Source organism: Amaranthus tricolor, chromosome 9 (genome assembly GCF_026212465.1).
Source record: "Amaranthus tricolor cultivar Red isolate AtriRed21 chromosome 9, ASM2621246v1, whole genome shotgun sequence".
Lineage (NCBI taxonomy): Eukaryota > Viridiplantae > Streptophyta > Magnoliopsida > Caryophyllales > Amaranthaceae > Amaranthus > Amaranthus tricolor.
In genome coordinates, this window is record NC_080055.1 from 23068586 (window position 1) to 23140674 (window position 72089).

Sequence of the window (72089 nt, forward strand, 5' to 3'; positions counted from 1 at the left end):
AGAATAGTTTTACTTTTTCTTTTAACTCAAGAATTTTAATGACAAACAGAAACAGTTAATGCCTGTGATTAATCTCAAGAAATTCATTGTCAATCCCAATATCACCTTGTAAATTGAACAAAAAAAATGCATTACCTTAAAAATCATTCATTGACTTCTACTTAAGGTGATATTCAGGGGATCTACCTATGTTACTGATAAACTGACAAGGTTAGTTTTGATTGATATTTAAGAGCAAACGTCATATATAAATTTGCATAAATAACTAACTCTACAAATTTTTTACTCCCTTCAAATATCATACTTCCTCCTATTCATCTTAAGTGTCCCATTTACTTTATGCACTCTATCCAATGCACTTATTCAATCCTTAATAAATCGAGTTATGTATAATTAAAAATTATAAAAAGTTGATATTAATAATCTTTACATCAAAACGAATCAAATAAGATCCCACATGACTATGTTTTAACTTATAGATTAATAATAAAATGCAATTTAAGAGTGATAAATGAACAGTATCTCAAAAGTAAATGGGACACCTAAGCTGAATAGGAGGGAGTATAATTTTAACAACAAACAATAATAAGAAATTGTTTTCCCCTTATAAAGGTAATACAAAGGAGGAATTAATATTTATTGTTATCTAATTAACACATGATATATATTTTTAATAAGATTAGCATCATAATTATCTCATAATATCAATTATATTTCTCTTCCACTTGCTGCCACATCAGAATATCAAGGAATAATATTCTGTTATGCTATTTTGTCTGCTTCCTTAACAGTTTTCTTAGGTTCAATGTATGAATGATTAGCTGTAATGAGTTGTCACTGATTCCCTCTATAAAGGGTTAAGTTGTAATCATTCCTGTAGCATGCAATCTAATTCTATTTTCTTATCTCTCTAAATTCCCCCTGAAATTCTCTCTGAATCCTCTGCATTGAAATGATTGCATAATCAATCTAATCTATTCATCATGGTATCAGAGCTCTCAATGTAGTGCTGGATTCCTGATATTCTTATTGATTCTTCAATCTCTCCTCTTCTGCTTCTTCTTTCCTCATCATAACTTCCTTTCTTCTATACTCTGCAATGGCTGGAGGACATATTTCCTTCCAGGATATGTTAAAACCTCTATTTCTTCATCCTTCTGATAGTCCAACATCTGTTCAAGTGGATAAACTTCAAGGATCCACTGATTATAGATCATGGTGCAGATCAATGGAGATTAATCTCTCATCAAAACGCAAGCTGGGATTCGTACTGGGAACGGTGCTCAAGTCAACTGATGATGAAATCAAGGCTGAGCTCTGGAATACATGCAATGACATGGTAATTGCCTGGATCACTAACAATCTATCTCCCACTATCAAAAAATCTGTTATGTTTATGACATCTGCTAGGGAAATCTGGTTGAATCTGAAAAAAAGGTTTTCATTAACTAATGGCTCTAGAAAATATAAGCTTAGCAAAGAATTATTTGAAACAAAACAAGATTCTATGCCTGTGAATGAATACTATACTTGCATGAATGCTATATGGGAAGAGCTAGACTCGATGAACATGCTTCTTATTGTTACTGACCCCGCTCCTGAGGTTAAAACTTTGCTAAATGTTATTGAATCCCAGAGAGAGGAAGCTAAACTTTTCCAATTTTTAAATGGTCTTGATGAAATATATAATGCTCAGAGAAGCCACTTGTTACTTCAGACACCCCTCCCTTCTGTAAAAATAGCAGCAGCTGCTCTACAGCAGGAGGAAGCTCAGAGAGAGGTGTTGTGTACCAACAATTCTAACAATGACATCATGGCTCTCTACAGTAAATCTTACAGTTCAGATAGAGTTCATGTGTGCTCTGGTTGTGGGCTGAAAGGTCATAGAAATGATGTCTGTTGGACTGTAGTTGGTTACCCTTCCTGGCATTCTAAACATAAAAGCACAACTTCTGCAAATAGAGCACATGCTGGCACTCAGCAAAGGTGGAAACCAGGGGTAAGACATAGTAGATCTGGTGGCTCTAAGATGGCTGCTACAGCTCAGTCAAGTGCTGATGGTGTTGGTCTACTGTTCACACCTCAGCAGCTTGAACAATTAGCCAAACTGATGCCCAAGCTCATACCTCATTCCAATGGTTCCGTGACAGATGAGGAATTAGATCATTTCTCAGGAATGATCTCATGTAATCTGACTATAAACTCAGAAGAATGGATCATAGATTCCGGGGCTTCAGATCATATGACACCTCATTTATACTTGTTGAATAATCCAGTAGAGTCCTAACAAATGAGAAAATCAATCTTCCTACAGGTGAGAAAGCTGCAATTTCTCATACAGGAACAGTATCACTTGATCTTGATCTCAAACTAAAAAATGTATTATGTGTACCAAGTTTCAAACACAATCTGCTATCTGTTCAAAAGCTGATTTCCAATAATCAGTGCCAGGTACAATTCTTCCCTACACATTGTGTAATTGTTGACACTAACACTCAAAGTGTTAAAGGTCGGGGAGAGATGAGAAATGGTTTATACTATCTTGTCAATCCTTTGACAAATTCTGAAAATCAAGACACTGTCTCAGAGCTTGAAGTGAGTGCCATGAAATCTGTAAAGCAGGCTGAAAACTCTCTTTCTCTATGGCATAACAGGCTGGGACATGCTTCCATTGCTAGATTGAAGAATATTTCTTGTGTTAAACCTTACACATCTCAGAATCTTCAAGTGTGTATTTCATGCCCCATGGCAAAGTTTACCAAACTCCCTTACACTCTGAGTGATTCTCATGCTGCATCTCCCTTTGACCTAATTCATATGGATATATGGGGTCCATATAAGGTCAGCACTAAGGGAAAATACAGACACTTCTTGACAATTGTTGATGATCATAGCAGGAATACATGGGTCTATCTACTTCAGTTCAAGTCTGAATCTCTGAGTACACTTGAATCATTCTATAATTATGCTCATACTCACTTTGGGAAATCTATCAAGGTCATAAGGTCTGATAATGCTCTAGAATTTCATGATGGACCCTGTCAGAAATTTTTTGCTAAAATGGGTATTATTCACCAGACATCCTGTGTAAAGAGACCTCAACAGAATGCCAGAGTTGAGAGAAAACACAGAAATGTTCTTGAAATGTCAAGAGCTCTGAGGTTTCATGCAGGCCTGCCTTTATCATATTGGGGTGAGTGCATATTGACAGCTGTTCATCTCACAAACAGAATTCCAACACCCATTCTTGGTAATAAAACACCATATGAGTGTTTGCATCTCAAATTGCCTGAGTACAGTCATTTAAAGGTGTTTGGTTGTCTGGCATTTGCTTATAATCCAGATCATATTAGTGACAAGTTTGAACCTAGAGGTGTCCCATGCGTATTTCTAGGGTATCCTGCTACTCAAAAGGGATACAGACTACAAAATTGGATCACAAAACAATACTTTGTGTCTAGAGATGTCCTATTCCATGAGCATATCTTCCCTTTCCACAAAAATTCCCAAAATTCATATATGCAACCTATACCCACACCTTCCTTAACCAATGCTATTGATGATCTTCCTGTAACTGAGAACACCTCAGATGATGAAATTTCACCACCATCATCTCCCTCTATAGTTCATTCACCCAGCTCTAGTGATTCTCATCATGTCAGTTCCACAAATGCCAACTCTTCTCCTATCCCATCTCTCCAGCTTCCTGATTCTATCCAACATAACCATAATCCCTCTCCACCACCTTTAAGAAAATCTTCTAGACCTCACATTACTCCTGCCTGGCACAAGGATTATGTGATGCCTGTCAAAACAACACACATCTCTAATTTTGCAGAAACCATTGTCAAGTCTGAATTTCACTGTTTTATGTCTATTCTGACTAAAGAAAGTGATCCTGTTTATTTTAAGCATGCTGTGAAACATTCTCACTGGGTCACAGCAATGAACAAAGAGCTAGACGCCTTAGAACAAAATGATACTTGGGCAATAACTCAGCTCCCTCCTGGTAAAACAGCAATTGGCTGTAAATGGTTGTACAAAACCAAGTATAACCCAGATGGCTCCATTGAGAGACACAAATCCAGGCTGGTCATACTTGGCTGTAGACAACAATTTGGTGTAGACTATTCTGAAACTTTTGCTCCAGTTGCCAAAATGACAACTGTAAGAACCTTACTTGCAGTGGCTGCAAAGGAACAATGGCATGCAATTCAAATGGATGTGACCAATGCTTTTCTCCATGGTGATCTCATGGAAAATGTCTTCATGAAACTTCCTCAGGGTTATATTGGTTTGGGATGCAGAATTCAGCAAACTGAAGATCCCAATCTGATTCCAGTTGCCGATCCTGCCCTAGTTTGCAAACTCAAGAAAGCTTTATATGGTCTTAAACAGGCACCAAGACAGTGGTTTCACAAACTGTCTTGTACTCTTCTGCAATTGAGCTTCACTCAATCCAAATCAGACTACAGCTTGTTCTATAAAGTCAATGACACTTCCATTACTCTGATTCTTATTTGTGTTGATGATTTACTGATTTGTGGCAACAACCTTGCAGATATTGACAGTCTTAAAACCATGTTGTCCTCTGTTTTTCATATGAAGGATTTGGGGCCAGTAAGATATTTTCTAGGCATTGAAATTGACAGAACCAGTGCTGGATTCTTTCTATCTCAGAAGAAATACACCAGTGACATACTCAAAGAGTTTGGTATGACTCACTCCAAACCTTTGCAGTTACCTATGGACAGTCATACAAAATTGACTCCAGACAAAGGTGCTCTTCTTACAGACCCTAGCCCTTATCAAAGATTAGTTGGGAAACTAATTTATCTTACTATCACAAAGCCTGATATTGCCTATTCAGTGCACATTTTGACTCAATTTATGCAGCATCCTACAACAGTTCATATGCAAGCTGCAAAAAGATTGCTGAGGTATCTTGTGGGTACCATCTCTCGTGGCATCCTACTTGCTACAGATTCTGCTGCTACTCTGACTGCCTACTGTGACAGTGATTGGACTGGCTGTCCATTCTCTAGAAAGTCCACTACTGGTTACTGCATTTTCTTTGGTAATTCTCCAATCTCTTGGAAGGTCAAGAAACAAGCTGTTACTATAAGATCCTCTTCTGAGGCTGAATACAGGGCTATGGCCTCAACAACTTGTGAGGTCACTTGGCTGATTGCTTTGCTCAAGGACCTAGGTCTTACCAGGCTCCCTCCTACACTTCTGAAGTGTGATAACCAAGCTGCTCTGGCAATTGCTGCTAACCCAGTCCTTCATGAACGTACAAAACATGTTGAAATTGATTGCCACTTTGTGCGTGATCATGTTAAAAATGGCACAATCAAACCAGTCAAGGTGTCTTCTTCTGATCAAATTGCTGATATTTTCACCAAGGTGCTTTCAGTCAAGCTCCACAACTCTCATGTGTCCAAGCTGGGAGCTTCTCTTAATCACTCACCAGCTTGAGGGGGAGTAATAAGATTAGCATCATAATTATCTCATAATATCAATTATATTTCTCTTTCACTTGCTGCCACATCAGAATATCAAGGAATAATATTCTGTTATGCTATTTTGTTTGCTTCCTTAACAGTTTTCTTAGGTTCAATGTATGAATGATTAGCTGTAATGAGTTGTCACTGATTCCCTCTATAAAGGGTTAAGTTGTAATCATTCCTGTAGCATGCAATCTAATTCTATTTTCTTATCTCTCTAAATTCCCTCTGAAATTCTCTCGGAATCCTCTGCATTGAAATGATTGCATAATCAATCTAATTTATTCATCAATTTTTAGGGTCAATTAAAAATAACCCTTTTTTTTTCATGAATGAGGGTCAGATTGCATACATCCGTGAGAGTAGGTTAATGACATCAAAATTATAAAACGCAAACTAATACTTCATTTTCAAAATACTTGCACTAAACATTTTTGCACAATCCAATACATTTGTCGGGTCATTTATATTTAGAGTTATACATAACTAAAAATTATAAAAATTTAATATCATGAAAATATGCTATGAGACGAATAAAATAAGATCCTACATGAGTATGTTTTTTCCTTATATATTAGCTGAAATATATAAATTACCATAGAATTGAATAGTGCAAAAATTGATTTAGTGTAACTAATGTGGAATGAAGGAAAGAAAAGATTTGAAGAGTTGTGTGCAAATAATACGACTTCCTTAGAAGTAAAGGTAACCACAAAATTTTTTCGATAACAGATGAATCAATGTATCTTTTAACACAGTTGATTGAGACATTAGTTAAATAATAGAAACAAGTAATGAATTTTTACCAAAAAGTGTAGTAGAAGTGACCAACAAATAAATGATGAATTTCCATTATGAAACCCTTTATTATTGATAACAAATATCCTAAAAAAAAGAGAACTACTTTAACCCAAGATGTCCTTGAGAACAAGCTGTAATTGCTGCATTTGGAAGTTTAATTTCGCTTTCAATGAATTCTCTTTCATAAATTTTGGAGGGAAGGAAGACAATAATAGGACAGGGTCTAGATTTCTAAGTTGCAACAAAGGATTTTTTGTATTCACTTTAAATGTCTTATTTATTTTTTACACAATTTACCAATAATCTTGTTTTAGATTTTAGTGTTTTTTTAATCTTTGAGGTGATTGGCAATTAATTTTTAGGTTGACTTTTATTATTGACTTTTGGCTTTTTGATTGATCAAATAGTTAAAAAGTGTTTTTTAAATGATTTTTTGATCGATTGAAAAGCAGACTTTTAAGTCAAATGCCAAAATTCAATATTATTAGCTTTTTGACTCACTTTTTCTCTAATAATTACAATACATCTTCATAAACAATGGACTTTTTTAGTTGGTTTAAAAGCTAACAAAATTAGCTAACAGTAATACTTTTAACTAATCAAACAAGTCAATTAAAAAAGTCAACAACCTACAACTAACAAACCAATTGACAAATAACCCTTATAAGTTAAAAATACAATTTAATAAAATCTTATTTAATTCATCTTAATGTAAATATTAAAAATTAAATTAATACTTTCATGAACAAATGAAACAAAATGACATATTTGATGTAAACAAAAGATATATAAAAAAAGAGAGAAAGAGGAGAATAAATCCTAACCATGGCTCTCCCGTGAGAGTGACAAAAGCCTTTGCCTTTGCCCCCTCAAGACTACTCACTCCCTCATCACACAAATCACAATTCACAAATCACAAATCACAAATCACAAATAAGATCATATATTGTACAATATATAAGATTTTCTTTTTTTTTTAATAAAAAAACACTTGTCTTATTTAGATAAATTGTAAGGTGATCGACCGTACAAATTCCTTAATTAAAATGTTTACTTGAATATAATATAATATAATTCGTTTTTTGAATTCGTGATTCGTTTAAAATGATATTAAAACAGCCAAAAATTGACATAATTTACCTTTTCTGATTCGCAATTCGCAAAGATGTTAGTAAATATTGAAGATCGATTGAATAACTTGTAATTATGTATTAAAATACAAAAATTATTGTGTATTTTTAATCGCATTTGCTTCTCTTGCGCATCTTCTCTTGCTATCCTGCACCACCAAGTCTAGTATCAGTCACCAGTTCTTGCCCTTGTTCTTGTTCTCCCCATTTGTTTCTGGTCCCCTATAACCCCCTCCATCTTTACCTTGTCCCACCATCCTTTTCTCTCTCTCCTAGCTTTCCAAGGGGGGTCTTCTAATTTGAGGGGTACCCTCAGTGATGACCGTTAATGCGCATTTCTAAACTTTTTTTCTTTATTCCCTCTAATATTAAGATTTTTTATGCTTCTAATTGGGTCTTTCATCATTCTTCCTCAGTTTGATCCGTATGATTTTTGGTACCTATTTCTTTTAATTAATGAAATTCATCCATTATCAGATCTGGGTTATACTCATAATAACGATTATCTTTTTGCTAACATTATTGTATTAATATTCTCTCTCATCTTACCCTTTTTTCTGGGTTTCTGTTTTAATGGCGGAATTTGACATGGGTGAATGTAGTATCATATATGAAAGCCTGCAAAGTATGCACATTTGATGAAAAATTCATCAATGTCGTCTAATTTGAGTTGTTTGGATGGATGCATTTGAAGTCCTACAAGAATTTCATAAAAAATCAGCTGTGGATACCTCAAGAAAATCACTGGTTTCGGCAGAGAAGAACAATGGAATCGCCAGCACACGCCGGTCCCGGACCAGGGAAGTTAGCTCAAGATACAAATCACCCACACCTACAAATTCACGGCGATGTCCATCGCCAAATCTTATCAGAAATGCTAATTCTTCATTGCCTTCATCGGGTCCGAAGAGGGCGGTTTCAGCTGAGAGGAAAAGGCCTTCCACACCTCCATCGCCTCGGCCATGGACTCCGGTATCGGATACATCCACAGAATCACAATCATCCATCAAGAAAACAACATCTAGTAGGTTGCCGGAGGTATTATGGCCTTCTACAATGCGTAGTCTTAGCGTTTCATTTCAATCTGATAGTATTTCGATTCCTGTTAGTAAAAAAGAGAAAGAAAAACCAGCTACACATGCCCTTTCAGATCGGACATTGAAGTCATCTTCAAATGTAGCTCAAAAACAGGCTGAATCAGCTGCTTCTCTTAGAAAACGAACTCCCGATAGAAAACGGAGCCCATTAAAAGGGAAGAATTCGTCTCATCAATCGGAGAATTCTAGACCTATCGATAGTTCACAAGCGAAGTTGATTGATCAACATCGGTGGCCTAGTCGAACAGGTGGGAAATTATCTGCTAATATCATGACAAGAAGTGTGGATCTTACAGATAGAATGGGTAAAAATTGTAATCCTTCAATGGACAGCATAAGAACAGGATCACCCTCATTAAGGAGAATGTCAGCAGAAGGTATTTCTAGACTTTTACATAAAGCTCATAGTGATGCTTCTGAGCAATCAGAATTTGATGATCATGTTGGGAAATTGGGGTTACGGATGAAATCAGTAGATGATAGCTTACTGAGGATTTCTGCTCGGCACAAGGCAGCTAATGGTTCAATTTCATCAGAAAAAGCTGCAATTAGATCTGGGTTATTGCCTGGATCACGGTTGCCTTCACCGAGTAGGGCTTCCGTTTCTAGAGTAACGCCTAGTCCTTCGAAAACGAGACCATCTACTCCTACGCAATCGAGGGGGGCTAGTCCTTCAAAGATAAGGTCATCTAGCCCTACCAGGCAATCCAGTTGTACGACTTCGGTGCTCAGTTTTATTGCTGATATTAAGAAAGGCAAGAAAACCAATCAGTTAGAAGAGGCTCATCAGCTGCGTTTGTTGTATAATAGACATTTGCAGTGGCGATTTGCTAATGCTCGAACCGAAGCTGCTCTATATGTACAGAGAATTACTGCAGAGGTAGAATTTTTTTTTTATATCTTGATTGATCAAGATTTTGTTGTTCTTTTCAACATTTAGTATATTGTAGTCATTAGTTTATTGAAATAGCATTCAATTAGCCAATTGATTCTATGAATTAAGATTTTGTGGACACAAATCTAGGCCTGAGGATTTTTAGTAGTTAATGTGACTATAAGTAGATAATTTGTGGTTGCCAGCTTTGTGGGTAGAGGTGTTTAAAACAGACCCGATGACCCGATATTTACCCGACCTTTTAACCGAACCCGACGTTCATATGAATTTAAAACTATATAAAAATCAATGTGGATTGTGGACTCGAAACCCGATTTTGAACCGACTCGAAATTGACCCGATGATCCGAATGAATACCTATATCTGTGGGTGTGGGGTATGTGATTTTAGATATTTTGTCAAGGAATCTAGTATTACATAGTAAGATGCAATATTTTTTGTAGTATTGTAAGTTATCATTTGTTTTTTGAAAGTGAAGCACAGAGTGTTTGATGTTTGTTATGTTCGCGTTAATTTTCGTAGAGGTTAATTATTTTTGGGGTATGCAGCAAACACTGTATGATGTCTGGGAAACAAATTTGGAGTTGTGGGATTCCGTCAGAAGGAAGCGCATCGATCTGCAACAGCTGAATCTTGAGCTGAAGCTAAACTCAGTGTTGAGTGAGCAAGTAAGCCTTTGAAACTTGAAACAAACCAACCTATTTTATTGTTTTCATTTTCTCTATATCTTTTATAGCTGGATTGTACTTGTGCTCACTGTTCCGGTATTAAGTGAAACTATTGATGTGTCTCCTATTGGTGGACTTATTCCACCTGGAAATTTTCTGCTAAACCTCTTTAATTATATTGGAGTAATAATTTTTAGAAAAGTTCAGAAAGATTTTTGTGGAATATTATTCTAATGCAGTCCAACTCCGTATCATTGGGATTATAACTTTGGTATTACTATAGTCTTTTGAAGCACTGGGTCATGACAATATTCCAAAAGGTGCTTGAAAGTATTTAGGATATATGGGACTGTTTTGGTTATCTAACCATTTGACAATATGGAGAATAAACGAGATGTCAAAAGATCGGAGAACAAGCACTATAGTTTTTTTTATCTAGAAAAGCAAAAGGATTTAAGGAGCGTACAAGACTGTTTCAAATAACAGGGTATTGAACTTATGAGCCACAGCATGAGGCTATGAGAGGAGTTTGATGTAACACCGCCAGAGAAGATGCACAAGCATTTTAAAAACCAAATTGGTTTGATGCTGGGACAATCTACCGTGAAAGTTATTCATCTGATGTGGCAAGAAATGAACTATTATAAGGTACAAAAATGGTATCTTGAAATGATTTAATTGATTTGGAAAAGACATATGCAAAGTATTAAGGAAATTACTTTGGTGGATTAATGCAAAAAATGTTAGCTGCATAAGTGTATAAGTATAGTATAAGATATGTATCAGTAACTATAAACGAATGTGAGAGCATGTGGAAGAGAACATATTCCAATCACAATTGGTCTACATCTAGCAATTTCTTGAGTCCTTTTATGTATCTACCTGTCCTAAATGAGATTACAAGACCTATTGAGGGAGTAGTCTCATAGTGCACGTGTGTTTGTTAATGATATCATATTTTGAAATTAATGCAGTTGAGGTTAAGGTAGAGATGTTGAGGCAGGCGATAAAATCAAAGAATTTAAACTACTAGTGTGTTGGAGTAGACAGATATGGCTTGAAGAAGCTCCCTCCAAGTGTGTATTTTAGGTACTAAGGATCATTTCTTCACAAAACTAGAGATATTGATCAAGATTATGTGAATTATAGGATTCAATGCAAGTGACTCAAATGGAGAGTTGTGATTGAAATATTATGTGATTGAGGTGCGGCATTCAGATTTTACACAAGACTGCTATTATACTACATGGGTCATGCTGATATGCGTATGATAATGGAGATGAGTGGTTATACCCTAAAAATTAAATTCAAAATGAAGACAATTAGAGAAAATTATTCGCATTGGTTTGGCCATGTGCAAAAAAGACTTGAATATACACCTGTTATGAAAGTAAAAGTTTGGAATTTGATTGAAAGTGAAAGAGGTAAGACAAAGTGGATGAGAGGAGTAGCGAATGACATGAAGAATTGAATTGTTGATTCTTTGGAAAAGAAATTTCGTCATGCAGACCTGTCATCCAAAGTTTTTGCCTGATGTCTTGCCTTTTCTTTGTGAAATCCTTTAGAATGTGAGCAAGATAAATGGATAGGAAATTGTGATCCTTCTAGAGTTACACTTTGTCTAGACATAAAATCATGCAAGTCAACTCAAGCCCATAAATAGTTCTAGTCTAACAGATTCCCTTTAACCCAAGACAATAGCTAAAGGCATAAATCTACCAAAATCAACTTATGTGGTTTGTGATCTGGAAGGAGAATGATATTCATGCTTCTAGATTCTTTCTTTTTAAATGTAGTTCTATAATCATGGTATTTCACGATTAAGCTTATTAGCTCTGTCAAGTGCAATATATTTGTTTCTACTCGCTCAATGTTGCCACTTTTGACTATTCTCTAAATTTATTGATCAAGTCAACTAATTTCCAGATGGCGTATCTAGAGGATTGGGATTTACTTGAAGGAGACCATTATACTTCTTTGAATGGAGTTATCAAAGATCTCGAAGCTTGCACACTTCGGCTTCCAGTTACTGGAGGTGCAAAAGTATGGCTGATACAACGACTTTCTTAGTAGTTGACAAAAAATCTTTTTGTAGTATTACTATGCATTTGAAGGAATAAATAATGCTTTTTTGTTGCAGGCTGATATAGACTCTTTGAAGGCTGCAATCAGCTCAGCTGTGGATGTGATGCAAGCAATGGGTTCCTCCATATGTTCTGTGCTATCAAAGGTAACGTGTAACTCATCTGTTCTGTTTCAGTAACTGCTGTGGATCACAACATTTTTGTTCACCTTCCCCTATTGAACTCTTATGCAAATGCCCTTTTGTCTCACTTAAACAATCCTTCCTTCAAAGTTCAGACTCATACTTTCCACTTGAGCTAATGTTCATGCTCTTACTGCTTACGTGATGTTTGACCTGTTGATGTTACTAAGGTTTAGGGGATGTTTTTCTCTCCAGCCATTTGAATTGGATCTCCTTAGATTGTAATTTTGTGCTTTAGGGGATGTTTTTCAATTATCTACATCATCAATAGTTCATTTAATCATTTCCTTATCTTGCTTGCCGCAGCATGTGGTAAACATGCCAATGTCTTATTCTTACTATGTAAATGTCACTTTCCTTTTGTATTTTACTTCCTTGAACTTGAATTGACTGTCTCAAACAAGATTATCAAAAACTATTTTAACTTTTGACTTGATAACAATCTGAAGTTGTTATTAGCGGAATTTATGCGTTCCATTAAAAGATAATTTCCATTTTCCCGACATTTATGTGGTATTTTTAGAAGTTTCTGATGCATATAGATGCGCTGATAGCATATTTTCTGTTATTATTTTATGAGACAGTTCTTATCTTCCTATGTTCAAAATCGTCCTTTCTACTGTTTTCGTGAATGTTAACCTGACTACGTCTTTGGATATTTTTTTGACTTAGTTGCTTTGCTACTCGCATTATGATGTATAGGTTGAAGGAATGAATGGCTTAGTTTCTGAGCTTTCTGAACTAGCAGGACGGGAGAGGGCCATGCTTAACGAGTGCGAGGCTTTATTGAGTTCAACATCAACGATGCAGGTGAGGATTAGCATTTTTTTAGACAAATTGCATTTTGTTAAACTTCTTTCAAATATACAACTTTTTGAGAGAAAAAAAGATGATACCAACATGCTATTCTACTCACATGCATGCAATAATGCATTATTTATACCAGGAAACTACCTCATGTCTTATTCATACCCAGATTTTTTTTTATTATTTTAGATTTTAGATTCATGTGACTGTAATAGTAACAAAATTATTCATGTGGCTTTACTGTGCATAGTCTAGTTTTATCCTGTGGATAGAGGTGTTCAAACAGATTTGATGATCCGAAATTTACCCGATCTTGTAACCGAACCCGATTCAACCCGACTTCAAAAATGATTTACAATTATGAAAAAAACAATATAGACATAAAGCCCAATTTCGAACTAACCCGAAACACCTAATCCAAAATTAATCCGATGACCCCAATGAACACCTCTACCTGTGGAGTGTGGCTCTTTTGTTGTTTGTTGATTTTAAGGTTATTGAGTGATAATAACTGCTTGGCCTTTTCTAGAAGTTAGGCAGTGCTTAGGTAAATGCATTCTCTCTTTTAGAATCTGGAGCAAGTGTGTTCGACTGTTCTAGAAACAAACAGCCTTTACCTAACATGTCAATGACAACTGACTAGTACAGAGGAAGATTCACATTCTGCCACCTAAAATACCTAAACGGTCCTCTTTGATGTAGGGCTATATATCTCTTTCAGTAAGACTAACCTATTAAACCTTTATTAACCAGTAGAGATGGATCACCTACTTTAGTATGTTTCCTTAAGGATGTGCAAATAGAACTTCAGAGTTTTAGGAGTACTCAAAAACACCTACCTATCTTTTATATTTTGTTTCCTGTGTCATTAAGTAGATACCACCTAAGCGGAGTTTGGGGGTCGATATGAAACCTTACCCTTGTTTCTTGTTAATGATAACAAAAATGTTCTTTTTGAATCGTAGAGCTTCAGAATTTGTAGGATTACTCAAAAGTCAAAATCACTTGCCTATCTTTTATATTTTGTTCCCCATGTCATTAAGTGGATACCACCTAAGCCGAGTTTAGGGGTCGATATGAAACCTTACCCTTGTTACTTGTTAGTGATAACAAAAATATTCTTTTTGACTGACTCATGGTAGCAAACATCGTCTGTAACTTGCAACTTTACATAGAAGTAAATGATAAGTGCAACTGATTTACTAAGTCGATTTAGCATAGTTCATGACAATATGAAACCGAAGAACTTTAAATCTTTGGCGTAATCAAAATTTGAGACCTTGACAATCGTGTTTGAAATTATCTTTTATTGTAACAAAACTACTGATTTTATTAAGAAATAATTCTGCACAAACCGTTTCAACCTAAACTGAGTGACACGTATCTCCGGAGTATGACCAGAATTCAAACCTGATGGAACCAATTTGTTCGGCACTTTTAGTTGGTTTATACTTCTGATTCGGAACATTATGTCCTCATTTTGTCCCTTATGCATGTTTATTTATGCGTGTTTATGAGAATCTAATGTCCTCCGTCCGTAAAGTGAACTTAATCATTTGGCATTAAATAACAAGTACTAAATAAGTTCAAATATATTAGAGTTCTAAGGGTATATGAAATAAGATCATTATAAATCATTTTTTGTTATGTTCAAACATACAATTGATAGAAATGCCATATTCTAACATCAATTTTAATGGGCATTTCTAAATGTAAAGTTATTACTAGTACTGACCATGGTGTACTCTGAACTTATTACTAACAAGGATTCCGTAAATTTCAATGTATGGAGTCATGATGAACATCACTTTTACCCGGACATTGCTTTATGTACCCGGGGTAAACTAACTACTTCTAATAGAAACATCATTAAATAGCGGAATCTAACTCTAGAATAAATGTTTTATTTGTCTGTTAGTAGTGGATAAAGTACCCAACGGGTCAACTAAGTTTTTTCCCTTCTACCCTATATGACCTTGAAGACCTCCTTCTCCTTATGTAAGTACCAACTACTTCGAAATAATCCAATACATGTGCTTTGCTCTTCTTTAATGAACAAATTATGATGGCTGCCTATCAAACTAGGAAAAAGGTTGATAATCATATAGCCACCGAAAGACTATTAAGTACTACTAGCATGATTAAGGTGGCTGGTCTGTTTGCAACTAGAGGAGTTCAAAACAGACTTGATATGTACTTGACTTTATAATCGAATCCGATTTGACCTGACTTAAAAATGGATTTACAATCATATAAAATTAATTTTGACACAAGACCCGATTTCAAAATCAATCCAATGATCCGAATAAACACTTCTAGTTGCAACCTTTGAATCAACTTAATCATATACTCGTCTGTCCCACTAATTTTGCATCATCGTAATCCGAAATGGTGCAAAACGAGTGAGACGAAAGAATATACTTGTTGCATCTATTTGCTTTTGATGAATGAATTTTTACTGAACCTTAATTTTACTGCTGTGAAATTATAGGTGAAAGAATACAGTCTGAGGACTCAGTGTATACAATCACAACAAGATTTAAACAATACAATGCATCCGTTATTATGGCCAACCTAATCACAATTCACTCCTTTCTGCTGCTCAAGCTAACAGTTTTTCCACTTTTCATAGGTCTTATCTTAAAGAAAGAATGTAAATTTATTCTCTTTCTCCCTGTTTTCTTCTATATTAGGTCTTTTTTCTTACCTTTTTCTATTTATTTATCTAGTAGGAATTATAATTTTTTTAATTTTCTTATAAATGAGCTGTTGAAATGAGCTCTCTTTTCCAGGCTGCATGTAATTTTTTTATCTCTAAAGGGAAAAAAGTTGTATGAGAAAAAGAAATTAGCATTATATTGAAAGCAATATAGAAAAGTGATCAATACATGCTACGCGTGATTCTAATTCATACATTATATTTTCCAAATGTAATTAGGCTACATGTAACTTTATCCTTCTTAGTGATTATGATGCATTTTATTTGCATATTATTTAATTCATTCACTCGTTTTTTAAAATATTTTTTGACTACTTTTTCCGTTCTGAAATACTCGCTACATAAGATTTAGTAGTGCTATTCTTTTTTAAGCTTATTTCATATATTACGGCTAATGTGTAAGAAGAAATGTAGTCAAATGAGAATTTGCTTGAATCATCTATTCACATATTTTAATATAAATTTTTATAAGTTTTAGTTAAACATATTTTAAAATATAAATAAATAAATAATTAAAATTACACATTTAATTAGGTAAAAACTAAAATGTAACTAACACAACAAAACAATAATAAATAATAATAATACCTAACATAAGTACATAACAAAATCAGTGGGGTAACAATTACTCACAATCAGCTGCAAGCTTGCAAGTGTACGACAAATGTATGTTTCTCACTTTTGTGGCTATGTATATGTATGTAAGTATGTTATGAGGTAGTGCAAGTCTGAGATTGTTATATTTTTCTTTTTAGTATGTTATTTTCATTTTATTATAATTTTTTTTTATAAAAATTATTTTTATTATTGTATTAATTATTCTCCACATATTTTAACCGTCTTTTACTATTATCCGCATAATTCAAATGATCATTATAATTTTTTTGTAGGAGTACTTCTATTTGCGTAATATATGATTGTAGTAATTTTGTACAAGTGTACCGTTATAAGAATTTGGCTTGTTTCCAAGATCAGGAATCAACATTTGGTGTATATAACGTCATATCAATTTCATGATCATGTGTTAAAATGACAATACATGGTATGAAGACAATCCATGCTTTACACCACTAACGTCTAAGGAGTTGTTTCCTGGCATGGGGCGTCTATCTTTTGGTCTCTTTACTAATTCTTCCATTCCAAATTCCTTGTAACATTGGACTATATTACACTATTCACTCAAGTCCCTTAATTTATGATTAATTTTTAATCTATATATTAAAACATAGTTAAGTGAAATCTTATTTGATTCGTCTTAATGCGAAGATTATTTATATTAATTTTTTATAATTTTTTATTGTACATAATTAAAAATATTAACAATTGAATTAGTGCATTCAACTGCGTGAAAAAGCAAATGTTGCAAGTATTTTGGAACGGAGGAAGTATAGTGACTTGGTTGTTAGCTTGGTTTAACTAGCTCGGAGTATTATGTTTAGCCGCTAAGTAAGATGTTGAAGTCAGCTCTATGGAGATGTTTGATCAAAATTATTGTTCGTTGTTTCTTACATATCAATTAAAAAACTACCCATTATAGCTTTTAGTTTTAGTTTGAAAGTCAGCTTAAAAATCATTTAACAAATACTTTTTGGTTGTTTAATCAATCAAAAAACTAAATGTAGATAGTCAATGAAATAATCATTTGCTAAACATTTCATACTAACATTTGAGTACTTGGTAGGTGGATAAATTTTTGCAGATTTTATATCAATTGGAGCTTGTACGAGTTATGAGTAACCTAAATTATATAACTATCTTAATATTTCTTGAGTACATGAAATGTAATCTTATATGACACGTTCAAGCTTCCCACACATGACACACCCCCTAAACCTAAATTTACACGGTCTTTATGCCTAGAAGGGATTGGGAAAGTGAGGGACTAGGGAGTGAGACTAGGCCACCATGAGCAATTAAGCTTACTATGCGTCACCATCTCTGTTTACACAAATTTTTGTATAAGATAGTTTCACTATAGACGTATTTCTATTAGAGCAAGCACCAAATCACCCTCATGTGGAGGGTCTTCAAAGTGCCGTGATGAGGGTGCGACGAAGAACAAATGTGTGATGCAAGTGAGGTGCAATGGGCAAGGCATGAGAGGATTTGATCATTGCATAAGAGTGCATCAAAGAGGCCTTGATAGGTGCTCGATCAAGGCAAGGAAACCAAGGAGAGCATGGCTCGATCGAGGCAGCAGGTGCAACAAAGAAGCAGTAGCAGTCAGAGGCTGCTGAAGCCTTCGCTCGACCAGGTGAGAGGCTTGGCTCGACCAAGCAAGGTTCAGCACGCGTTTTTGCAAGTATTCTGTTTCGTGGGCTGTTTTACTTGGGAATTGAGGGCTTTGTCCTAGAGCTTCTAATATGTTGAGGGGCTATATAAAGGGGTCTTAGAACATCATTAGAAGAAAGAAGTGAGGCTAATACACATTAGAAAGGCTAGGGTTTGAGAACCAAGAGAGTTTCTTCTTCATATTAGATTGTGGGTGATCTCCATTGTTGAATGGAATCACTATCTTGAGATGTTGTTCTCAAGTGTGTTTGCTTAGTCATTAATATATTGTTGAATAGATTAATGAAAGTAATCATCTTTTGAGGGGGAGGTATCATTAGATACCTCATAAACACATTAGTGTTGTTTGTTGTTGTCTCTTGTTTATATCTTGTTTTTTCACTCATCTTCTACATCTCATTCTACCATTGTTGGGTTTGAACTATTCTCTTTCAACCTTATATATGAGTTGAATAGTCTAACTAATACAAATTATTAATATATAAGTTCATTATTATGAATCGTCCTACTGAGGGACTCTCACAAAAATAGCTTATCCATTTATTATCATCATTTCTCAATATAAGAGGAGAAGGAGGGAAATAAGGACCACGTGTTGCCTAAGAAATGTTATCTTGTTAATAATGTATCAATTAAGTAATCACAAATCAATTAAAATATGTAAATCTATTCAATGATTCAATCTTCTTTATGTAGTTTCATCTAGTACTAATCTAAGAAAATACAATGAAATTTTATCTAATAAATTTATAAATCGAAACCACTTTAAAAGCATAAACACTGAATATTATTAAATTGTATATGAAAGCAAGTTATTATATTCCTAGAAAAAATCCTAAATTATTCAAGACATTCAAACCCTTCTTAAGAAAAAAACTATATTACAAAAAGATAGAATAAAACAAAAGATAAATTATCCTAATCGGACTTGGATACCATTTTAGGTATCTCACAAAGCCAAAATATGAAGAAGACGAATACCACTTTGAGTCATGTATACCTGATCGAGTATTAGACTTGATACATACTTTTGTATGTGAATACCGAATACCTGATCGAGTATGATAGTAGGGATAACGGTTGCGTATATGGATATCCGATTAGGTATTGAACTTTCCCTTGCTTGAGGTTTGAAACTTTTCAAGACTGGAGAAGGTTCATCAAATCGCATAGAAACACATCATTCAAGCATACCAATTGAATTCGACTTAGACTCAACCCTAATTTTAGGTTTGGGTCTAATTTTTAACCCATTTTGTGATAAGACCTTTTTCACACCTAGTCCCACCCTAAAACTGACAAATTATAATAAATTTTAGACCTATTTTATGTAGAGGTGAAAGTTCGATTTGCAGTTTGGTTCTTATGTAAAACTAAATTCATTTCGATTTTTGATTTTTCAATCCCAATCCAAATTAAACCAAACAACATTAATTCGGTTTGAACTTTTAAATACCAATCCAAACCAAATTTACTTCTAAAAAGAAAATAATAAATTAAAAAAATTAAGTCATAGTAGTAAAAGTAGAAATGAATAACTAAGACTTCAATATCATATATATACATATTATAATACAAGAAAAGTTTGTCCACATGTCACACTATCAAAGAATGTTTTTGGCGCTCATTTCATTGTCATCGTCATTAATGCTGAATTTTCAGATTTAATTAATTATTTTATATTTCATCTATAAATGAAAGTCTTTTCATCTTCATGTAATAGAAGTCAATTATTTTGATGACTGTTGTGACTCTTGATCAACTTCCTACACTTGGTAAGATATGGTTTTCATTAAATGTAGTTATTATTTAAAGTTTAAAAGTATTTTTGTTATTATAAAATAACATTGGAAGGCTATTCCCACAAAATTTAAATAACAAATCCTTTGGTTACCTCTATTAAATTCAAACTCTACTATATATTAGGAGTATCAAGTTTCAAGATAAGAAGAAAGAACATTATCGATTTTAATAATAAGCTCCTTGGCTTAATAAATTTGGTTTCCGTGTTTATATGAAAATAAAGAAATCATGGGTTTGGTTATTATATTTTTTTGTTTTTAAGTGGTACTTTTTTCTACATTATTCTTCTTACTTCAATATACTATTGTTTGATTGAGATTAATCAATTTGCAGTTTGGTACAATTTTTTGGAATGCACTCAAATACTTTCTTGGTGTAGAAATTGGAAAGCAATTAAATACATCTAAAATAATATCATGAAACTGCAATTTTTTAATCAGTGGAATTTATTTTATGAAATTAAATAAGATAAAACATATTCTTATTCTTTGGATTAATGTGTAGTTAATTAAGTCAATAATCTTCTTGATATATGATCTCTCATACGACAAAGATAAAATTGTCCTTAAAGCAACCTTATTTATGGTCATCTCTATTGTTAGGATATCTTGCAAAGAAGTTATCTTTTGGAGAAATATATTCATACATATACTTTGTACTTATAAGGTGATATTGAACATCAGTCTTTTCATTTTATATTATTAATATAATCGTATTAGGAGTATTTCTCAGAGAATATTCAAAACTTGCTTGAATGAGATAATATAATATAGTATGATGCTATTGACTATTTATGTCATTCATAGAGGTTATGTTTGCCTTTTTATGTAAAGATTACACTCTATTCAAATACTAATTCAATCTTAAATATTTTTAATTGCACATAATTAAAAATTATAAAAATTATTAATAAATTTTACATTGAGACAAATTAAAAAATATCCCACTTAATTATATTTAAACATCTAGATTAAGAATAAAATATAAAAAAAAAGTGATTAGTAAATAATTTCAAAAAATCAAATGAGACAAATTATTTTTTTATCTTTTGTGCAGGTGAATTTTGTTATAATTTTTACATAAGTTAATATACCCATACAACCATTGTGTTTATTTACTTTTATTATCTTTGTAAAATTATTTGTATAATAATTATAATTAAATGATAAATATATGATTTTTGGTGGAATAATAAAATTTTAAAATATAATATTTTAAATTTAAATATGCATTGTTACTTATATAGTAATGGACATACATGTGTCATTATTGTTTAATTTCGTTCATAACTTAATTAAACTCTTTTTTTTTGTAATTTAGCGAGATTAGTTAAAAATATATTATACATGTGTTATAACAAAATTTTTTGGATACCGTACATAGCACGGGTAAATACCTAATAGGAGTAGTTAATTAAAGGCTTATCATTGTTTGTAAGAGCGCTTAAGATTTTTCTAGTATTGCATATGAAAGTGAAAGTTAACTTTTATTTTAATTCGGTTCAAAATTTCAATTTTGGTTTTATAGTATAATCAAACCTAATCTAAATCAAAATATTCGGGTTTATAACTTCCTCATCCAAATCCAAATCAATTCATGAAAAGTCCAAACCATATTACTCTTTCGATTTTAAATTGATTTAATTTACCATTTTTATTCGAATAACTTTTGGCTCTAATTTAGTACTCCACTTGATAGTGATATTCAATTTGATTCCTCCATTATGTCTGCTATTCTTTCGGCAGTCGAAGAGTTGCAGGATTTGAAGATGGGGAATGTAATTTAACGCTTAGCAGTCAAATTTGGGTAAATTTCTCATGATTATGATCTTTCTGATCTTGTTAATTGTTATAATTCATTTTAATGAATGATGCTTTCCGGAGAGTAGATGAACACTGAACACTGAAATCTTAAATCTGAAATCCATTACGATTGGGTGAGTTTGATGTCACCTATCCATTGTTTGTATATCAAATTGGTATGATAGATTGCAATAACCACTCATTTCAAATATGGAACCTGTTCATGTGAAGACTATTGGCGAGTTCGATTTGGCTGTTCGGATCATCTGGAATACTCTAAAGCAGGTGACACATTCCTGTCTCATTTCAAGCAAAAAGAATTTGTATGCAGCATGCCGTATGATCATATTCATTGCAGTTGTGGCTAGAATTATTATTGGCTAACATATCAATTTTACGGTTCATTTGGTAATCGATAATAAATGGTGGGAATGATAACAAAAAGTTAGTATAATTTTGGTTGGAATATCTCTTGAAAAATTTAATGGCCATGCTTATTTTCCTTCTTTCACGAAATTTATTTTAGTGTATTACCATTTGAACATGTGGTATTAGATGACAATGAAAAATTGTGAAAATAAAACTTTTTTTAGGATCAAACTTTCGTTAACATGGAAATGACATGATACATATAAAAATTAATGCAACAAATTATTCTCTTTACCAAACGATTAGTATCGTTAACCAAACGGACCATTAGTTGTTTAATTTGGTTTGGAAAAGATATTGGTAATATATATATATATGTATATATATATATATATATTATATACATATATATATATATACATATATATATATATATACATACATATATATATATATATATGACTTGTTTTACAATGGGGTGCTAGTTCGATGTTATCATTTGACATCATTAGACTCAGTGAACAACCGCCCCTGGCTAGTTGTGTCAATGTTGGCTGTTATGAAACGTTAAAATGGGTCAATAGTGGCTTCGACCTGATCGCAAGCTACAATCTAAATATGTGAATTAACATGTTGACGAACGGTTGCACACAACCGAAAATAACCAGACCCAAAACACAATGCCCACAACCTGACAAATGACCCAAATCCCCTCTCTAGCTGTTAGGTCATTTTCTTTGTTTATTTGATGAACCAACAATATAATGTAGCTTTTTATTTGCCTAACAAGCATTTTTAATTTGTTGTGCAATGGTAAATGTTGTTTCAGTTTCTTGGTTCAAATGCATAGCTCATGCAACGACTAGAAAATTTGATTATGCGTTGATCATTGAGTTGATCCATTATCAACCTATCTTAGAAGTACATCGACACATTTTACTTTCAGTGCACACTTTATACTTCCTCTCAACAAGAAAGAACAAAAACTAAAATTTACACACCATTTTGCTGACAAAAATCTTTGGTACTACATAAGCCAATTAATACACTACCCATTGTCTACGGTGCAATGGCGCGCAGTTACGTAAACTACAACTTGATTAGCAATTGATTCCACAGGCTTTAGTGTCAGGACCCTTTGTTTTTATCACAAATGGGTCAATCCTCACCCAAAGTAAGGAGAAAATAGAGGCCAATAGAATTGACCATATAATAACAATGGTTGGTGTCCTGTTTTGCCTTCCCATGAGACCTTTAAGGAATGGATAAAGATGGACAATCACCCAAAAGGCAAAGAAAAGCTTCCCAAAGAGAGGTCCCCATGATTGATAGCCATTATTTATGGCATCAGAGATTCCAGCTACAACGCCTAATAAGTTGATGATTAAGATTGTGGTTGGAGGAATGAGAAGGGTCGTCCACTTAAAGGCGTATAGATCAGAAAATTCATCCTCATCGTCGACTGTCTTAGATGTAACAGTAAAGTTTGTGTCAATGCCTGCCAGAATTTTGAGCAGCCCTTGTATGACTGCAAAAAGGTGTGCTGACACTCCACCAATGACCCAAAACTGCTCGTTTCTCCACCATTCTTCGATGCTAACTCCACTCCACTTGAGCTCTAGGATACCCGTGGCAAAGATGGACAGGAAGAGTCCAAGGTAGAAAAGACTTGCAAATGTGCTTATCTGCATCAACCACAAGTCCACAATGCTTAAGATCAGCGTAACACAATTCGCTTTTTGAATTCACGATTCACTCAAATTTGCCCAAGAATAGCCCAAAATCGACTATAATTCGCTTTTTTCGATTCACAATTCGCGAGGAGATTAGCGAATCATGTAACACTGGTTAAGATTTAGTCAAACTGAGCTATTCGCTTCAATATGTGGATTTAGAGCATTTATCAGGAATTAAGGACTACATGTGTAGTTGTTTGTTTCTTTCTTTCACATGCATCTAGGAAGATAATGAACAGCTTTCTTTAAAGATGATGTTCTAGTACAAGTAGTTAAATTTTGGTAGAGTGAGAAATAGTCAATTTACCGTTGGCATGATGAATTTTCCAGTGAGCAGGCAGATGGCTGGAAGAATACAGTATGCAAGTAGTGGTAGGGAGGTGAATGGATAGACAGTAGTGTTGACATAAGCAAAACGTTCAAGAAACCTCAATTTGCCTCCTTTGTACCCATACCATAAAGGGCTGTGCCGACTAAAGAAGATCTCGACAGAACCAAGGGCCCAACGAAGCACCTGGTTAAGCCTATCCGAAAGGTTGATAGGAGCAGACCCTTTAAATGCGGGCCTCTTTGGCATGCAATAGATAGACCTCCAACCACGACAGTGCATCTTGAATCCTGTTAGGATATCCTCCGTAATTGAGCCATAAATCCAACCCAACTGAAACATTCAAAAGAGAAACTTTTACTTATTCCTTAGTATTGTACTTTTCAACGACACGATTACGTGTGTATGCCAATAAATCCTTCATAATTTTATGGCGTAGAAATGTTACCTCAAGACCCCACTCTGTTTTGTCTTCGTAGCCACAGCTAATGACATGAATGGCTTCCTTCAGCAATGCCGCTGGACTTGAGGAGGGAGGAACACCTCCGTCAATCATCAATGTTGAAGTGACAAAAATTGCCGACTGACCAAATTTCTTTTCGAAATTCATTTGGAATGTTAAGAGTTCCTGGTCCTCCTCATAACCTATTGTTATAAATGTTTGTCAGTTCTGTTGAAACTTAAAACTGGGGATCAAGTCTTCTATTAGCTAGTGATTATGAAAAGGTATACTAAACCTTGAAGGTCTATGCTAACATCTTCTTTTGCACCAACTTTCTTCTGGTTCTTCTTGCGACGACCAAAACATGGGCAGCAATCACAGCTTACCATCTTCGGTCGCTTTGGACGCTTTGGAGGTTCATACCCGTATAAGGCTTGCCTTCTGAAGACACATCCTGTCCCAACATAGACAGGACCTTGAATTCCATCCAGCCCTTTCATGTTAATCTGACAAATAATGATAACCAACAGTAAGAATATTAAGGTAAAAAATTTCTTGTTTTGAAAATTTCAAGCTCTGATCAGGAGCTTACATCAAAGAATACTGTATTTCTATTGGCATATCGATCATGCCTGTCAATTCCATCAAATCTTTGAGGAAATTGGACATAGCAAACTTTCTTTCCGGTTTGTGGGTCCATCAGGAAACACATTGCTTCCCGAACTGCCTTGCTGTTGTTGAGGTAGTGGTCACAATCTAAATTCAACATGAATGGTGCATTGGTTAAAACCGCAGAGACTCGCACCTGCAAGTTTGAAGGTAAACTAATGCGTGTTAAATTGCCAATTTTCAACGCTTACCTTCATCAAGGACATTTAGACATAGTCGTAGGTGTTATGGAAACTTCATCCTGATTGATGTTTCGAGTGGAAGACATACATACTTAGCCTATATCTTCTCATCTATCTTGCAGAAAACTATTTTATCTATGGTTCTGATACTTACCAGGGCATTCATTGCACCGGCTTTCTTGTGATGCTGGAAACCAGGCCTCTTTTCACGAGAGACATAAACCAAACGAGGAAGTTCATTCCCTTCAGTGTCATGTCCTCCACTATGGCCGAGAAATACTTGAATCATACCAGGGTGATCCCTGGTATTGTTTCCCGGCCATGGTGTTCCATCTTGCATGATCCAGCCTTCTGGAGGAACTTTTGAGGATTTAGCCACTAGTGCATTAACTCGAACCTTAAACTCTTCGTATGCTCTCTGGCAAGTACAATAACCAAACATTCAGCTTAGATGTCACACTAGTATACAAAAAATACATTCTTGTATGAAACTAGAGCTTTGTTACAATACCTTCATGGATCGCCGCTCTTTAACAAATGTTGGTTGGACCTTGTCCTTGAGGTAATCAATTTTCTGAGAAAAATAAAACTCGGGGGCTCTAGGTTCTATGGTAAATTTCTTGCAGAAAGGAACCCATTTTCTGGCAAATTCTGCAGTTTCCGATAATGCTTCAAAAGTAAGCATTGAAGCTCCATCATCAGAAATGTAGCATGAGATCTTCTCAACTGGGTAGTCCATTGCTAAAATCGATAGGACGGTATTGGCAGTAACAAGCGGAGGTTCTTTCATCGGATCCACTGTACTGACAAAGACATCAATAGGTGCCAGCATATTTGGCTCACCTTCTCGCTCATATCTGCAGAACAAACTCGGAGTCAGAATCCATTTTATTTTTTGGTTACTCATATCCAGTGGCGGATTTAGCTGATGTCATTGAGGTCAATTGATATCATTTAAATCCAAAATAAAATCAAATATTACTTGTAAATATACACTAGATGAGTTGGTTAGTATATTACATTCCACTTAGGTGATTAGGAATCAAAACCCAAGAAGAGTTCGTTTTTTAAATTGAAATCAAAACCCAGAAAGCGCGATGTCACTGAGGTAATCTGCTATTGCCCCTTTCATTTTTTATTCAAAAGTTTTCGTTCTTGTTTGTTTTCTCTTTCTGTGTTTCATTGCTAACTCGATTGAAATTATGTCTCTTACATTTGTAAATCTATTTGGTGGGTGTTGGCATATGTAATGCAAGCTTATTTTACCTGAGAGAAAGGCGATCCAAGTATGTTTCTCGTTCAATGGGAAACCATTTGGGAAATTGATCGAGGATCCACGAGAACGCAAACCATATCTCACAAATGACAGAGGTCAGCCAGAGTCCAATGGCATCATGTACAGGGTTCAGGATACGATATCGAAGGAAAACAGCCAGAACAAAAAGCCTAATAACAATCAGCATACGGTATGGATTAATCTTGCTGGACGCAATTGGTATTTTTCGGGAGAGTGGTTGCCTTGCTTCATCAAGCCTACAAAGGTTTTACAAATTAGTGCCTTTTACATGTTATTTTTGTTTGTCTACTGAAGTTTATGTATGTGTTCTGATCATGAGATGATAAGGAAAAGAATTTATACATGGCCCTTTCTGGATCAGCATAATCATCATGATCAGGTCCCAGATTTCCCTGCTGTAGTTTCCATTCATTCCATCCTCCATCTTTTCTATCCTCCCATCTCGGGCTTCCTGTATTCAGTTACAATAAGATATCCGGTAATTAATATTCAACCTTATAGTCATTACAAGGATAAGATTGCATACATCTGATCTTAACGTTACTATTAGCCCATGTTGCCATCATTGCATATTTTTGGCATTGTACATTGCTCTTGCCTCTAAGTTTTTCTACGACATGAAAACTGTTCCTGGATCTGTAGTGTGATAGTTGTAATGAGACTAAAAACGGTTCATTTTAATCAGGCCAAAAAAGGGAAAACCTTCGAGCTTAGTTCATATATAGAAGTATACTCCCTCGGTCCCTCCCTTTTGAATATAAGAATTTGTGTCGAGTATTTGCGATGAGGTGTGGGCTCTTAAAAGGACAGTTGGTTGGTTGGGCGGCTTGGGAGGTTAAGTTAGCAACCAACCAATTATGCAATTTTTCTTAGTCCAAGTACATGACTATTATATTTTTAAATAATGGTCTCTCACCCAACGGGTCAGACGTGACCCTAACTTGACCGACCCGTTTTTTCCCAGGTTGTTCGGGTTCGATCAAGTTCCGGGTTCCGGGTCAAAACCCATTTTTTGGTCGATTTTTGGATCAATTTTTGAGTCTGGTCTAGGCCTAAATCTTAATGGTGGTGCAATTTGGATTGCAGATATAAAAAAGAAATAATAATAAGAACCTGTTTCAGAAGTAGGGTATGGGTGCACACGCTTATGCAGAGAAGGCATCTGCTCTCCCATATTGCCTGATATTGGAAACTCTCCACTCACCTGCATATATACATGGATAATAGACTATATAAATGGCTCAATGCTACTAATTATAACTAAAGAATATAAATAATGATGCGTAGAACTCACATGTCGAGAGCGAAGACCGGATATTACAGCAGGAAAATGGGAGTTTTCTTGATCATCATGACCGCGTCCATAGCTCATTTTCCCGTGAAGCATGGCCTCAGCAACCTCGTTGTTTTTGTTATGCTCATCATCCATGTTGAACTCGTGCTCGATATCATCGATATCCTCTTCATCTTCATCGCCCTCCACCCTCGGGCTTCCTATTTACATGTAAATCATTGTTTAATACTATGATACTCAGACTCTTCATTTTGCTTCATGTACCCGTGTCCGATCCTTGATTCTCAGACATTAATTGGTATGACACATAGACACTTCGTTTTAGGCTTTAAATTGAATATTTAGACATATCCAACATTTGGGTACGTACTAGTATCTGACATGTGTACTCGAGTACAATATCATAGGTTTAACATAGTAGGGAAGGGACAAAAGCAGAGGATCAAATCTTTTTGTTCTATTTTGTTTTACCTTTAAGCCTCTTATATCTGGTTTTGCACTGTGGACAGTTTTGGCTGCCTTCTCTTCTTTCATACTCATAGCAAGGACGACACACCGGAAAACCACACTCGTTACAAGCAACGAACAAGTCTCCATCGACAGTAAGTCCGATCTCATCTCCACATATCTCGCAAACTTGGCCACTCAAATCCTTCAATGGTTTTGGCTACATATATTCAAAGCACACATAGCATCAACTAAATGTATTATTATGTACTTTTTCTATTCCATTGAGATTGCTACAATTAACTTATTACTACTACGGCCCATTTGGTAATCAGTATTAAATGGTGGGAATGGTAATAGAAAGTTATTATAATTGATTATGTTTGATCATTAAGTTTGTTTTGCACGAAACTTGGCACACAACACAAATTGGTACATAATATTGTGTTGAAATCGTAAGAGCTGAAAATCATAGTCATATGCTAGAAATCACATGCTAAATTGCAATTTTAAAGATTTTTAAGCTTTATGGCACTTTCGCGTATGAAGTAGCTAAAACTTGTTTGTTTTGCACGACACTTGGCGCAACACACTATTTGGTATATTGAATTGAAAATCATAGTCATATGCTAGAAATTACGTGCTAAGTTGCGATTTTGAGCGTTTTTAAGCTTTTTTGGCACTTTCGCGCATAAAGTAGCTAAAACTCGGTTTGTTTTGCACGAAACATGGCACACAACACTATTTGGTATATATTATTGTGTTCAAATGGTTAGAAATTACAAATCATAGTCATATGCTAGAAATTACGTGCTAAGTTGCGATTTTAAGTGTTTTTAAGCTTTTTTGGCACTTTCGCGCATAAAGTTAATAAATCTTGGTTTGTTTTGCACGAAACTTGGCATTGCCAAACTTAATGATCATGCTTATTCTCCTTAAACAATCTTATTTTCTCCATAAAATTTATTCTAATGCATTGCCATTTGATCATGTGGTATTAGATGATAATGAAAATTTGTAAACAAAAAAACTTTTTATAATTGAATTTTCATTACCATGGAAATGACATGATACATGTCATGAAAATTTACACTACATTTCCATTACTATTAATTAGTACCGTTAACCAAACTGGCTGTTAGAGGTTTCAAGATCAATTGTACGAAATCTCATAGAGACAAATGAGTAAACATGATGATTGATACGAATAAAATCTCCTACAAAACGAGTTTTATAGAAACGCCTGTTAGATAGTTTCAAAAATGCGTAATTACCTCTTCATGGCCATGGATGACAACGAGTTCATTGCGGTTATGAGAACCGGCAACAAGACCGGCACTTGCTTCCATCGAGACACGAACGAGAAGGGACGAGAAAGAGAGGAGAATGAAGAGGGGAGTAATGAAGTGAGGTAAAGAGAGGCTTTCTGTTATATGAATGAAGAAGATCAGGGAGGTAGGACGTAAAGGTTAGAGAGTCACCAAATGGGTATGTAGTTAGTTGTGGAGTCCCCTTTGCTCATTGCCTTGAAGTTAAGTTACCTATATAGCTTATATCCTCATTTCTGTCTAACTCAACTAACTTTGTATTTCTATACTTCTATTTGCTGTTGGTTTCTACCAACGACTTACTTTGCTCTTTGAGAATTGAGTGTGTGTGCTCTCTTTTTCTGTTTTGAGCTATTCTTGTGAGAGACTGTTTTTTTGGTGAGACGACCTTAAACAAGTATAAGACATGTCTCTTAGTGAGACCGTCTCATACAATAATTTATGTTCACTTTTTCTGTATTTTGGAAATTGAAAAATTATTTCCATAGTGGGTTGTTTTATTATATTTTAAGTTTTTTTTATTACTGGATAGGTAGAGAGGAAGAGGTTTAAATGAGATGTGAATCTAGGGTTTTACCTAGAAAAAAATGATATTTGCTCAAATTGAAATAAGACTTACGGGGTATTTGGTATGAACTTTTTAATACCAAGTAAGAGATTCAATTACTACTACTCCACTTTTTTTGTTTGGTATAATATTATGTTAACCCAATCTCTTTTTTGAGAGTAATGAATTTCCTTATTTCATTACCATCCATTTATGTCAAATAACAAATTACTCTTGTTGGTGTTTCTCTTATTAAGTAAGTGTTTCCCTTATATATTGTTAAACCAAACAATATATAACTAAAACTCTTACCCTTACGTTTACTCCTCTTTATCAGTTTCTTTTTTATTACATTTTATATTCTCATACCAAACACCCTTTAATTCTCGTATTTCAAATAAGTATAAAGGTGTTGAATGAAAAGGGATACGCTTGGAAGAACATTGAGCATTTTCGATTAATAATAATAATAATAATAATAATAATAATAATAATAATAATAGTAATAGTAATAATATTTTAATATCTTTATTTTAGAATTTATCAAAATCACATTAAAAACATTGTATAAGGAGAGCTTTTTTAAAACCTCTAATATAGTATTTCACGGTATATATTTGATATGAACATCTTAATTGAATATGCCTTATTGCCAATTGAGTATTATGCCTTGTATCAATTCTTACATTTTAATGGAAAACTTATAAACATGATAACAATAATATATACTTGCGTCTATTTTCAAAAACCATTTATTATATATATATATATCACACTAGAATTGTATTAAGGATATAACGATTGCATGTTTATTATTCATCAATTACATATCAAAAGCATATTTAATTATTTATCAAATTAATCATTAATTGACACCTCACGCGTATAAACGACCCAATGGATAAATGTAGCTAAGCTCATAAGGGAAACTAGTAAGTACGTACATACAAATTTCTATACGACTCTCTCTGTTTTTATTTGTTCTTCTCATTCACTTTTTGCGTAGATCCCAATGCAAACTTAAAATTCAAATAGTTTTAATTATGAGTTTTTAAAAATTCTAAAAATTTGACATGTGGAAAATATATATTGAGACGAATCTATCAAGATTCCACATGTTATGTTTTTTCATATAGATCGATGGGAAAATATAGTCAAACTTTGACACTAAAATTCATAAATTCTATTTGAGAAGAACATATGAAAACGGAGGGAGTAATACATTAATTAAATACACAAAAATTGGAAAAAAAAAATAAATAATAAACACTGTAGTTCAATTAAATGTTTCCAAATTTTTGTATGAGATGGTCTCACCGTGAGAAAATCTTATACAAGACTGATGTATGAATTGATATAAAACATAAAGCAAACACAACATAAGTAAACCAAGCCGAATTACAACATTGAGTTTGAAAAATGAACAAAAACTTAAATTAATACAAAAGTTCTTGTTTGGTCATTTGGAGATATAATCTCTTTGAATTTGCTTAAAACTTAATTCATCAAAACACTTCTTGCATGCTGCAGGTAAACAATTTACGTCAAAATTTAATATCGCTCAGTGCCATTGACGACGATGTTATAGCTTTCTCCACACCAACTTAAAATGTTGCATTGGTTTACTTGCAGAGGCTCAGAGGCTATTTAAGGGTGTGCGAGGTGATCGCATAGTGTTTCTCTTTCTCCCGTATATAAAAAAATTAATTAAAAAAATACGTTAAGTTTATTAATAAAATAAATTATTTACTATGAATAAGGCGCAAAATAAAAATTTTGTATAGGGCCCCTAAATTTTCAAGACGTGTTTGCTTGATTCATGTCACCTTCTGTAACTAAATAAGGCGTTTTCATGAAACCTTAAACAACATATTTCGGACCCACACAAGAGAATCATATATATAAACCTTAAACAACATATTTCCTACTAGCAAAATTGTCGTGCTTAGTCATAAATTTGGGTTTGAATACAAAATTCACACAATAGAAGAGTTGATCGACTAAGTATAAATTCGATGAGGTTTCATTAAAAGGAGTAGCTCATCAAGTATATATCTTAGTTAGAGATATTCATTTGGATCATCGGATCTTTTTTACATTATTTTAAATTTATTTTGAAGTCAGGTTGAGTCGGATTTGGTTCTAAGGTCGTGTAAATATTGAGTCATCGAATTTGTTTTGAATACCTCTATTCTTAGTCAATCTCTCTCTAATTCTTCGATGTGGAATCACATATATAAGAGAATAGTTGATTGACTACGTACAAGCCCGATGAGGTTCCATTAGGAGGAGTAGCTCATTAAGTATACCTCTTAGTTAGAGGTATTTATTTGGATCATCGGGTCATTTTTCTTAATTTTAAATTTATTTTGAAGTGAGGTAAAGTGAGATTTGGTTCCAAGATCGTGTAAATATTAGATCATTAGATCTATTTTAAACACATCTATTCATAGTATATCAACCAATGCAATTAATACTCCTAAATCCTGAATTCAGGATTTTGAGTTTGAGTGCTCATGGATTACATGGGGTTTCATTTCCCTTCCGACGAGCAAAATTGTTGTGATCCTCAGTTGCAAGCTGCATAGCTTATCAACCAATCACATTACAAGTTACAATCAAACAAGGATGGGTTGTAATACTTCTAACTCCGGAAATTAAGATTTTGAGTTTAATTAACATTGTGTTTGGATTGAGAGAAATAAAAAAAAGGAAGGGAGAAATTTGAAAAAATTATAATTTCTTATTTGGATAACAAAAAGTGAGGGAAATGATTTGAAGAAGATGAGTTTGAAGGGAAAATTTAAAATAAATTTTCCTTAATCTCTCATAAAGTGGAAAGATGAAAGATTTAGAGAGAAAATGCTAATTTTCTTCGCATTTTCTTCTTTTTTTTCTAAACAAACAAGGTGCACTCATCCTTCTTCCTCTCTCCTTTCTTTCCCTTCTTTTCTTTTCTCTCTTACTTTGATATCCAAACATAATGTATGTGTTCATTGATTACATAGGGAGTTTAGTGACTTAGTCGTTTACATTTTGTTTGGATAAAAAATTAATAAAGGAGGGCATTAAAACAAGGTGGCTTATTGAAAAGACGACCATATAAGGGTTTCCGGATTTATCTTAAAAATAAAAGTAAACAATCATAAATTAATCTAAATTTTAGTTCAAGATGACAAAGCAGATATAATTCATTCTTCTTTACACTGATCACCTGAGCCAGTTAAACGAAGACTACGCTAATTTGAAAACAAGCAACATCTCCCACGATTGTCCTCAACTTCCTATCTCTTTATCAATCCTATTTTCACGATGCCCTTCAATCCCACACTTTATCTCACTCCCCTTTGAGAATGTAGTAGACCGTGACAATTCGTCACATAATTTCACCGTGACCCACTCGTGTGAACTCCGGACACCCATAAGCTCAGACCCACAAACTCACGGAGTCACGGGTCAAGAGTATTGACTTGCGCATATACTTTATAGGTTTATTATTCCCAAAATAGTAGGAAAATTAGCTCACCCAATATATATGCAAATCTACAAACTATTATATTTCCAACAAAATAAAGCTATCATTTTAGCTTATCGCTCATCTTGAATAAGAGACGTGCATTTTGAGTTTTAAAATTTTCAATAGATGAAGCAATCCTCCGCTTGTACAAGTACAATATAGACATATAGTTAATGAATTTGACCTAAAGACTACTGGTCTTACTGTTTTTGGTTTTCCTTTTTGGATACAATCATAACGTACAAATTATAATATTGTTTTTTGATATTGTTCCGATTAAAAATCGAAAACAATCAGATAAATGGATACCTTTAGGTGGATGTAGTGGTAATACGGTGGTTGATCGGAAAACTATTGAACACCTTAAAATAAACACCAACAACTCTAAGAGTGGTCCGGGGGGCGGTGCTCCGACGTCTAAGTTAGTAGCCACATATAAGCTATATGATGTAGAGTAGTATGCTTAGAGAGATAAAAGTGTAGTATGCTTAGAGAGATAAAAATGTTTTACTTAATGAAAATAGCATCCCGTTTAACTTACCTCCTAAGAGGTATATATATAGAAGCTCTTAGTGGGCTTATTTTAGTTGTGGATTTGGCCAATATAAAAGTGGGCTAATATTTTATTCACAAACAGATATAGTGTTACCTCATAGTATTATCTCAGAATAAGAAATTTATACTCCCTTCAATCCATTTTATATATCTCATTTCAGATTTTGTAATATTCACTAACTAGATTGATCTGTGTAAAACACAGAGTTATAAATATTTATTGATATGAACATGATATTATTTTATAAAATTAATTCATTTACAACTTAAACTTATAATTACTAAATCTTTGAATTTGTTATGTTTATCAAAGTGAATAAATAATTTATTATACAATAATATTAAAACATATACTCATACTAATTATTGATAATTAAGACAAATGAAATTTAAAAAATCTTTAACTATGATAGATAGAAGGGAAGATTTAGTTGGAAAAAATAGCGAAATTAGTTAGCTAGCTTATTCATTATAGGAGTATGATGATGATTTATTATCTAAGTTAAAATAAAAATTTACATATACATTATTTTTTGGTCTATATAAGGAAATATATGGTATTTCAATAGATTATTACATATAGTTATAGTCAATCAACAAATATTATATGTTTTGATGAATTAATTATTTTCCTAAATATTAGAAGTTTCCTTGTCCATAATAGAAAAAAGGCAAAAAAAAATTTAATGACAGTATAACACGTGTCTCGAGTTGTTTTTTCTTTAATATATTTTATATTATATATTTTTCTGATTGATGATTGATATTATTATTATCAAAGTGAATAAATAATTTATTATAAAATAATATTAAAATATATACTCATAATAATTATTGTAAGTGAGACAAATAAAATTTAAAAAGTCTTCAACTATGATAGATAGGAGGAATGATTTAGTTGAAAAAATAGCCAAATTAATTAGCTTATTTATTATATGATGATGATTTATTATCTAAGTTAAATTAAAGATTTACATGTATATGATTTTTTTTAGTTTACATAAGAAAATATAGTATTTCAATAGATCATCACATATAGTTATAGTCAATCAACAAATATTACATGTTTTAGTGAGTTAATAATTTCCCTCAATATCAAGTCAAATATCAAAAGTTTTCCTATCAATAATAAGAAAAAGGCGAGAAAATTTTTAATAATAATCTAACATGTGTTTCAAGTCGTTTCTTCATTAGTATATTTTTTTGATTGATTGATTTATATTATATATTTTTTTGATTGATGATAGATATTATTACTGTCAAAGTGAATAAATAATTTATTATACAATAATATTAAAATATATACTCGTAATAATTATTGTAAGTGAGACAAATAAAATTTAAAAAGTCTTCAATTATGATAGATAGGAGGAATGATTTAGTTGAATAGCCAAATTAATTAGCTTATTTTGTAATATTTGAGAAGTTATTAATTAAGACGAGTGAATTTAAGAGAATTGCTAGTACGAGAATGACCTCAACCAAGTTTCTAATTTTTTGTTCTATTCGGAAATAAACACGCAACACCTTCCTTTTTCATTCTTTCTTTCCCTGCGTTCCTTCCTAGTTCTTGGTACACACACAGCAACAAATATCACCTTCTTCCCCAAACGTTCGATCAAGCAGCAACAATCACAAGAGAATCGAGCCTTTTCCTCTTCTTGTCGACATTTCCTCTGAAATTAGGGTCTGATATGCGAACTTAGGGCAAAAACTAGAACCATCTTCTACCTTGAGTTCTCACAAGATTCATTGCAAGTTCATCTCCTTGTCATCATTTTCGAGTGAACCAAAACTCCATGGATGTCCTACTCTTCTTGTTGATTGTTGGTGTAAACAAACAAAGGTTTGAATCTCTCGATTTCTATGTGTGATTTTATTCTATTCTTTTCTTACTATTTTGATTTTTCCGCAAGATTCGAACCCTAGCCATCTTTGAATCTCTCAACTTCCTTGCAGGATTTTATTCCATTGAAATGATAACAATACAGCAGCAACCGAAAACCCCGTTCTAGATTCTGCCAAAATGGGGGGAAGGGAGTGAGATTTGGCCTTGTCTGTTTAAGCATCGAAATCCAAGCTGAAAATCAAGCATTGAATCTGATTTTTTTTTCGTTTCTTGTTGCTGCAAACAGAAGGTAAATCCTTCTTGTTTTTTTTTCTGCTTTTCTTAAATAATTATGCTCTTATTTATATAAAGGTTAGTTTCGTTGATATACTTTCACTTGCATATTCGTTTACTATGTATTAAGCCCTAAATATTGATGAATCTTGAAAATTTTTATGAGTAAATTAGATGAATTCTTAATTGAGAAATTTATGGGAAATGTGTTACTAGTAAGTTATGTGATGATGAGAATTTAAGTGAGGATTAGTTAGCGTTCTTGGATATGTTGTTTAATTGGAAGATAAGGAATAGAGACTAGAATACTGAATTAGCTGATATAATTATGTCATAGAACTGGTGATCCCTTTGCACAAAGTTTTAGAATTTAGATTTAAGTTTCTTTGGAAATAAACCTCGTAATGACCCTGTTTACTTAGTCAGCGGTAAGTCGGGTTGTAAAATATTTAATATATGATGATGATTTATTATCTAAGCTAAAATAAAGATTTACATATACATGATCTTTTTAGTTTATATAAAGGAAATATAGTATTTCAATAGATCATCACATATAGTTATAGTCAATTAATAAATGTTACATGTTTTATTGAGTTAATATTTTCCCTAAATATCAAGTCAAATATCAAAAGTTTTCCTGTCAATAATAAGAAAAAAGCGGAAAATTTTTTAATGACAGTCTAACATGTGTCTCAAGTCGTTTCTTCATTAGTATATTTTATTTATTATTTATTTATTGATTATATTATATTTTTTTGATTGATGATTGATATTATTACTATCAAAGTGAATAAATAATTTATTATACAATAATATTAAAATATATACTCATAATAATTATTGTAAGTTAGACAAATGAAATTTAAAAAGTCTTCAATTATGATCGATAGGAGGAATGATTTAGTTGAAAAACTAGTCAAATTAATTCACTTATTTATTATACAATGATGGTTTATTATCTAAGTTAAAATAAAGATTTACATGTATATGATCATTTTAGTTTATATAAAGGAAATATAGTATTTCAATAGATCATCACATATAGTTATAGTCAACCAACAAATGTTACACGTTTTATTGAGTTAATAATTTTTCTAAATATCAAGTCAAATATCAAAAGTTTTCCTGTTAATAATAAGAAAAAGGTGGAAAAATTTTTAATGACAGTCTAATATGTGTCTCAAGTTGTTTCTTTATTAATACATTTTATTTATTATTTATTGATTATTGATTGATGATTGATTACTCTTAATTAGTATTTTATTCTTAACAAATTTATAAGTTATAAATATAAATTTGTTAATATGGAGTAGTATGCAATTTGAGGTTTATTTTGCAAAACAACCATTTAAGATTTAATTTTTAATAGGAGAATATTTTAGATTTTATTTTAATTTACGGATTTTAAGGAAGTTTACTATTTTAATTTAGATAATTATTGTCACACATAATATAATTACATAATCAATAGTTACTTTTTGATTTTTTTGATGATTACTTCTTGAAAATTAAATTTAAAGAAGAATTTGACAATTTAACATTTTTAACACTTTTACACCCTAAAAACCTACTCAAAGTAATAATACTCCCTTCGTTTTTTTTTCTTCTCGTTTACTTTTTGTACAGTTTTCAAAGTAATTTTTTACTCTTAATTAATATCTCTAAATACGCATTAAAAAAATTATAAAGAATATATAGTAAAAAAAGTATTTAATAAGACAAATCTAACGAGATCTCATATGAATATATTTTATAATCTATATATGTCTTAAAAATCTTAATTAATTTTTTCTCTCCAAAATAGAATATTATAATGGCAAGAATAGAGGTGTTCATTCGGGTGATCGAGTCGGTTTCGGACGGATGTCATTTGGTTCAGTTTTATTTCGGATCGGTTATTTTTCGGATACGTGTTACGGCGGGTCACACTCGGGTCAGGTCGGTTAGTCACGGTTCGGTTGAGGATCAGTTATTTGAGCTGTCGGGTTAGCATCGGTTCGATGTCGGTTGAAGTTCGTGTTGAGTAGTCAATCGGTCTCGTACTGTCATCAGTTAATAATTGGTTTGGTTTGGTTTTATCGGGTTGGTGTATTATTTTCCAGTAGAATTCGGCTACAAATTACTAATTATTATAGATCGAGTCAATATCAGATTAAGCTGTTAGACATTTTTTAATTGATGATAAGATCCCCTTTAATTAAGACAAAATAGTTAAAATGCAAATCACTTTGATTATTAATTTGTTACTTTTACTTGTTTGACTGTAAATTCAAATTAAAGTTCTATCATTTTTCATCTAAATTGATTAAAAATAGTTAAATAAACATGGACCATTGATTATTAACTCTAAATATATGAAATCATGTATGTATAAAATTTAATTTATTAAAATTTTTATTACTTTATTAGATTAACTAATAAGATGATTGTATATGAGTCGATCATACCTCTATGTTAAAAATTGGTTCAGGTTACAGCATTTTGATTAAAAATTCGTTCGAGTTAAGTCGATTTTAGCCGAATCAAGTTCAGTTTTGAGCATGATTCGGGTTGGTCACTATTAGGTTCGGGTAATCTCGGTTAACGATTATATGTCGATTATAAAAATCGGTCGCAGTTCGGGTTCGATTTTACGATTTTCGGTCGTAAATCGGTTCAGGAGCAACTTTGGTCCGAATAATGTCGATTCGATAAACCTAAAAAAGAAAAATATTTTCGAGTCAGTTAACTTTCGATTTTGATTCAAATTTTCGGGTCGGATCACATTTGAACAACGCAAGTACATTAGAAACCCAAGGGAATAATAATAATAATAATAATAATAATAATAAATAAATAAATAAATAAATAAATAAATAAATAAATAAAAAGAGTTTGTGTTATACTCCTATAATAAAAGATATTTTTGATGTATTATAAAATATTGTGTACAGTCATACCGGCATCAGCAAGGGTTTTTGAACTCCACAATTCAACCTCAACCCCTTTACTCCCTTCAACTCTCTCTCTCCTCCCTGATAGAGAGAGAAAGTCTCTGCAAACCCTTTTTTCTTCTTCAATTTCTCTTGATTTGTCCAATTCCTTATCTAAAGATTCATCGATTATCTAATCGCTGATAAAATCCTCATCTTTTCTTCTTGATTTCTTCGTTTTAATCGCGTTCCGAGCAAGCTAACTGAGTATGCCGGCTGACCAAACCCTAATAAGCTTAAGACCTGGTGGTGGTGGTGGAGCTTATCGCGGCGCGAGATTTCTCGGACCCCGATTTGATTCTTCTTCTTCTACTGCTTCTGATGATAATCAGCTACTTCGTCCTCATGGCGGCGCACCTTCCTCTCTGTCTCTCAAGGTTTAGATCGATCTTACTTTCTTTGATTTTTATGGTTTTGTGATTCAGGTTTTGTTTGTTTTCTTTTTTTTTTTATTATCTGGGTTTTTTTTTTTATTTGGTCATTTTTTGATCTAAGGTTATTTTATTGATCTGGATTGTTTGGATTTTGTTTAGTTTGGAACTTTTTCTTATTTTTTAAGTAAAGATTTTATGCTTTTGATTGATAGACTGTTCTATTCTTCCGATGAGTTATCTGATTATTGTGATTGTTGATTTTGTACCCGTATTTATTGTGCGGAAAGAATTGGACTTTATGTAAGAAACATTATTTTTTTATATTGGATAGCGCTTATACTTTACATTGTTATGGATTATAATGGATCGGCGAAAAATGGCTTAGATATTCATGTATAGTTCTTGTTTATGTGAAGTGTTAGGTGATATTTACTAGCTAGCTTCATAGTAAACAATGTCTTTGTTATTGGAAGGGCAAGGTTGTGTACACTAAACCCGAACCATAGTGTAAAAACGGTTGCAATCGTGGTAAAGAAACACTGATGCGGAAAGCTAACCCTCTATACGGCCCAAAATGCCGTTTTTTACATCTCTACAACGTCGATAAATATCTGTTTCTTTGGTTTTGAAAATCTTTATAATGCAGACCGATGCAATGCGATGCAGCTATTTTTTTACACTATGACATGAACCTCACCGGGTAGCCGTTTGCTGGCATTGGGATAATGTAGGGTTTATAGACTAGTGTTCATGAATTTAATGTACTGAAGTGTTTTGGGGGTAGACTTTGGGTATATATTAAGTCAATTTCCTAATTCTTGGCTGGATACTTAAGATCTGTTTCTTGCTGTAAATATGGACAGATATTGTAAGGTTTTTTTTTTTGATACAAATTTATATGTAAGGTTTAGGTGAGCTCTGAATTAGTTTTATCTTGCTCATAAAGAAACCCACAAACATATATCCTTGTCTTGTTCAAGGAAACCTGAACAACATTTTTTGTGTGGAAATTAGCTATGATTGGGCTAGATATTACAAATGTGTGCTATCTTGAAACTTTCTTAGTGCTTAGTAATAGCACACATAGTAGTTTTCCGATATGGCCCTACTCTGTCAGGCTTTCACATCTGCATTGATGAACAAGTTCTCTAACTTGGTGTTTGTGTAATTATGTAATGTGTTAATTATTGAAAGATGTTTTTTCCAGAAAATTATTTCTTATCTGGGTATTCTCCTTGTAGTTTGGAGATGCTCGACACGAGAATCGTGAGCGCATTTGCTACACTCGAGACCAGCTGTTGAAGCTCAGAGAGGTAACTGTTGGAGTTATATTCTGATCATCATATTCTAATAGTATTTTTGTTTGTGTTCAAACTTCAAACCAAGATTAGGAATTGATTGATTTTACTAATTTAGTGCTAAACTTGAGCTATCTCAGACTTCAAATGTCATTATTTATGGAATATTTTCTCAATTGATGATTATTATAATGAATTTATGCTGATGAAACTATAATGTCTCAGTTTGAGGAAGTTGGATGCTCTTCTATTTAAAATTTCGAGATGTTCATCCATTTATCTCATGTACGCTTATGGTATTTTTACGTAGGCGGCTGTTCTAGAGGATATCTTAAAAGTTAAGAGAGAAATTGATTCTGAATTACTTCCTGAAGAGCAGAGTTGGAGTCGGGCTGAAGCCAATGTAAGTTATCATTGCTTTGCTCTTGGGAGTTCAGTGTACTTGCCTCCTTGCTTTAAGTTTATGTTTTGCTGTCACAAACTCACCATGTTTTTTCTTAAGAATGTGTTATATAAAAAATCTGATTGAGTGGATTTCTGTTACCCTCTTTTCATGTGCTTTTTTATTTTCCAGCCTCCAAGTCAGCCACAGGGACGCTATTCGGAACCTGATGATCGGGATTGGCGTAGCCGCTCTACCCAGGTCTCTGCCTCTTCGGAGGAGAGGTCTTGGGAGTCTATAAGAGAGAGAGAGTTTGTCAATAAAGGCCAGGACTCTAATCGCCAGGACCAGCTTAGCTCTCAAATGTCAAGGGCACAGATTTCCTCAAATCAAGGGGCAAGTTCTTTAATCCTTGTTTGTCTTTTGATTCTGGGTTGACTTTAAGCTTATTTTTTTGTAGATTATGTTTGGATTCAAATATTTGTTTACTTCTCAGAACTTCTTTAGAATTTTCCAATAATTTTCTTTGTTATTATTTGGGGCATAATATCATCAGAATAAGAGCTGATGTCAATGATGTGGAGGTAACTTATCTTGATGAAGACGCTATTGGTTTCTGTGCTATAATATGAAGTCTATTATGTCTGTGTACTTCAGATGATTATTCTGTCATTTAGTTTTTATCACTATGATTATTTTTTGTTTTTCAGTTGTTTTTTAAGATTTGGAAGCTCCACTTGCATGTCTCACGACCCACTTTGAACATGGTTAACTGTTTGTATAATAATAGCATTTACAAAAGCTATAGTATGATTGCTTTAGTAACTTGAGTTCTTGAATTTTATGCAATTTCCTGTCAGAGCAAGAGAATAGAAGTAGCTTTTTTTTCTTTTTTTTTTTTTCTGCTTCTGTATGTTACACATATTTAAAATGAAACATTATGGATGTAAGGATATATTTTGCATGGAAAAAAGCTTATGTTCATTACTTTTGGAGCATCTCAAGCTTCTACTGTGTTGTACGCAGTTCAAAATTATTATACATGTTACTAAAGTGAGTTGAATACAATACATGCTGGTAGTTTTAGCTGTGGCATTTTTGATCAATGTTACCAAGTTCTTACATGAGCATCCGCTGTTATTTATTTCATTTTCTCATTTTTGTATGTCCCCTTTTTTCGATCGGGCCAAAGATATATAGTTCTTTTAAAATGGCTCATTAGTTTATATGCACTTCTTATTTTTGTGAAGTTGGACATGATATTTTCTACCAATGGTCAATTAGAAACACCTCTTTGTTAGTGTCATCAATAACAAGGGCAATGTTGCATACATCTTACCCCAAAGTCTCACCCTCGGTGAGAGCTACCTAATGGCATTGAGATGATGGAATGTTGTTGTAACTAGTACCCATTTTTGTGTATTGATAATTTCATTTTACATGATGCAGGGTCCAACTCCAGTTCTGGTTAAAGCTGAGGTGCCGTGGTCAGTGAGAAGAGGCAGTCTCTCAGAGAAAGAACGTGTATTGAAAACTGTTAAAGGGTAATTGTTTTCCTCTTTCTGGTCAGTCTTTGAAAGAAAATTAAGTCTTCTGATGGCATGAGGTTCGGCAAGTATTTGAATCAGCTGATAATTAGGATTTTTGATCTGTGATAACTGCTCTGTCTGCAAAGTAAACTAATGCTTGTGAAATACTGTCTATATTGATTACTAATGGAATGTACTTTTGATCGTTTGCCAACTATTTAGTATAGTAGAAATTGGATTCATGTGTGATGTGAAAATTTGACTGACATTTACACTGGATTCTTGTGTATTAATTTAATATACTGGTTTCTTGATGCAGTATTCTCAACAAGCTTACACCTGAGAAGTATGATCTTCTCAAAGGTCAATTGATTGATTCTGGTATTACATCCGCTGAGATCCTGAAGGTTGTTCTCTCTTTGTGTTATTAAGTTTGATTATTGCCTTCATGGATCTTTTCTCCCTGACCAAAATATCTTCCTTTGTCTTTTAGGGTGTTATTTCTTTGATCTTTGACAAAGCTGTCCTTGAACCTACATTCTGCCCTATGTATGCTCAGTTATGTTCTGATTTGAACGAAAAGCTACCTCCATTTCCACCAGAGGAAGCTGGAGGAAAAGAAATTACTTTCAAGCGTGCTCTTTTGAACAATTGCCAAGAGGCATTTGAAGGTGCTGACAATTTAAGAGCTGAACTGAGACAGATGACAAACCCAGACCAAGAAGCTGAACGTCGAGATAAAGAAAGAATGCTTAAGCTCCGTACTCTTGGGAACATACGGCTTATTGGTGAACTTTTGAAGCAGAAAATGGTTCCTGAAAAGATTGTGCATCATATTGCGCAGGTAACACAGTCTTGCTTGTTTCCTCCTGCCTTTTGAAGTGGTGATGCTTTTAACTTTGTGCTGATGTTCCTTTGGTCACAATGCAGGAGCTATTAGGTCCTGACATTAAAATCTGCCCAGCAGAGGAGAATGTTGAGGCCATTTGTCAGTTCTTTAACACTATTGGTAAGCAGCTTGATGATAACTCCAGATCACGCCGTATAAATGATATGTATATGAATCGATTGAAGGAATTGAGCTCAAATAGTCAACTTGCCCCCCGTCTGCGGTTCATGGTTCGTGATGTTCTTGATTTGCGGACCAACAATTGGGTTCCTAGGCGTGAAGAGGTTTGGCTAGTCATTTTAACTTCTCGTTAAGCAATTCGGATGATGGTGTTAATATGTGATGCTAATTTTTTTTCTTTCTGTGATCATTTAGGTTAAAGCCAAGACCATTACTGAAATTCATTCCGAGGCAGAAAAAAACCTTGGTTTGCGTCCTGGTGCAACTGCAAGCATTAGGAATCCTCGTGGTATACTTTCTCCTCAAGGGAGCTTGAGTCCAGGAGGCTTTCCTGGTAATCGACCAGGCACCGGAGGTATGATGCCTGGGATGCCTGGCGCACGGAAGATGCCTGGAATGCCGGGAATGGACAATGACAATTGGGAAGTTCCTAGGAGCAGGTCCATGCAAAGGGGGGTGGATGTGAATGCTGCTTCTGCTGGAACACGATCACCCTTCATTGGCAAACCAGCTCAGTTAAACTCGAAGTTCTTATTTCCTGGGAGTGGTGGTATCATTAGTGGTAAGACCAGTGCACTTCTGCAAGGAAGTGGGCCACCTGCTCGTCAATCAAGCTTCAGCTCAGGTATGGAGCCCCTCGGACAAATTGCCAAGGCTAAGCCCATACCAACCCCTCAATCGTTGGCCCCCATGGAGAAACCCGCCCCTGCTACAACTGCTAATGTTAATTTTGAGGGGCTTAAGAAAAAGACAATCTCTATCCTCGAGGAATACTTCCATATCAAGCAGCTGGATGAAGCACTGCAGTGCATTGAGGAGCTGAAATCACCCTCTTATCACAGCGAAATCGTGAGGGAGGCAATTAACTTCGGATTGGAAAAGAACCCACCATGTGTTGAGCTAGTTGCAAAGCTCATAGAGTACCTATTCTCAAAGAAGGTTTTCACTGCCAGAGATATAAGTTCCGGATGCTTGCTTTATGGCGGAATGATTGATGATATTGCTATTGACCTTCCCAAAGCTCCTAATAACTTCGGTGAGATATTGGGCAAGTTGATTCAATGTGGGGGATTGAACTTCAGTATAATGAAGCAAGTCCTTCAAAGGGTAGAAGATGAAATGTTCCGGAAACCTATATTTGAAAACGCAGTAAAGTTGGTCCTGCCAGGAGTTTTGGAAGTTCAAGCTGCCGATGTTGAAGCTTGCCGGGCACTTCTCTGAACACCGGTTGGTTCTCTTGTTTTCTTCACGGTCACTACTTGAAATTCAATGTCATCTTATCCCAATCATCCGACGTTTTCCTTATGATTAAATTTTGTTATGGTTTCACATTTCCTCTGTTGGGGTTAGCACCCTTGTACTACTATACTGAATTGAAGCAGTGAGGACCAGGTTGAGTTTTTTTGTTATTGACTGTATATTTTGCTTCGACGACCAATTTATACTTGTAGGTTATCTTTTTTTTCTATTTTTTAATGTTTATTTTTGGCACTATTTTTTGATTTAGAAGTTTAAAACATAATGCCATGGATTTTTCTGTTAGGCATGGCTGGGTTATGTGTATTGATTGAATTGGGATGGTTGTCCTTGATAAACAGACTCGGTTTTTCTGTATTTGAGAACTTCTGAATTTTATACTTTCTCTGAATCGCGCACTTTCTTTACGGATTGCTTAGGCCTCTAATTTGTGCATGGAAAGTTTTTGGGTCTTGAACGCTTGACAGATCCGAACAAAGCTCTTCGAATCACATTCACACCTATGGATGGATGGATGGATGGTTATGGGGATCAAGACATTGTTGAACCTGCCTACATTCCACTCTAAATTTAGGTTGAGTCTACTTTTATAGAACAAATGAGTGTTGATTCAAAACTATTAGACCTAAACTCGACTCGACTTGGACTTATTCTAGACACAGTTTAGGTTCAAACTCAACACATGATCGAGTTCATACTTGATCTAGACTTATTTTGAGTTAATTTGACTTACATTAAACTAATCTTGTGGGATTTGGATTTGATAATTTCATACTCTATGGGTTTGGGTCAACACCAAATAATGAGTATATGTCTAAGTCCAGTTGAACTTGTTTTCGATTTGACTCGTGATCAATCCTAAGTTCTTCTAATTCTTTATAGATGTGTCAAAATAGTAGGTCCAATTGGTCAATTTTGTTCTTCGATCATTTGTCATATTTATCTTTTCACATTTAACAGGTAATATTTTAACTCTTAAGATCTCTAATGTTGGTATTTAATAATTTTATATTGTAACAAATAAAACAAAATCTCAATTGACCGTATTTTAAATTATCGATTAAAATAAAATACAAATTAAGAGTGATTATTAAATAGAAATCAAAAAGTAAATTAGCCAGTCTCTTGAGAGACTTCTCTCAGGCCCAGCCCATTAAACCTGAATGTTTACTTGCTGTATCCTTAATGCCTAATTACATTATGCTTATCCTAAATGCCTACTAAAAATGTACTTAATACCCACAGAAAAAGTACTTAAAAGGCCTACTTGTAATATTTTAATGTCTACCGAGAAACATAGCCTATTAGCTACTTATCATATCCTTAATACTTACATATAGTATTCTAAATGCCTACTTACAATATACTTAATGCTCACAGAAAAACTTACCCTATATATTTTTTTTTTGGGCCAGTCCATTAGAGATGGTCTTTCAAAGAGACCAACTCTCACAAGAATTTGTGAAAATAAATGGGGGACAAGTAAAAAAGAATAGGAGTATTATTGGTTAAATTTAAAGTAACACTTTAAATTATTATGTGTTTGTGTTGATAGGAAAATTTGAAGAAATTACAAGCACCGTCAAATCGAAGATTACAAGTCTTAACAACCTATTACAAATAATAGAAAGTTAAACTTACTAATAAAATAAAGAACTTGAAATAAATAACTAAAAAGATGTCTTAGACAATAATGTCTTCAAAATCTTGATACCAAAGCGAGACACTATTTAGTTTTTCTAAAAGCATTATTCCGCCTACTTTATATTTAGGTTTTAATATGTAATATACTTTAGAGATACAATAGTTTGCATCTAAATTAAGCACTATATATTTAGACAGTATGAAGAGACTATATAAAGCAAATTTAGAAATAAAATAAAAAGAACTAGTTAATTTCTTTCACTTCTAGAAAAACTTTTAGATAAAATAGGGAGGAAAGATCAGAAATTTCATTAGAAGCGAATGAATTGGTGTGAAAAAAACCTAATCCCTTGATCTCTTTATATAGGAGTTCAAGCATAATCCCATGATCTCATGATCAGTTGATCACCACTCTCCCATATCAATTAGTGATAGGTTAGTGGGTAAAAAGTATAACTAATTAAAATCCTAACGGTCCGTTTGGTAGATGGTAATTGTATTCTCTAGGATTATTAGATGATTTTATTGTAACCGCCTCGAATTATGAAGGCAAACACTAATTGGAATTTAGTATTAATCAAGCGGAAGCTTACTTTTGCCAACACAATTAAGGGGTTACTTAAAGGTTAAACTAATATTCAAGTATAATTCTTGAACCAAACCAAAGCAATATAACGGAAGTCTTAACTGTCCAAAATATAGGAAAACTACAACCAAATCGAAATAAGTCCAAAATTCAAATTACATCCTTAAAATAGTCTAAATCTAAACTAATAATCTCTCAAATAAAATAAAGAGATCTAAACAAAAGGGGAGTCATACTCCAACTCGGGTTCAACTTCCGCTCGCATATCCATTCTCCGTCGAGGTGCCATAGGGGTTTACTCTAAAAACAAAACCATTGGAAAAACATACAAAGCATAGTATCAGCAAAAAGGCTGAGTATAAACACACTGGTGTCCGTCAAACAAGTTATTAAAATCTTTCTTTTTTTTTATTTGAGTAAATTCATTTTGAAATATGCTTTTTCATTTGATAAATCATATTATGATTCAAATGAAGTTCAATGGCTCTATAGTAATTTAAAATTCTCATTTTTCATTATAAATCATAAGATCTCAATAGATCCAAATCAATTTCAAACTCATATCATAAGTTTACATGGGTACTCTGTGAGTCATCCTGTGACTCGTTTGGTAGTCGGTCTACCGTCCGCGACATGTCCGGCAAGTGTAACACAATGGTATTGTGAACAATACGCGCTCAGCATTGGTGAGCCGTTTAATCATGCACACAACATTTGCTGTGGCATATGTACCCGCCATTTAGGCTAAAACATTTTTTTGTACATAATACATATCTTGTAATTTTAATAGCATTTGAAAGTCAAAAATATTAACTTTCTCCATATGATAAACATCTTTTATTTGCACATAGCAAAACATATTTTATTTGCAACTTAGCAAAATCAAATCATAATATTTCCCACATGGGTAAAACATGCTTAGCATAATCATATCATTAAACATAACCTTTGTATTATATTGGGGAATCACTAGCATGTATGGAAATTCATAGTAACAAAAAGTGATTAAAGATCAATACGATTTTTTTTTTAAGGAAACCACTAAAATGTTTTGTTCCAATCCTTCTTAAAGTAAATATAACTTAAAAGGGTTTTGAAATTCATTCAAAACAACTAGAATATGATTCATAAGTCTATAAAATCATTAATACAGAACATTTCATAAAACACTATTTTCTTAAATACGAGATAGTTTTGCCGGTAATAAAATCGATAATTGATTTACAAAGTACATATTAATTCTCCAACAAGGCCCAAATTAATCAAGTCATTATAATACCTTATTTTAAATAAATTTAAGTTTGTCCCATCAAATTATAATGGGTTATGCGAATTTATAACGATCTTACAATTATTTTCGACAATTTGGGTATTTACTGTTATTTAAATGGTGTCTTATATCCGTAAAATTTATAAACCATCTCATTTAAAATTAATTTATACTATGAGGCAGTAGGTTAAATTTTTTTATATAGGTTTATTTTTACCCAAATTTAATTAACAATATTACACTTTCTAATAAATAAACATTTTCTATTATTTTGATAAATTAGTAAATAATTAATAATTTATTTTATAAAATTATACCAAAGTTCCAGAAGTCATATAATATGTTTATTAGGCCATTTGAACTTATAAAACTCATGTATGATGTTTTATTATTTTGTATAGACATTTTATCGATAAATAGAATAAAATAGGTTTAAAATTATTTGAGTCCAAATAGAATATTGTAAAAAAATTATATGATACTCCAGAAGCTATTTTAAGGAGTATAAAATTTTAAATTACCATTAAAAATCATGTGGCATATTTTTAATAATTAATATCGTTATTTTACCGATAAACCGAATAAAATTTATTTAAGTCCATATATGGTCACGAAAATCTATATACATTTTTTTAAATTTATCTACTGTTTATATAAGTGTCTCATAAAATTTTTATGTCCAAAAGACGTCATTTAGTATTTATTTTATATTTTACCGTTTTCAAACTTACCGATTATTAATAACCGAGTAAAAACTATTAAGGTCCTTAAATGTCAACGAAACCTTCCCAAACTTTTACCAATTTTATCTACTGTCCATATAAGTATGTGATAAAAATTTCAAGTCCATATGTCATTGTTTGGTAATTATTTTATATTTTACCATTTTACAATTTACCGTTAAACAATTTAACAATTATTCAAAAATCATAATAAAATTCAAAACTAAATATATTCTGGCCAAATCTTGTTGGAGACATTATAATATGTTTTTATAAATTATTTTTGATGATTAAGAGTTCATCTAATACCATGTTTTATAATAAGAGTATTTAACACCTTAAAATCCATTAAAATATCAATTTAACGAATAATCTCAACAAAAAAAGTATCCAAGAAATTTTTTTAATATATAGCTACTGAAAATTTCTTTTAAAATGAATTTCAAATATTTTCAAATTCATATAATCATTTCCATCACAATAACTTTCACAAAGTAGTGTTAAACATGCCTTTAAACATACAATAATTTATAAAATCAACATGTATGATGCCCACAATAATAATACATGTAATAAATAATTCCATACTCAAATTTATCATTTTCACATCATTTTTCAAGATTTAAGAACTTCACTTTGGGAATTTTATTTTTTTATTTTTTTTTAAAAAAAACAAGTTTATACACAAACTTTCCAACTTAATCTTAAATCCTTTAAAAATCACCCCATGTGACATACCTCGACTCCAAGCCTATATAATTATTCCGTAAGCTCCCACGTAAGCTCCTACGCGTTCTTAGATGTGGTTCTAACTTCGGGTCCTTGCCCTTCAAGTCTCAACTCCAACTCTTCAACTAAACATATTGCATTCATCCAAAAAAAATCAATAATAATTTTGGATTTCTAACATGCACTTAACTTTTCCTAGTTAGAGTTGTCAAACTAATACTTGTGATGATTTTAACATATTTGGAGTATACTTATTATGTTGAGCAACATACTTAGTTAAGTCCCATAATTTACTTGAATCCTTTAAGTAACAAAATTTATATGTTTGTGGAAAAACTACTTCTTACTTTCTATTGTGGCCGATTTTTATAGATTTATAAGTGATGATTTTCTTAGTTTAGAGATAAAATACTCATTTTATAATGATATTAGTTTATAGAAAGATTCATGTAAAAAAAATGAAAAAAATGTTTTACATGAACAAGTTTTAACAAAACTAGTGGAATAAAGAAATGAACATAACTTACTCTATACTTGGTGGATTTCTTCAAATTTGGTGTCTATGGAAAGCTCTTAAGATGAAGATTATTTTTATGGGAGATTTGAGTTTATAAACATAAATTTTCAGAAGTTTTAGATGGGTTTTTGAAGAACATTTGATGAGAAAAGAAGGTGTTTTAGTTATTGAAAGTTTAGAGGATTCTAGTGTTTGTTCATGGATGAACTTGGGAGCAATTTGTTGGGATTTATGGCTGAATAATAATTCAGAAAATTGAGTGCTTTTGCTTCAAATATTTGCCTCTTGCATGCTTGTAATGATGCACAAGCTTTGGGTAGAACAAAAGGGGTTTTGGGTAGTGTGATTGGCTTGAGTGTGTAAGTGAACAAGGAGCTACTAAGGGGATTCGGGACAGCTATATTAGCTGCTGTTTGGGGCTGATTTGGAGTGTTTTTTGTCCTCAATTTGGTCTATTATGGTATAAGAAAGGTTTATCTAAGATAGTTTAAAGTTTGGGTAAAAATTGTTGTACATGTAACAAGTTATGTAACTTGTACTTCATGTTTAAAAATCACTTGTATATGTGAGAAATATTTAATTTACTCCCATCATGGTTATATAATATGCTTGGGTAATAATTAAATTTTTTTTTGAACTGTTATGGGTAGTTGCTCAACTTTAAGTTTTACCTCCAAAGTTTACGTTACTTGTTATGATTCATAATCATGTTACGAATTAACAAGTTTCTTATCATCGTAGAGATTTTTCAAATTACTACCATCACTAATTAAATTATAATTAGTAACGAACAAATATACAAGAAAAAAAAAATTAGGCGCTAAAAACGACTAATGAAATCTTCTAACAATACGACTGTTTCATTTATTCTCTTAATTATGTACATAGGGATATTCTTGTTTCCTTACTTAGTTCCCTAGTTGATGTATATATTGGAGGGTTGTTTACCCATTGAATAATAAGACTGAATTAAACACAAAATTTCCGCTGGTATTTTTCTCATGGTATCAGAACCGAACGGTTCAGATCTGGGAAAACTCCGATAAACCGTTCATTATACTCATCATTTACCCTTTACCTGCAATGGCTGAATTAGTCAATGAAACAATACAAAACCAACTATTTACCATGGAACAAATGGAACAAATGTTTCAAATGTTCCAGAAACTCAATAAACCAAAGCCCACAAAACTTATCCATAATCCAACTCTCTGAAAAATTAAATTACAACAATTATACAAAATGGAGCAGATTAATGCAAATTGCTTTTAACAGTTGTGGCAAATTGAACCATATAACCAATGAACCTTCCAAAATTACCGACCCAAACTACTCACAATGGGCCTGACATGATTCCATTGTTATCTCCTGGATTATGAGAACATTGATGCAGAAATCGTCAATCAATTCATTGATTATAATACTTCTCGAGATTTATGGCAAGGGATTGAAAATCTCTTAAACAGTGGACGCGATGAACTTCAAATCTACGATATGAGTTCGACGGCCGCCACCTTAAGGCAAGGAAACAGTACCATTGAAACGTACTTTGGAAAACTCAGTATGTTATGGAAGGAAATTGATAGACGTATGCCCAACCCCATGACTTGCCCTCAAGATATCACAGCATTCAATAACTTTATACAGAGACAAAGGTTATATCAATTTCTTCTCGGAATAAACGAGAACCTTGATAAAGAAAGAAGAGACTTACTCCACATGGACCCTCTCCCAACAGTGGATATAGCCTATGCCACCAGACGGGAAATCTCACGCCGGAAAATTATGACCGGCGTCTCATCACCGGGAATAGATCCCTTAGAGATTGGGTCGGGTCTAGCAATGAAAAACAAAAACTTCCCTCGCAACCGTGAAAGCGACGACCGGAAAAAACTCCGATGTAGCCACTGTGGAGGGTCACGACATACTAAGGAAGGTTGTTTCAAGCTAGTGGGATACCCCGATTGGTGGGATGACCTACAAAAGAGGAAGGCCGCCACCAAGGCACTGGCACACCGGACCGGCGGCAAGGCCCACCTTGCAACTGCAGATCACCCCAGTGAGATCACATCATCATATTCAGGTATGGATTTGGAAAAAAGGGAGGCAGCCATGACTGAACAGGGAACAAGCAAAAGGAAAGAGGAGAGAGAAATGAGAGAAACGGCCACACAGAAAGGGGAAGGGAAAGGGTCACTTATAACCCTACTCAACCCACCTTAAATACTAAGACTCTCCCAACCTTACTCAAACATTACCCGGCCCAATCTAAGACGCAACCCCAAAATTTAGTCCCATAAGTCACACATCCCATTCCAAATGGATTTTTGACTGTGGTGCTACGGATACTATGACCTTTGACCCACATGATTTATCTTTCGTTCATTCCACTCCTCGTACCCATGTTCAAACTGCAAATGGTGCAACTATCCCAGTTCATCAAGCTGGGCCGGCTGATATTTCCTCGTCTCTTAGTATTAAAATTGTTTATTAATTCTCAATCTCTCTCATAAATTATTATCTGTCAGTCAGCTAACCAAAGAGCTTCATTGTACCGTCTTGTTTACTTCTGATGGTTGTCTTGTGCAGGATACTCGGACGGGGACGATTCTTGGGCATGGTACTGAGCAAGGCGAACTGTACTATGTGGACGAGACGATCAAAAAGGGTCATTCACTACTTGTTCACGGGACTCCCATACAACAACTATGGACATGGCATCGACATTTAGGTCACCCTTCACTAGGTTATTTAAAACGTCTTTTCATAGTTGTAATTTGTCTTTGGACTGCGAGACTTGTGTTCTAGCTAAAAGTCATAAACATTCGTACTCTCCTAGTTTTACTAGAGCTGATAGACCTTTTGATTTAGTTCATTCTAATGTATGGGGTCCTGCTCCTGAAAGTAATTCTCAAGGATATTCATACTTTGTTTTGTTTCTGGATGACTGTACTCGTGTGAGCTGGATTTATTTTCTTAAACACAAATCTGAAGTCTTTGATGTTTTTGTTAACTTTTACAATATAATTCTTACTCAATTTCATACTCGCTTAAAAATTCTTCGCTCAGATAATGGTGGAGAATATGTTTCTCATAAAATGAAAAATTTTATTCTTGAACATGGCATGCTTCACCAAACTACTTGCCTTGACACCCCACAGCAAAATGGAGTTGCTGAAAGAAAAAAATCGAACCTAACTTAACATATCCCGTGCCCTTATGTTAGAGTCTTATGTGCCGGCTTCCTACTGGCCTGAAGCCATTTCCATTGCTAATTACCTCACCAATCGTCTGCCCACTAAATCTCTGCAATTCAAAATCCCCCTTGCTGCCTTGGGAAGTTTTCATCCTATACCCTCCTCCCACTCTCTTCCAGCCCGTATCTTTGGCTGTGTGGTTTATGTTCATCTCCCGAAACGGGATAGAACTAAGTTGGAACCTCGGGCTGCTAAGTGTGTGTTTCTTGGGTATGGTGTTGGCCAAAAGGGTTATCGGTGCTTGGATCCTATTCACAATAAGCTATACGCCACTATGGACTGTGACTTCTTTGAACACTCCTATTTTTTTTACCCAGCCTCGATCTCAGGGGGAGAGTACTAGTGAGGATCTAAGCTGGTTAATCTATCTTTTGGCAAATAGTCGAGACCCAAAAGAGCAAGTAGATGACACCACTGTCACTGTCACCGAAACTACAATACTTCCACCTACTCATTCCATTGCTCTACTGATACTAATAATGATGTGATGTCTAGTGATAATGTTTTCAGAAGATATGAGTTGCCCCCAAGGAGTACACGAGGTATCCCGCCAAGGAGATATGATCCTTAATTCGAATCTCAAAGGTCTCGATACCCAATATATTAAGAAAGCCAAGAACATCTGTCTCAGACAGCAGTTGCCTTCAATGCTTCTCTCTACTCAGGCAATCTACCGAAAAATACTGATGATGCTCTTCGTGACCCAAAATGGAAAAAAGCTATGGAAGAAGAAATCTTAGCTCTTAAAAAAAATGAGACTTGGGAACGTTGCACGCTGCCAAAGGGGAAAAGAATAGTAGGATCCAAGTGGGTATTTTCAATAAAGTATCATGCCGACGGAACATTGAAAGATACAAAGCTCGGCTCGTTGCAAAGAGATACACCCAAACCTTTGGAGTAGACTACTCTGAAACCTTCTCTCCAGTTGTTAAAATTGATACTATCCGGGTTCTCTTCTCCATTGCAGCTAACAAAGATTGGCCTCTATACCAATTCGATGTGAATAATGCCTTCTTACATGGGAAGATTGAGGAAGAAGTATACATGCAAGCTCCTCCGGGCTTCCTACATGAGTACAATAAAGGGGAAGGATGCAGACTCCGGAAAGCTCTATATGGGTTAAAACAGTCTCCTAGAGCATGGTTTGGAAGATTTACTACAGCTATGAGGAAATTTGGGTACAAACAGAGTAATTCTAACCATACTCTATTCCTCAAGAAGAGAAATGGTCTTATCACATGTCTTGTTATTTATATTGATGACATGGTTATTACAGGGGATGATACGAAGGAGATCAATGATTTAAAGGATCGCCTCTTCTTGGAATTTGAGATGAAAGACTTTGAAAACTTAAAATACTTCCTTGGGATAGAGGTTCTCAGATCTAAAATAGGGATTTTCATCAAACAGAGAAAGTATATTCTGGACTTATTAGTTGAGGTAGGAATGATTGACTAAAAACCTGCAGAAACACCTATAATAACAAATCATGGGCTTCAATTCATTGAGGGAGCTAAGATGACTGATCAAGATCAGTATCAAAGGTTGGTAGGAAAACTCATATATCTATATCACACCAGACCAGACATTGCCTATGCAGTAAGTGTCATAAGCAGATTCATGCATCGACCTTAGATACAACACATGGAGGCTGTAATGAGGCTCTTGAGATACTTAAAGGGGACTTGCAATAGGGGGATTCTCTTCAGAAGGAATCAACACTTAGATCTTGTAGCATATACAGATGCAGACTGGGCTGGCGACCGGGATGATCGAAGGTCAACATCAGGATACTTTACTCTGGTTGGTGGGAACCTGGTCACTTGGAAAAGCAAGAAGCAAAAGGTGGTAGCTCTATCTAGTGCTGAAGCAGAATTCAGAGGAATTGCGAAAGGGATTACAGAAATTCTCTGGATTAGGAAATTGTTGGAAGAGTTGAACTGTCAACTGCGAGAGGCAAGCAACTTATACTGTGACAATAAAGCTGCTATCAGCATATCCGAAAACCCTGTTCAGCATGATCGTACAAAGCACGTCGAGATAGATAGACATTTCATCAGAGAGAAGGTGGAGAAAAATATCATCAGTCTACCATTCGTTAGATCAAAAGATCAACTGGCAGACATCCTCACTAAAGTTGTTTCAGCAGAAGCCTTCAACACTATCCTATGCAAGTTAGGTGTTTGTTACCCTACAGCCTAATTTGAGGGGGGGTGTAGAAATAATAAATATTTCCTAAATATATTTGTGTATATTCTCTAGGATTATTAGATGATTTTATTCTCTTAATTATGTACAATATCATAGGGATATTCTTGTTTCCTTACTTAGTTCCCTAAGTTGATGTATATATTGGAGGGTTGTTTACCCGTTGAATAATAAGACTGAATTAAACACAAACTTTCCGCTGGTATATTTCTCAGTAATAAAGAATAGTAATGCGAATGGAAAATTAGTGTAATTTTAGTTGAAAAATCTCTTGGCTACCTTGATGGCCATGCTTGTCCAACTTCAATCATCTCATTTTTTTCATAAAATCCGTTCCAATGCATTACCATTGGGAGATGTAGTATTAGGTGGTAATGAAATTTTGTAAACAAAAAAACTTATTTGTGATCAAAGTTTCATTACCATGGGAATAATATGAAACTTTTAATGAAATTTTATACTACAAATCATTCCCATTACCACCATTTAATACTAGAAACCAAACAGGCCATAAGTGCCATTTAATTAAAGAAAAACCCGCAAACAAAAGCATAGAGCACTGGCAACTCGTCGCTTTTAGTCTGTTCCAAATTGTATTTTTTGAAAGAGTCAATGCTAAAAGGGACGACTCGTTGCTAACCTTTTGACCCTCACAATTTAATTGCATTTGTTTTTCTTTCTTGGACATAGGCTTTATCCTTCACAAATTCTTGTGAGAAACCATCTCTAAGGGCCTGCCCATGATGTATTTTTTTTAAATATGTAAGTAGACATTAAGAATGAGTTAAGTAGACATTTAGATATTGAAAGTAGGCATTAAAAATACGGTAAGTAAGCATTAAAGATTATGTAAGTATGCATTAAGAATACGGTAAGTAGGCATTAATCTTTTATGGGCTAGGCTTAAGATACGTCTCTCAAAGAGACGGTCTCTCAAGAGACTACTTGTTATCCTTTTGTCTCTACTATCTTTATAATACTTTACCTTTGGATTTTACTTTAGTATACTTATTATACTTATTATATTCATTATACTCTAAATGTTCAAAAACTTTGACCAGAAACAAAATAATCCTTAAATTTGATCAGAAATTAGTGTCTTATAACTCATTGTTATGAATTATGTGACTAGAGTGCACATTTGATGAGTGCATTCATGTATGACTCTTGGATTTGGAATCCAATGAGTGTGATAATGTGGGAGATTAAGTTGTTAACTTAATGATTGTAGTGTTTAAGTGTGATTTATTGTGGAAGAGTATTCATGGGAATTATTGGTGTTAATGATGATTAATGAAGAAGTGCAAAGGATTTTAATAGATGCTTGCTCGAACAGAATTCTGACAGAAGAAGCCTGATGGTCGTTCGACCGAGCGAGTTTTCTTGGTTGGTCGAGCGGTCAGACGGAATGCATCCAAAAGGTGTCTGTAGCTCGCTCGACCGAGCGAGCTCTCTGTTCCGGTCGAGCGGATCCTTTGATGTGCCTAGGATGCTATTTTTCGACCTTTCAAGTTCTTGGAGTTGTTTCATATCATTCATTATTCAATATTAATCTTGTATTCAGTGAGCAATTGACATTAATGTACTTAGTACTATATATAGAGCTCTCATACTCACTTAAAAACACATCAAACGCAACCCCTAAGCCAAACACATAGCCTTTTATTTTTATCTCTTACACAATTGTAATACTTCATTTGTAAGAGTATTTTATACTCCATTGATATAATATAAGCAAAAACTACACACGACGGAGGATGTAGCCATCATTGGGTGAACCTCCTTAAATCTTTGTGTCTGTTTGCTTAGTTTTACATTATCAAACGTTGTCTTGTTCATTGTTGTTTGTATCGTTCATCTAAGTTCTTAACGTCGTAACGATCTTGGCAAAATATTTCACTCATGATCCATAAATTTTGTCTTGTAACCCAAAAATTACCCAACCAAAAACTTGAAAAAATTGAATCTAATCCAACCCAATATGGTTTGGTCAATTTTTGTATATTGAGTTACATTTTTTGTTGAAGCCTGTGAATCAATATAACCTTTATTTAAAAAACAAAATCAATATAAAAAAAAAATCATGAGTTTTTTTCACATCCCAATATGTTCAAACCCTAACCAAACCCAACTTAAATTGATCCAATGATTCAAACCCTAACCAAACCCGACTTGAATCAACTTAACCTACCATTTGATAGGTCTAAATTTGAGCATAGGATATGATCATCAATTGATAAAAGGAAAAATTACCTAGAATAATCCAATCTATTCGTGATTTTCCTACAATAATCCCAACTATTGATTAACCATGAATAATCCCAACTTAAAGGGGTATTTGCCTAGAATAAACTTGGGTAACCCGATGACCTATTATAGTAGGTAATTCACCAAAAAAGTAAACTGAAAATTAACTTTAAATTAGAGAAAAATTTTAAAATTTTACATAAAATTCTAAATAATAAAAAAATCATAAATATTTTTTGAACAATTTTTTCGACATTTTATTTTAATTTATCTTTTTTAAAAAAAAAATAAAACTTGCTATAACAAATCACCCGGTCACTAGTTTTACTCTAGAAAAATAATCCTTAAAGTTAGAATTATTCATAATTAATCAATAGGTGGGATTATTATAAGAAAATCACGAATAAATTAAATTATTCTAGGTAATTTTTCCTTGATAAAATGTTGATCAACTATAAGATAATGCAAAGTAAATTCAAGCTGTTTCAATCTATCCAATCTGATCCATGAAATTTCAACTTTATTAATCAACTGTTGCGCTATCTAAACCTGGGGATTGAACTATACACAGTTGACAGTACAAAATCAAACCTCAGCTACTTAAATTATAGCATAATTTTCATTTTAATCAATGTTAAGTAGTGTATACACAGTAACTGCATATCAAGGAGTGATCACAGTAACTGCACATTTTCTTGCTTCTAAAGCACAAAACATGGACAGCACGACTGCACGAGCGCAGCTTACCTTTGGCAATGCATAAAACAGCTCGTGTGAGGCCTCAACATAAAGAAATTGTGATTTCATCAGTGCAACTACTATTAGGTGATCATAAACCAACTTTGATCAGTATGCTAATAAGATTAGCAACAAAAACATGACTACTGTACAACAAAAGGCTGAGAATCTGTCTAATTATGTAGACCTAAGATTTTCAGAAGTGAAGTGATAAACTAGTGTTGTGTATCGTCAACTAGTCAGCTTCAAGTCAGCCAGAGTTAATCTGCTCATCTTCCCGAACTTAAATTTTCTTGATCGTGAGTTGAGTTATTTTGTAAACATTTGGCTGAGATCATAAAATTAAACCTTATGTTAATAAGTAATATTAACACTAATGATGATGATAAACGACGAGAGTCGTTAAGAGAAGATTACTTACTAGGACTCAGCACTCTAACGCATTGTGTTATGGACTTGATTGAAGTAATAGAATCCGTACCTGCATCAAGACGAAGTATTATGTTAGCTTATCAAATTGAATGATTGAATGAAGAAACAATTGAACAAGGTGTAGATTAGAGTATTTTTTTACCATTTATGCTAACATCTCCTGCTATAACTTCCCTAACAGCTGATGAATGTTCTACCAAATTTTGGCTTGTCCTGGTGTCTTCATTAGTTCCTTCTGTAGTAGGGCAGGGATTGTCAAGTGATCCACAATCAATCCCCAGATCAGTCAGGAACTCTGAGATAGAAAAGTCTGGTCCAAAGGCATCAAAACCTGGCACTTCCAAGTCGAAAATGTCCCCTTCCTTCTCAGATTCAGAACTAGTACTGCCATCTCCACTTGTGTTTTCCAAAATAGTTGGTGCTTCGGAGCTGTCGAAATCTAGCCTTCCTTTGACATGTTCTCTCTTACTTTGCCATTTAGTAGTTTTAACCGGTGAGGAAAAAGTGCATTGGTTCGTTTCTATAGAAAAGTGCTTTGCAGGACTGACTATAATTGTCTTAGAGGAGATTATAGTGCAGTTGTTAGGTTTGGTCTCAGGTGTAGTGCTTTCATGATTAGACTTTGCTGTTGAAGATACTTCCTCAAGTGGAGAAATGGATTTATCGCTATGGGAAGAGAGTGCTCGTGGAGGTGTTTTGGGACACGAAGAATTCGAATTCGGAGATGATGAATGCTTGTCAAACAAAGTCCTAGCAACATTTGATCCTTGAATATGAGACCCTCCTTGAGCAAAACTAGGTGAAGAAGATGGGAGGGGAGAGGATTGATGATTAATATGATGCCGTTGGGATGCATTATTTGGCAAAGCACTTGAATTAGTACCTGCTGAACAAGAAGCAAAATTAAGTTATGAGAAATTATGTTTGGAGAATAAGAGATACAATACCATACATTGATTAAACCAACTACCCACCTTGGATATACAAAGGATTGTTAGTCACTGCGCCACAGTATTTTTTTGGTGCTTGATTTATATTTTGAAGATCCTTGTAATTTTTCCTTTTTCTTGGAGGGCGCGAACCAAGGATAGGTGTTGAGTAGCTGGTCTGATCAATTTTTACACTTTGTGACATCGACACCGATGCCACACCTGCAGTTCTGTAACCAGGATAGCCTGAAGCCAAGAAAAACAAGTATGAGAGCCAATCTACAAGGTATATTCCACCATGTGCAATGCAGAAATATTACAAAGGCGGTTGGTTTGTTTGCTCATTTCATAAGCCACAAAAATCTAGTAGTACAGGAAATTTAAGATGTTACGGTTCCATCTACTGGAATTTCTGCTTTAGAATTAAAAAATACATTGTTTGAAATATGAACCAAAAATAAATGGATATGATGTGAGGGTGAGAGACTCAATATATATAAATGCCATCTTTTAATTAAGTTTACCTCACCTGGGTGTGAATCACTCTAGTGACATTGGGGATATATATATATATATATATATATATATATATATATATATATATATATATATATATATATATATATATATATATATATATATATATATATATATATATATATATATATATATATATATATATATATATATATATATATATATATATATATATATATGAAATTCAAGAGTTATCTTACAAATTACCAAGTGACAAGGAAATCGTTAGCACAATAAGAATCCCAAAATTTTAAATCATAAACACAATTCGTTAACCCTAAAATCCATAGTAGCAATTTGGCATATTCTAGTAGCCCTAAACAATGCACACTTAGGAGTTCAAAAATGTCAATCCAATCACCTATCTTGCATATTCAATCGAACAATATTCTATTTCCTTCAAATTGAATCAAACTATAAACCATCAAACACTTATCTTGGAAATGTTGATCAAACAACTAATATCCTAAAACTAAGAAACACCCGATCAACCAAAAGATATTATAAATCCACTTCAAATGAAATTTATTCAAGAAAATAAACAAGATTGAAAAATAACCTGCAGAAGACGAAGTGACCATTGAATTGGGAGGCACGGAAGCAGAAACTGGATGTGGCGGCGGTGAAGTAACATAGTTAGCAGGAACAACAGGAGAGTTATTAAAAATATTCATAAGATCTTGCATCCCTTGTAAAAGATTTTGAATCCTAGTTCTTTCTTGAGCTAATCCTAATTTCTCATGTTCAATCATCACTCTTTGCTCTTTCAACCAAACATAATCATCCAATAATTCTGCTAAACTCAACAAAGTTTTAGGTGCCTGGAATCAATTTTACACCAAAACAAAGTTCAATTGAATTGAAGCAGCACTACTGCAATAAAACATAATAATAAAATAAAAAAATGAAGCATAGATTTCAAAATTAATACCTCTTGAAGAGATGATTTAGGGATAAGAGAAGAAGCTTCTTCACGAAAAGCATTACGAGTTTTGGAGAAATTGTTGTCGGCAAGATATCGATCAACGATGAAAGCAACCTGAACAGGCGTAATTTTGCCCTTGCCGATTATGTTTTGACTATCATTTTTTCTTGATTTTCCGAGTTTCGCCATTGATGTTCTTGTACTGTTCTAGAGAGGGAAAGACAGAAGAAGAAGAGAGAAATATGGAGGTTGAATCTGGAAAGTTATGGAGGGATTGGAAGGGGAGAATAGGAAGGCATTAAAGTGGAAAAGTGGGAAGTTAAAACATGGTGAAGGGTTGGCGGGAGAATTTTAAAATATTGGTCGAGTAAATTGGAAGTTGCGGGTAAATTTCAGCGGGCACACTTGTATTTTTAGGCGCCATTTGCCTTGTTTTAAAATAAAAAAATCAAGTATTGTATGATACTAAAGACTGACCGATACAAACTGTCCAAAATATTTATATATAAACACAAAAAACAACTACGTAAGTTTTAAAAACTAAATAAAACCTTTTTTAAAGTAATATTTTAAGAAAATAAAAATTAGATAAGCTCATATTAAATTGTTTCATCATAAGACAATCTTAATAAAGAATTTGTCAAAGACATTTGAGTTTGGATGGGGGGCTTGGTTTGGTGGGGGTGGTCAAAGGTTGTTATGGATAGGTATCACACTAGAACACGAATAAGACGCCTCTACATACTTTTAACTCTAATAAAGTCCTCGAATAGATACAACTCCCGCAAGTCAATTTTTATTTGCTTCTCTCATGTTCTCTTGAGTCTACCTCGACTTTTCTTGCCCTCCAGCATAAGGCTTTTCACCATTCTCACTAGGGCATCTACAAACTTGCTCTTCACATGCCCATACCACTTTAGTCTATTTTCACGCAACTTTATCGATAAATGGGCAATCCCTAGTCTTTGTCTCAACTCATGGTTCCTAATTATATTAATTCTCGAGTGCCCATACATCCACTTTATCATTCTCATCTCCACTACACCATATTTTGTTCAAAGTACTTCTTTACAAAAGCATTGTGTCTCTTACAATAATGTTGGTCTAATGAAAATTCGGTGGAATTTACCTTTTAGTCTAGTGGGAGATTTCTTATCACATAACACCTCAGTGGACAATCTCCAATTGAGTCAAATTCAAACCACTTATATTTGATAGGTAACAACTCCATCGATCTCTTCATTACTCTCGATAGTCGATCTTAAATACTTAAACTTTGTTGTACGAGCGATAACATAATATCTTGCCCAATATATACCTCTGGAGCAATTTGTTGCTCTATTTCGTTAAACTTGCTCCTCAAATATACAGTTTTTGTATTGCTTATAGTTAGCCCTTTGCCTTTTAGGATCGCCTTCCACTCCTATAATTTTGCGTTGACTTCCTCACCAGTTTTCCTACGAGCACAATATCATCCGCAAATAAATTTTTCATATCTTATTCAAGAATTAGAATTTGTAAGGGTTAAATCATTTAAGATTTTTTATAAAGAATTGAATTTTTCGAAGTCAGATGGTTTGAGTATTATTATGTAGATTGTATCATCATTATTGTTACATACTATATGCAATAAAGTGTAATGTTATGAAAGACAAGAAGATTTATTGTTGAATCTTAGTAACAATTTAGTGGAATTTTGCCTTTATTTACTTCATTTGTTTTGCTTTGTTGTATTTATTCAAATTTTTAGAGTTTACTTTAAATATGTATTGACGCTAAAAATTTCTATGGATTAGAAATCTAAACGGATCAAGGGGATTTAAATCCTTAACCCGTGAAATTATTAAAATTATATGTATTTTACCACTTGGATGGAAAATATTTATTTGTCGGATAAAATTCCAAATTATATACAAATGTTTTTTGAATGTTATTTAAAATAATTTATTAACATTCATTATGTTGAATTGAACTCACCAAACTCAATGTAATATAACTACTTTGAGCTTGCATTGAGATAATATTTAATCAAATTATGCAATCCCATTTCTCAACTCCAGGATCCGCCCCTGTTTAAACATTTTTCAACTCCCACCTTATTATAAACCGGATATCTTTAATTATATAAAAATAAATATTTAAAAATGATAATAAAAAGCTAAAAATAAAAATAAATTTAAATAAGATATTATTTAACTATGTTTACATATGCATTGATGACTATTTGAAATTAGACATTGTTTATTGAAACAAGACTGATGACAAAAATGACGAAAATAAACCACAAAGGATAGGCATTTGGGTTTGGCTTAGCGTCCATTCTAGCTGGCTCTGAACCATAATCATTCATTACATTACCCACCTCAAGGACATTTGTCATCAAGGGCTTTGGCTTCATTTATTGATTTGTTATTAGAAATATTAAAATCGACAAATAATATAATAATAATAATAATAATAATAATAATAAAACATATGTAATGTAAATCCTTACTTCACACACCCTAAACACATGTTAAGACATTTCATAAGCTCTTATTAGACATATTATAAACATCTATTGGATATACTCTAAACACATACTTAATATACCACAAACATTTACCCTAAACATCTAATTCACATATTATAAACTCTTAATTGACATAGACTGATTGTAACAGGAGCGGCAATCTCGATACGTAATTAACATTTAATAATAATGTTTAATACAAAAATATTGCGTAAGTCTCAAAATGCCGAACTGTTAAAAACTTTAAATCATAAAAACCAAAACTGTTTAAAACAAAAGTAAAATTTACATCTGATAAGAAATATTGTTTGCTCAAAATGAATAAAATACATCATCATCAAGTCATCAATAAAGGTACAAAAAACAGCTAAGTTCTTGATAAATAGTAATTGTTGCGACCTGGATCGAAACCTGAAACTAAATCCTACAAAATGTTGTCATCCATGATAAGGATGACAGACGATTGAATCGGTCAGCGCTTAATGCCGAGCATAACTTCCTATCCAGTTCAAAATACTGAAATTATACGCTACATTTACAAAATAATAATTTAAGTAAGAACTTATAAATTATTGACACCACCGTAAACTTTTACTATATTCGTTTTCTGTTCTATACTTTTAAGTCATTAAGATACCATTCTCAATCCTGACAAAAGTACGTTACGGTCACTTATACAATTCGGTAATCTTAACACTTAAGTAAGTTCATTTGGTTAATACTCATAATCGTACCATGCATCATAGCATCAACACTAATCAAGTTTATCATTGATCAACAAACACAGCAATATGACACCTGATATATGTAAGGGTTTGGTTAGGTGAGGACCATAGTCCTAAACTCTAACTGTGGTGGAAGTCGTCACCCCTCCAATACAATTTATGCTCGAGCTCTACATGACAGGTAGCTAACCCCATGTCTTACACCGCATGTTATGTGCAGGCCAACACAGGCGCCGAAATTTTACATGTCGGTCCATGGTTCGATATTACCTTACTATCAGGGTCATTCAATCAATATTCATTCACACAAGTACATCACATTTATATTACTACAATTTGACTTTGACTTTGACTTTGATTTTGATCAACTTAGGTGATAACCTTTTTTATTTAATAAAATTCTTAATCATAACGTAAAATTAACCTTTATGTCTTTTTTTATGGGAAACCTTTATGTCTTTATACATTCATTATTAAATTCTTACACATTAAATTTTATTTATAACTTTATTTTTAATAGTACACTAAATTTACACTAATAATTTAATATTCTATTAATAGTGTCTAAATTAATATTTTTCACAAGTAGCTACTAAAATCTATTTCGCTTTAAATAAGTTCCTGAAATCAATATTTCCAACTTTACAATAAATAAAACTTTATTCTCTTCAGAAAAAACATATATTCTAATTAAAATTCAAGTTTAAATTGCATCATTTGAATAAGTTTTCAAAATTCTACAAGTCATGAAAAATTAATATTTCAAGTTTTAAAAAATAAGTAAACTTATTAGGTTTGCGAAAATCAACATTCTAGTTATAAAACAAATAAAACTTATAATTTCACAAAATTAATATTTCTAGTTTCAAAACAAGTCAAACTTATAATTTTCACAAAAGTCAATACACATAGTTTGAGTGGCAAGTATACTAAAAATACTTTTACATCATTTTACATACATTTTGGTCAAATAGTTAGCAAAAATAAAATATTTTGTACTAAATAGTGATTAAAAGTTACTTTTATCATGAAATATCATATATTCAAGAAAAACACTTCAATATTTAATAACTTATAAAAATTTCTCAAAAATATCTTTTTAAATTGTTATTTTATTATTATTACAAAAATAGTTATAAAATAATTTAGAATCAAACTCTTTTTTTTTATATGATGGTGGTCGAAAGGCCTATGAGTGTTTTGGGGCCTTTTCACATAAAAAGAACAACTTATTTTAATTTTTCATACTAAATCCTAGATTTAAATAATTAACATAACCACTTAAAAAAAATAAAAACTTAACGCAATAATTTAGAAATTTACTATAACTTCAAGGATAAACTTAAATCTCAAAATAAATTATAATAATTAACAATATTCTTAATATAACCACACTAACAAAAAAAATACGTTCACAAAATAACTTACTACTTATAAACTAGTTTGAAGGCTAATATAAACATATTAGTAAAAATTCTAACATAAAAATTCTTAAATATAATAACATTCATAATGTAACACATAACTCATAAAACTTACTAGCACTAGTTTATAACATAAATCATACTTAATATCACTAGAATATAATTTTGCACCCAACTTCCTAAACTTGTTCAAAAATTATTAAATTAACATACTAAAAATACTTTTAGCATACACATACTTAATATAATCTTGATCATAATTTCATTAAACTAACTTCCTACTAAAACATTTATCAACATATTTCATACTTTGTATATTATAAAGTAAATATAATGTAAAATTCCACAAAAAGAGTAGGGTGAGAAATTATACCATACTAACACCAAAGATTAGTAGTTAGTACTAATTAGGAAAATAATAAGAAATAAGACCCTCTAAGATAGATAATAATGCTCCAAAGATAATTAATCCAAACTCTCAAAATAATGATGATCTTCTAAGCTCCTAAAATAAATAAATCCAAACTCCAAAAATAATATACATTAAGTACCCAAAGTAGTAACTCAATAATGCTCCAAAATGATGATGATTTAAGCTAAATAAAGAGTGTTCTAAGCTCCATCTTGTTGAATTTCTTCAACTAATATAATAAAAGTATTAAGGTAGTAAGATTTTAATGAAGTGAAAATATAAAAAAGAATGTTAGAAAATTTTGATGTGGTGGTGTAAGTGATCTTGGCCATAGCGATCTTCAAGTTCTTTCCAGATGTCGTGAGCGGAATCCGAATAAAGAACACTGTCAGCGATGTCGTGAGATAAGACATTCAAAATCCAGGAGGTAACCATATCATTGCATCTCTTCCATTGATGATACTTCAGATCAGTGGTACTAGGCTGAGAATTCGAACTGATAAAGATCAATTTGTTCTTTGCTGATAAGGCGATCGACATGGATTTCTTCCATGAACCAAAATTCGAACCATCAAAAGGTTTTGACACCAATAATAAACCAGGATGATCAGCAGGATGAAGAAATAGAGGATCAGAATGGTCAAGAAAACTTAAACTAGAATCTTGATTTGTCATTGCGAAAGAACAATTGAATCAATTATAGCAGCAGGAAAACAAGAAGAACCAGAATCTTGATTAGGTTTTTTTGCGAATGAACAAGAAAAAGAAAGAAGAAATACCTAAATCGATGAAGTAAATTGAAACAATCGAAGATGAAATGAATGAATGGAAAGATAATCTAGGTATTCAATTTGAGCCTTAACATCTGATACCATGTTGATTTGATCATTCGAGCTTAAGAACAGAAGAAGAAATTTCAGAAAGAGAGAAGAAGAACAAAGAAGGATTTATTTTCTTATATCCCCTTTTTATTTCATATATGTATATGAAGTATTACAAGTGAGACTCTCTCTCTCTCTCTCTCTCTCTCTCTCTCTCTCTCTCTCTCTCTCTCTCTCTATATATATATATATATATATATATATATATATATATATATATATATATATATATATATATATATATATATATATATATATATATATATATATATATATATATATATATATATATATATATATATATATATATATATCAATAAATGTCTAAAGAATGTTGCTATTATTTAAAATAGACTAAGTATGTTTAACAGTGATCTCATGGCTAAGGAGTATTTATAATGGATTTTGGCAACTCTAATTCATAAGTTGTATGAAAGAAAGAGTGTTAGGACTATAGAAGAAAGTTAACTTGTGTAAGTAGTTTGGAGTATGTAAGTGTATGTGTAAGAGTTGGAGTGTAGAAGTAAACTTGTAAGAGTTGGAGTGTGTAAGTGGGTGTATAAGAGATTGAAGTGTAGAAGAATGTTAACTTATGTAAGTAATGAACATCATAGGTTAAGTAGAAAGGATTTTGGTTCATTAAATTTTTGTTCTAGCATGCACAAGTGAATATACTTTAAAATAATGGGTAAATTTGATTATGAAAATATGTAGTTTAACTAGAAAATTGTGCTTAAAACTATACTAAAAGTTAATAATAAAAATACGACTCATTTTTATGTATAATCAAAGTTATAAGGTTAAAATAATAAGTAGTAATGTTAGTTCAAGGAAAAAAGTTAAAACATAACATTTTACAAAATCGTAAATATAATTATAAAATTTTACTTTACATACTATAAAATAATAAAATAATATTTTAGTGCTTATAAAAATATTTTAAACAAAATAATGCTTTAAAGTTTAATATTTGAAAGAAATTACAAAATCGAAAAAAGTTTATGCATTAAAAATAGTTTGAAGTAGATAACTTAAAAATTAGAAATTTAAATTGAAAATTCAAAATAATTAATCGAAGGATTAGAAATTTGAATCGAAAATTTGATAGATTTGGTGTTACATTGTCTGATGAAAGTGGACAATTAAAATCAGATGAACAATAATGTTTTGGGAGAAAACAATCCAAATCGCATGAAAGCATTAAAAGAAATAGAGATGGAAAAACTTGTATGTTTTTCCTTGACTGATATTAGTTTTGATTTAACCCCCGACACCCATCCTTAGTTATGATATTTTCATTCAAAAAAAGTTAATATATTCAATATGTTTGTCTAATGTGAAAAAAAGAACATACATTCGCATATGAAGAAAATAGAAAGCTTAGCTCTTTTTTGCGATGTCGATGTCGGAGAAAAATCAATTTTGTTTTATCCTCAGAGCACCATCGTATGACGTCATTGTCTTATATATTTGGAACTACGTCGTTAAATAATAATTAAATTATAAAAAAGTTAATATTAATAATCTAACTTTTTAACCATTCAATTTGAAAGATTATCTTTTATTCAAATATATAGATTATTAAAAGATATAAGACATAGTAAATGATTATTTATTTTATTTTTTTAGAAATTATTAACTTTTTTTGGTAAAATAAAAATTCATTTTCGATTTGAATAATCTTATATATATATATATATTTTTTTTTATCTATTTTATTTTATTCAATTTGAATAATCTTATACTCCTATATATATTTTTTTTCATTTTGATTTACCTTCATCTACCTCCAACTACAATAATTTTATTACAAAAATTCGTAAAATATACAAATAAAATCTCAAACATATTCGAACAACCCAAAATTAAAAAACATTTTCGATGTGTTTGCCAAATATTAAAAGTTATGAGTCTAAATTTAAGTCAGAGTCTGACTTGGCACATGGCAAAAGCAGAGCACAAGTTAAAAAAGGACGCGTATCTAAAGTTAAAGTAAAAACTTACACAATAATTATTATTTTTTTGAAAGTAATAAAATAAGTTTTTTCGAATTTTATACTCATATGGAATTAGATAATGATGTTGTAGAAGCCATTTTCAATTTGAAAAAGATATGCTTTCATATCCCAAATTATATACGATCGAACAAAGAAAATAAGTCTCTCGATTAAGGGATGATCGCATTATCCTCAGAAAGCAATTGTATAAAAGTATTGTCCAATAAATTTGAAACTATTTTATGTAATGAAAGTGGACAATTAAAAAATATTAGTGTATAAAATAAAGTTATTTATGAAAAATTAAAAAAAAAGTCGGTAATCAAATTATCAACTAACTAAAACTTCAAAAATCACATAAAAATTGAAGATGTTTCACATAAGGGAGATGTTAATAAAATTACGAATTAAATTTTATTTTTAAAATTTCATTACTTACCTTACGTAAGAGATGCCGTTATTTTACAAATAAAATTTTATTAGTTAGTTTCAATAAAATGTTTTTTCCAATCCAGATAAGTTTTTTTTATATTTTCAAATTTTAATACACATACAATTGGTCAAAGAAAACAAGTGTTACAATCGATGATTACATTATCATCGGAGAGCAATTGTGTGACGTTATTGTTCGATAAATTTGAAGTTATATTGTCAGATAATGATTGAATCGAGAAAAAATTAATATTAATAATCTAAATTTTCCAAGGTTGGTCTATCATTTCTGTGGGTCCTAAGCCTTTATATGTATGACTCTCTTAACATTACATAGTGTCATGGAGCAGTACGTGTCCAAATCACTTGAAAGTCCTTTCGAGGTGCGTGTCATTACTTAAGAATTTGTTTTGCCACGTATTAGAATGTTGGGACCTAGGACCAAGTTTTGGAATTTATATCTAATCTAATAATATAGGATGAATATTATTTTATTTTTTTAAATTAAAAATATCTACAAAATTATATATATATATATATATTTTATATTTTTAAAATATGAAACAAAATAGTGAAAATTTTCCAATTCTAAAAAAAAAATATAATTGGTCAAAGAAAAAAGTCTCACATGTAATAATTGTATTATCGTCGAAAATTGACCGATGTAACTAATATGCAATTATAAGGAAAAGAAATAAAAGAAAAGTATTGGATCAATAACAATTAAGGAGAACGAAAAAAAAGGGCATTATTATTTGTCGCCACCATTTTCATTTTATCGCCACACCCCCTCCTAATGAAATTACGAATTTGCCTCTAAACTTTAAAAATTTACAAATATGCCATTGGAGTTAATAATATTTCATTTTCATTTTTTAAAATTTTTCTTTTATTATTTTTATTTATATTATTATTGTTATTATAATTATTATTATTTTTGTTATTATTATTATTATTATTAAACCACAATAATAATAATAATAATAATAATAATAATAATAATAATAATAATAACAAAAATAATAATTATTATAATAACAATAATAATAAAAATTTTTTAAAAAACAAAAATAAAATTAAAAAAAAAAAAAACAATCGCACAAAACGTGCGACTCAACCTAGGTCGAGTCGCACTAAATGTGCGACCGGACCTAGGTCGAGTCGCACAAAACGTGCGACTGTTTTTTTTTTTTTTTTTTAATTTTTTTTTTTTTGAATTTCGACTTATAAAATTTCTTTAGTTTAATTAATTCATTTTTTAAGTTATTATTATTATTATTATTATTATTATTATTATTGTGGTTGTTATTATTATTATTATTATTATTAAATTATTATTTTTGTTTTAATTATTATTGTTATAACTGATGTAAGAAAGAAAGCGTAAAAATTGACAAACACAAAACACACAAAATTTACGTGGTTCACCGACAATGTGTCGACTACGTCCACAGGCAGAGG

The 72089-nt window shown here is 32.7% G+C and overlaps 5 protein-coding genes across 7 annotated transcripts; 3 read left to right on the forward strand and 2 right to left on the reverse strand.

The window, feature by feature from the left end:
* The first annotated feature begins 7434 nt into the window (after positions 1 to 7434).
* LOC130823676 (AUGMIN subunit 8-like) lies at positions 7435 to 16086 on the forward strand. The gene is made up of 6 exons (XM_057688406.1): positions 7435 to 9415; positions 9979 to 10098; positions 12025 to 12141; positions 12239 to 12328; positions 13067 to 13174; positions 15663 to 16086. Exons 1-6 carry the CDS (start codon positions 8117 to 8119, stop codon positions 15747 to 15749), a joined length of 1821 nt encoding a protein of 606 aa, XP_057544389.1. The 5' UTR covers positions 7435 to 8116; the 3' UTR covers positions 15750 to 16086.
* Positions 16087 to 23116: 7030 nt separating this feature from the next.
* LOC130823677 (cellulose synthase A catalytic subunit 7 [UDP-forming]) lies at positions 23117 to 30025 on the reverse strand. The gene is made up of 13 exons (XM_057688407.1): positions 29826 to 30025; positions 28576 to 28771; positions 28105 to 28304; positions 27924 to 28014; positions 27153 to 27261; positions 26780 to 27046; positions 26025 to 26370; positions 25668 to 25931; positions 25255 to 25467; positions 24958 to 25168; positions 24669 to 24865; positions 24200 to 24553; positions 23117 to 23841 (listed from the first exon to the last, which is right to left on the reverse strand). The coding sequence occupies exons 1-13, from the start codon at positions 29898 to 29900 to the stop codon at positions 23257 to 23259; spliced, it is 3108 nt and encodes a 1035-aa protein (XP_057544390.1). The 5' UTR covers positions 29901 to 30025; the 3' UTR covers positions 23117 to 23256.
* A 9515-nt stretch (positions 30026 to 39540) lies between these two features.
* On the forward strand, positions 39541 to 45685 carry LOC130823678 (eukaryotic translation initiation factor-like). The gene is made up of 9 exons (XM_057688408.1): positions 39541 to 39972; positions 41211 to 41282; positions 41578 to 41670; positions 41842 to 42045; positions 43099 to 43193; positions 43498 to 43585; positions 43672 to 44022; positions 44109 to 44351; positions 44443 to 45685. Exons 1-9 carry the CDS (start codon positions 39805 to 39807, stop codon positions 45466 to 45468), a joined length of 2340 nt encoding a protein of 779 aa, XP_057544391.1. The 5' UTR covers positions 39541 to 39804; the 3' UTR covers positions 45469 to 45685.
* A 621-nt stretch (positions 45686 to 46306) lies between these two features.
* LOC130823400 (uncharacterized) lies at positions 46307 to 53195 on the forward strand. Its single transcript, XM_057688021.1, has 3 exons — positions 46307 to 46352; positions 46465 to 46497; positions 52366 to 53195. The coding sequence occupies exons 1-3, from the start codon at positions 46307 to 46309 to the stop codon at positions 53193 to 53195; spliced, it is 909 nt and encodes a 302-aa protein (XP_057544004.1).
* A 5997-nt stretch (positions 53196 to 59192) lies between these two features.
* On the reverse strand, positions 59193 to 62532 carry LOC130823679 (uncharacterized). Of its 3 annotated transcripts, none has more exons than XM_057688410.1 (6): positions 62252 to 62532; positions 61880 to 62141; positions 60829 to 61029; positions 59997 to 60737; positions 59844 to 59903; positions 59193 to 59750 (listed from the first exon to the last, which is right to left on the reverse strand). In XM_057688410.1, exons 1-6 carry the CDS (start codon positions 62432 to 62434, stop codon positions 59692 to 59694), a joined length of 1506 nt encoding a protein of 501 aa, XP_057544393.1. In that variant the 5' UTR covers positions 62435 to 62532; the 3' UTR covers positions 59193 to 59691. The 3 variants fall into 3 exon arrangements, with proteins under 3 accessions (XP_057544393.1, XP_057544392.1, XP_057544394.1); XM_057688409.1 differs by having other exon boundaries at positions 59997 to 60740; XM_057688411.1 differs by lacking the exon at positions 60829 to 61029.
* Positions 62533 to 72089: the final 9557 nt, after the last annotated feature.

What these genes read in the sequence shown, in the direction of transcription:
- LOC130823676 (XM_057688406.1), top strand. Translation starts at nt 8,117, where the DNA reads ATGGATGCATTTGAAGTCCTACAAGAATTTCATAAAAAATCAGCTGTG. An exon ending in CAGTTACTGGAGGTGCAAAA is followed by an intron (nt 12,142 to 12,238) that starts GTATGGCTGATA and finishes TTTTTGTTGCAG; the next exon opens with GCTGATATAGACTCTTTGAA. An exon ending in GTTCAACATCAACGATGCAG is followed by an intron (nt 13,175 to 15,662) that starts GTGAGGATTAGC and finishes GTGAAATTATAG; the next exon opens with GTGAAAGAATACAGTCTGAG.
- LOC130823677 (XM_057688407.1), bottom strand. Translation starts at nt 29,900, where the DNA reads ATGGAAGCAAGTGCCGGTCTTGTTGCCGGTTCTCATAACCGCAATGAA. An exon ending in GCTGATCCAGAAAGGGCCAT is followed by an intron (nt 27,047 to 27,152) that starts GTATAAATTCTT and finishes AAACCTTTGTAG; the next exon opens with GCTTGATGAAGCAAGGCAAC. An exon ending in GAAAATTCATCATGCCAACG is followed by an intron (nt 23,842 to 24,199) that starts GTAAATTGACTA and finishes TGGTTGATGCAG; the next exon opens with ATAAGCACATTTGCAAGTCT.
- LOC130823678 (XM_057688408.1), top strand. Translation starts at nt 39,805, where the DNA reads ATGCCGGCTGACCAAACCCTAATAAGCTTAAGACCTGGTGGTGGTGGT. An exon ending in AGCTGTTGAAGCTCAGAGAG is followed by an intron (nt 41,283 to 41,577) that starts GTAACTGTTGGA and finishes ATTTTTACGTAG; the next exon opens with GCGGCTGTTCTAGAGGATAT. An exon ending in GTATTGAAAACTGTTAAAGG is followed by an intron (nt 43,194 to 43,497) that starts GTAATTGTTTTC and finishes TTCTTGATGCAG; the next exon opens with TATTCTCAACAAGCTTACAC.
- LOC130823400 (XM_057688021.1), top strand. Translation starts at nt 46,307, where the DNA reads ATGAGTATATGTCTAAGTCCAGTTGAACTTGTTTTCGATTTGACTC. An exon ending in ACTTGTTTTCGATTTGACTC is followed by an intron (nt 46,353 to 46,464) that starts GTGATCAATCCT and finishes CACATTTAACAG; the next exon opens with GTAATATTTTAACTCTTAAG. An exon ending in TCTTAAGATCTCTAATGTTG is followed by an intron (nt 46,498 to 52,365) that starts GTATTTAATAAT and finishes ACATTGATGCAG; the next exon opens with AAATCGTCAATCAATTCATT.
- LOC130823679 (XM_057688409.1), bottom strand. Translation starts at nt 62,434, where the DNA reads ATGGCGAAACTCGGAAAATCAAGAAAAAATGATAGTCAAAACATAATC. An exon ending in CAATCCTTTGTATATCCAAG is followed by an intron (nt 60,741 to 60,828) that starts GTGGGTAGTTGG and finishes CTTCTTGTTCAG; the next exon opens with CAGGTACTAATTCAAGTGCT. An exon ending in AGGAGATGTTAGCATAAATG is followed by an intron (nt 59,904 to 59,996) that starts GTAAAAAAATAC and finishes GTCTTGATGCAG; the next exon opens with GTACGGATTCTATTACTTCA.